This window comes from Cavia porcellus, unplaced genomic scaffold, assembly GCF_034190915.1.
Source record: "Cavia porcellus strain 051 isolate PalLab524CR breed Dunkin Hartley unplaced genomic scaffold, mCavPor4.1 scaffold_22, whole genome shotgun sequence".
Lineage (NCBI taxonomy): Eukaryota > Metazoa > Chordata > Mammalia > Rodentia > Caviidae > Cavia > Cavia porcellus.
The window spans coordinates 42,866,122-42,927,069 of NW_026947505.1; the positions used below are offsets into that span (position 1 = coordinate 42,866,122).

At 38.3% G+C, this 60,948-nt stretch overlaps 1 protein-coding gene across 1 annotated transcript; it reads left to right on the top strand.

The window, feature by feature from the left end:
* Positions 1–26,396: 26,396 nt before the first annotated feature.
* Positions 26,397–39,855, top strand: LOC100379542 (glutathione S-transferase a). The gene is given in 7 exon segments (NM_001172839.1): positions 26,397–26,420; positions 28,151–28,258; positions 30,594–30,645; positions 34,531–34,663; positions 36,771–36,912; positions 38,741–38,872; positions 39,660–39,855. Coding segments are annotated over 6 exon segments (669 nt in total). The 5' UTR covers positions 26,397–26,420; positions 28,151–28,171; the 3' UTR covers positions 39,783–39,855.
* The last annotated feature ends 21,093 nt before the right edge of the window (positions 39,856–60,948 follow it).

Sequence of the window (60,948 nt, forward strand, 5' to 3'; positions counted from 1 at the left end):
TAAAATACCTGGCACCCAAAATTAGAGAAAGGAAAGTTTATTTATCTTACAGCTTTGGAGGTTTCAGTCCATATTGAGCTGGCTCCAAGGCAGGGTGGCATGGATGAAGGGAAACCATTAATGGCAGCCACAAACAGAAATAGCAAAGAAGGCAAAAGAAAAAAACACATCTTCTTCCCTCCCTTAAATTGTATGCCGGCTCCACCCCTGGGTGGGTACAGCACTTACACCACCAATTCCAGCACTAGACAACAAACCAATCACAAATGCTAGATTCAGCTGCCTCCAAGAGTGCGTGAGAATTGGGGAGACCACCTAGACACAAAGCATAACAGTCCAACAGAGTCAACTTTCAATTTATGTCATGGTTAGGGTTAGGGTTAGGGTTAGGGTTAGGGTTAGGGTTAGGGTTAGGGTTAGGTGTGTCTCTCCCTCTTGCTGGTTTTCTGCCTTGCTGTATGCAGCTACCATGAACTGTGGCCCTGCCATGCCACCCTGCTTTGGAGCCAAATGAGTATGGGCTGAAACCTCTAAAACCTGTAAGAAATAGACCTTTCCTTTCTCAACTTTGGGCATCAAGTATTTTATCTCACTGATGAGTAAAAAATAAGAGACAATCTGTAAGTCTGATGAGGATTTGTGGTTGGTGGTGAGCTGTATGGGATAGAAAGCTAGGGAATCTGTGGAGACATGAAAGACAAGGTCTGACTGTGGGAGCCAGAGTTGAGAAAAGGCAGTCAGAAAGACAGTGTACAAAGACAAGGACATTTGGAATAAAGAATATGCCACAGTGATCAGGAATGAGGCTCACGGTGGGCAGGGGACTAGGTAGACCCTGAGACCCTGTTGGACTCTGAGTCTTACTCCAACAAGTAAATATCCTTGGAGCAGCATGCTTTTATTATTTCCTTGCACAAAAAGATTATTTCCATGCCGGAAATCCAAGGTCTAGATGGTCCCTTTGGAGGCATGGGGGAAGGGGTTGAAAACATGGAGGCGGCCTAGAGGTCAGAACCGCACCACGGGTCCAAATAAGAGATTCACTTTGGGAGATGTGGGGCTGTCTCTACGAGGGCAGCAGAGTAGTTAAGCACAGCAGGGAGAAGTTGGCCAAAAGACTGATTTCATCTTAGTAGGGAATTTCACCCAGGAGAATTTCAGCCCTGTTTACCTTTTTACCAACAAGACAATCTTTTCTGTGGGCCTTTAACACCTGCAGAACTTAAAAAGTTAGATTGTAAATACAGGCATGACCAGGCTGGAATCCCAGCATCCCCCTGAGCCTCTCACCCCACTCTACATTGCTGTTGCTTCCCTGATGACTGTGAAGCTCCAGGCCTTTATCAGGGCCCTGACTCAGGAGGAAGGGTGAGGATCAGGTGCTGCTACTCCTGTGCTACAGCCCCAGGTACCCCCTTCAATCTCATACCTGTGCTGCTCTCCTTCTCCACATGTTCCATGTGTTCCAGGGCTCAGCTCCTGCTGCACCATGTCTCCATCCTCCCACAACCTGAGAGAAGCAGCCCTGAATCCTTGGGATGCACGGCTGCCCTCTGGTCTCCGTGTGCCATCTCCTATGGGCAGCAGCTCCAGCCCCACAGCAGCACCCTTCACAGGTGTGCAGACCACTTTAGTGCCTCGGTTTCCCCTTGTCTCTGTTCTCTGCATTTTATAGTTGCCTCCCTGAGATCTGAGATAAACCTGGGCTAACTCAATTCATTTCCTTGGCAAGATGGGCTCTGACTCCTTCCTTAGACTGGTATAATCTTCATGGAAGTTCCCTAGCAGTGAATAATACTGATGTCTGCAACTTTATAATGCATGAAAAGTTGTATGTTTGACTAATGGAGAGAGAGGTAGAGACATAGATATGATAGAAGCAATATATCTGGATGATAAATATGAATTCATTCAATAACTATTTCAGCTCTTTGGATATATGAAATTTATGTAGTAAACACAAAGTGTGTGATCATTTTTTAGCAATAATACATAATTTCAAAAAATAAACAGTAAGAAATCACTAGTTGATAATTACATATTTTCTTCTTAAACATAGTTGTTCAAGTTCCAAAAGTAAAACATACAAAGTGAATATTCAAATAGCAAGACTGCAAACAACTCTGTTCAACCATCCAACAAAAACTTAGTAATATGATTATCAATCACACACACTTAAACATATATGCAGTTATATATTTTAGAGCACTTTCTTTTCCCCTCTATTTTACAATAGCAATTACACATTTTGGGTTTTATAACTCCTACAGTTCTTAATACTTTTTACACAACAGACACAATGTGATATTTATAAATATGATTCTTATTTATTTCACTAATGAGGATAGCCTCAAGTTGTCTCCATTTGCCTATGAAGGCCTCAAAATCAACCATTTTATAGCTGCATAATATTCCATTGAATAAACATACAACTTTTTCATCCTTTCAATGATTGATGGGCATGTTGGTTGTTTCCAAGATTTAGCTATTACAAATTGTGCTGCTATGAACATGGGTGCACATACATCACTGTGATATGACCTTTTCAGTTTTTCTGGGAAAATACCCAGGAGGGGAATAGCTGGGTTGAATAGAACTTCCAGTCCTAGTCTTCTCAGAATTCTCCATACTGATTTCCATTGTGGTTGCACCAGTCTACACTTCCATCAACAATGGCAAAGCGTTCCTGATTCCCTGTGGTGTAACCAACATTTGCTATCAGTTGATTTCTTGATGGCAGCTATTCTTTCTAGAGGGAGATGAAATCTCAATGCTGTTTTTATTTGCAATTCTTGAATGACTAGTGATGGCAAACATTTCTTCATGTTTCTATTTGCCTTTTGTGTATCTTCATCTGAGACCTGTGTGTTCATCTCAGATGCCCATTTTTGGAGAGGAACTTTGAATTTCGGGGGGCATGATGTTTTTCAATTCTTTATATGTTCTGGATATAAGTCCTTTGTCTGAGGGAGTGCTGGCTAAAATTCTTTCCCACTCTTTGAGGTTTCTTTTCACCCTGTTGGTGATTTCTTTCGAGGTGCAGAAACTTTTCAATAGTGTGAGATCCCAGTTTTTGATTCTTTGAAGTGTTTCCCATGCAGTTTATGTTTCATTCATGAATTCTCTGCCTACCTCTGTTTCCATGACTTCTACCTACCTTGTCTTCCAGTAGATTTAGTGTTTCTGTTTTAATATTTAAGTCCTTGACACATTTAGACTTATTTTTGTGCTTGGTGATAGGCATGGATTTAGTTTCAGTCTTCAGCATGTGGAGAGCCAATTTTTTCAACACCATTTATTAAAGAGACTATCCTTCTGAGCTGGGCGTGGTGGCTCATGCCTGTGATCCCAGCACTCTGGAGGCTGAGGTGGGAGGATTGTCAGGAGTTCGAGACCAGCCTGGGCTACAAAGTGAACTCAAGGCCAGCCAGAACTGCATAGAGAGATCCCATCTCAAAAAAGACAAAAAAAAAAAAAAAAAAAAAAAAAAAAAAAAGAGAGAGAGAGAGAGAGACTATCCTTCTTCGAGTGAATATGTTTTGCTTCTTTGTCAAATATCAGGTGGCTGAGTGCAACTTTATTTGTTTGCATGTTCTAATCTGTTCCATTGATCCTCAGGTCTATTTCTTTACCAGTACCTTGCTGATGTTTTCAATGTGGCTTTGTAGGAAATAATTGAGAGGAATTGAGATGCCTCTTGCTTTGTCTTTGTTGCCCAGAATTGCCATTACTATTCTAGGTTTCTTTGGTTTCTAAATGAATTTTAGGAATGTTTTCTCCAGATCTGTGAGTTATGTTAATGGTATTTTGATTAGGGTTGCATGAAATCTGTATAACAATTTTGGGAGTATGGCCATTTTCACCATGTTGGTTCTTCCTAGCCAAGAGCAAGGAATATCCTTCCATTTTCTAATATCTTCTTCAAGCTCCTTTTTTAGCATAGCATACCTTTTAGCATGTGGATCTTTTACATTCTTGGTTGATTCCTAAGTATTTCATTTTTTAAATGCTATTGGGAAGGGCAATATTTCCATAATTTCCCTCTCAGTGAGTTTTTGTTTGTGTACAGGAATGCTATTGATTTTTGAGCATTGACTTTGTATCCAGCTACACTTGTGAATTTGTTTATTACTTCTAGTAGTCTTTTAATGGAATGTTTTGGGTCTCCATATAGAGTATCATGTCATCTGCAAATAGTGATAATTTAACTTCTTATTTTCCTATCTTTACCCCTATTATTTCTCTCTCTTGTCTGATTGCTCTGGCTAGTACTTTCAGAACTATATTGAATAGGAATGGTAATAATGGACATCCTTGTCTTGTTCCTGATTTTAAAGTGAAAGCTTTCAGTTTTTGTCCATTTAGTATAATGTTGGCTGTTGTTTTGTCATAGATAGCCTTTGTAAGATTGAGGTAGATACCATGTATTCTGAGTTTGTGAAGGGTTTTTTTATCTTGAACATGTGTTGGACTTTATCAAAAGCTTTTCTGCATCTATTGAGACAACCATGTGGTTTTTGTTTTTGGCTCTGTTGATGTGGTGTATTACATTTACTGATTTGCATGTTAAACCATCCCTGCACTCCTGAGATGAATCTCACTTGGTCATGATGTATAATAATCCTCATGATTTGCTGTATTCTATTTGCCAGGATTTTATTGAGAATCATCAGTGTTCATTAGGGAGGTTGGCCTATAGTTCTCCTTTTCGGTTGAGTCTTTCTTTCGTTTTGGTATGAGAGTAATACTTGCCTCCAAGAACCATTTAGGGAGGATTGCTTCCTTTTCAATTTCATCAAGGAGAATAAGGAATATTGGCATCAAATGTTCTCTAAATTTCTTGTAGAATTCAGCCATGAATGCATCAGGACCTGGACTTTTTTTTGTTGGTAGGTTTTTAATTACATTTTGAATTTCAATAGCTGATATTAGGTTATATCTTCTTGATTGAGCCTTGGTAATGCATATGTTCTAGAAATCTGTCCATTTCCTCTGTGTTTTCCATTCTATGTGGGTAGAGATTTTCAAAGTAGGTATTCATGACCTTCTGAATTTCCATAGTATCTGTAGTTATTTCCCCTTTTCAGGCCTTATGTGTGAATTTGGGCTTTTTCTTTCTTTTTCTTTACAAGGTTAGCTAGAGAAACGTTTGTCAATTTTGTTTTTTCTTTCAAAAACCAGCTTTTTAATTCATTAATTCTTTGTATTGTTTTTTTAGTTTCAATTGCATTGATTTCTGCACTGATTTTTACAATTTCCTCTCTTCTATGAGCTCTGGGTTTAACTTGCTCTTCTTTTTCTAGAAGCTTGAGATAAAACATTAGGTTATTTGTGCTCATACTGTTTTCTTGATATGACAATTTATTGCAATACATTTCCCTCTGAAGACCTGCTTTCCTTGCATCCCACAGATTACAGTATGTTGTTTCCACACTTTCATTGAATTGTAAGTACCTCTTTATTTCTTCTTTAATTTGATCTGTAACCTACTGGTTGTTCAGAAGGTTGTTATTTAATTTTCATGTATTTATGCAGGTTTTGAAATTTCTTTTTCCATTAATTACCAATTTCAGTGTGGTATGGTCAGATATTATGCATGAGATAATTTCAATACCTTCACAGTTACTTAAGAATGCTTTATGGGGTAATATATGATCTGTTGTCCCATGTGCAGCTGAGAAGAATGTGTATTCTGATGTGGTTGGGTAGAACACTCTGTATACATCTATTAAGTCCAATTGCTCACAGGTATGATCCAGTTCTATTGTTTCTTTGTGAATTTTTTGCCTAGTTGATCTATCTCTTTGTGACAATGGGGTGTTAGGATCCCCTGTTAAAATTGTGTTCTTGTGTATTTGGTTTTTCATGTCCATTAGTATCTGTCTTATATAGTTGAGTGCTCCTGTATTTGGTACATATATATTTGTAATTGTTAGTTCTACCTCTTGAATTTTTCCAATAATGAGTGTGTAGTGACATTGTTATCTCTTTTAATCATTTTAGGTTTGGAGTTCATATTGTCTGCAAATAGAAAAGAGAAGAAAGGAAGGTGGACTAAGGGATATAACTGCAAGTATGTTTCAGTGTGTAGGATGGAAAACCATATTACTGAGCTTTTGTTGGATCATTGAATGGAACTGTCTCCAATATCACTGTATGAATGTCCACTTTATATGCTTTAATTTTATAATTTGGACAACTGTTTTTAGGAAGACAATATGTAACCTATTAACTAGTGATTTCTTACTGTGTATTTTTTTTCTTCAAATTCTGTGTTACTTGTACATTTTTACTGCTTTGTTCTTTTTATGTCCTTTCTTTTTTCTCTTTAAATAAAAAAATTTAAAAAAGAATAGTTATTCCTGATTTTTTCTGGGTTCCTGTTGCATGGAATATGGTTTTCTGTCCTTTGACTTTTAATCTATGAGTTTCCTTTCGGATCAAATGTGTTTCTTGTTTATAGTATATTGTGGGATCCTGTTTCTTGGTACATTCTGTCAACCTGTTTGTTTTGATAGGTGAATTGAGCCCATTTACATTTAAGGATATCACTGATGTGTACTGGCCTGACTTTGCCATGTTGTGTTCTATTGCTGGTTTCTGGCTTTTCTCTCTTGTTTATTTTCTTGCCCATCCTTGTGGTTTCTTTCTGTTGCTCTACAGATCGTTGTCATTTTCACCTCTCTCTAGCATGTCTTTTAGTACTCTGTTCTAGGGTTGATTTGGGGGACATGAACTCCTTTACTTGTTCTTTGTCATGAAAATATCTTGTTTCTCCATTATATTTGAAAGATAGTTTTTCTGGGTACATAAGTCTGGGTTGAAAGTTGTTTTCTTTCAGGGCTTGAAATACCTCGCTCCAAGCTTGTCTTAACTTGAAGGTCTGTGCTGAAAAGTCTGCCATGATTCTAATAGGCTTTGCTTGATAGGTGAGCTGTGTTTTCTCTCTAACAGCTTTTAGTATTCTGTTTCTATGCTGTATGTCTGAAATCTTAATTATTATATGTCTGGGTATAGATTTATATTGGTTGTGACTGTTCAGCATTCTGTAAGCCTCACTTATTTGTATATCAGGTTTTCTCCCTATGTGTGGGAAATTTTCTGCTCTTCTGTGAATAGATTAGTTATGTCATTTGCATTGACTCTTGCATCTTCACTGATGCCTATTAATCTTATATTGTTTCTCTTGGCATCATCTTGAAGCTGTTGGATTGTCATTTCATGCTTCTATGTTGTTTTTATAAATTCTATCCTTTAATGATCACTATCTGTGATCCTGTCTTCATGGTCTGAAATTCTATCCTCAGCTTCATTTAAAGGATTTTGCCAGCTTTCAGTGGAATTTTTGTTTCTTGGACATCTCTTTGAATTTGTTTTATGGATTCTGCTTGTTTTCTGCATTGTTCATTCAGAGTTTCAGTCAATTTCCTATGATCCTGTATTTTTTTTACTTCTTCTCTAGCTATGTTGAGCAACTTATTTACTAAGGTTTTTTCTCTCTTTACATAAGATGTTATTTCCAATTTGATTTCTTCTGTAGCCTCATGGATTTGTTTCTTTACTCCATTTGCTAACTTCTCAAAAATTTCTGATGTATGACTTTTATAGTCCTCTATTTCAATGTCTTCTATACTTGCTCCTGATGGCCTAGATGTTTAAGATTGCATTTGGCCTTTTTGTTTTGTCATTTTCACCTTTTGGGTAAAATATTTGGTCTTTCAATCCCATAAGACTCACCTGTTCACAGTGTGAGTTTTAGGATCCTACTGTGTGATTGATGATTGTCCAGTTGCTGGGTACCACAATGTAGAGGAGAGCCAGTTACCTGAATTCCTCCTACAGGGCCTGTTCGGTGAATCCTATATTCTTTCTGGGTTAACTAGTCTAGAAATATTGATATAGGTCAACTCTTAGTTCCCTGATGTTGCTATGTCTTCTGGATGTTGTGGGTCACCTGCTCTCCCTGTCTATAGTGTTTGTGTCAGCTGAGGCCCTACTGTGTCACTGGGGATCTCATAAGCTCCTTTAATGTTCTCCAAGTTGCCGGAGGCCTTATTGGCACACTCCTCAATCTGTCTAATGTTCTCTGTATGGAGGAGAGTATTACCCACTCTCTTGCCAGGTTCATCAAGGTCTTATAGGTGGAGGGGGTTTCACTTCTGCTCCTGTTTACCCACTGCAGACTTCTACTCTAGGGGCATATTCACCATACTGACTGGAGGCTTGCTGAGGTCTTCTGTTTGGGTGAGGGGTTCCTGAGTCTCTCTTTCAGCCAGCACTGAAACTTACTGTTGTCCAAGGCTCTGGGAGAAGGGGTTGGTTCTAAAATTCTGCAATACTAGGTCTAGGAGGTGGGTGGTTTTCCCAAGGGACAGGCTTGCCCTGGCAGTCTGAGGAAACCCAATCCTGCTGGGGCAGTCCACGTGTTTCCGTGGAGGGGCAGGCCCAGCAGCCAGAGTCCCAGGTGTCTAGGTCAGGCCAGGGCATCCCAGGTGTTCACAGCCAGCCAAGAGGTGGGCTGTATCCAGTGAATGAGAATTGATTTCAGCCAGAATCCTGGGACAAAGAACACAGTGATTGTGTGTTCAAAGAGGAATGAATATAAAGGAAAAGGCCACAAGCAACTAATTGTCAAGTTCCAGCAATTTCAAGAGTAAATAATGTTCAGGATTGTAATGCAAAATATATCTAGTGCATTGGCTTCTGTAAATGAACTTCACTGAGTTCAGTCTTGGATGCAGTGGGCATGGCAATAGGGGCCTTGTGGAAATGCACTTTCCAGTCCTACACAACCCTACAGAATCAGAATGATCCCAAGGTCAGTCATTTGTCCACCGAAGTTTGCCACACAGCTGGTATTATTACCCATCATCTCTCAAAACACCACGTGGTCTGGGTATTCCTAACAAAATGTCCTCCTCACTAGGTGGGTGGATATTCTGCTACCTATCACCCCCAGCTACCATCATCACCACAGGAGCCCCTTCCCATCTTTACCCAATTTGGTGTGAGACCCTCACTTGCTTCTACTTGCTGGTGGTTTATTGATTGAGGAAAATCTAGTAGACATAAGATTTTAAATACAAGATTCTCGTGACTGCTTGGAAACCTTCTTTCTTACCTTGCATTCTCACCCCTATACAGCTTGTACAATAGTAGTGTAGTGCTGAGACTCACTGTTAATTCAATTTAATATCAAATGGACACTAAAGAAAAATACACTTCACAACTGGTACTGCTTTAACTTTATGACTGTTTAGTTATAATCTAATACAGCATATTGTTTGTATAATTTGCTTAGTAAAAAAAGTTTAACTATATTAATTAATTACAGCTTTCTTCCCTTCATTCTGGAGAAAAAGAATGCTGCATAAAAATTTACTGTCCTCTTGTACTTAATGATTTACAAGTAAACAACTTTTGAATAGAACATATCATCTTCATTCTGTAAATGTTTAATGGAACCACAAGTATTAAAAATTAGCAAAGAAAGTGATGGAAATGTAGAAAAATGGGGAAAATATATGCACTTGTGAAATTCTTAAAATTGATGACACCAAAATATGTATTCATTAAAATGTATTTTAAACTAATACAACTATAAAGTATTGATAGGTGATCATAATGGCTTGTGGCCTATAAACAAAAGGTATGATAGTTGTAAAACTGGCCACAAAGTCATGACATTAAACAACCCGAGTAAAGTATTTATTCACATCATGCTGACTTGTCATTGAGAAAGTGGTAAACTCAGAGCTGGATTCATGACAGAACAGCAGCAATGGCACTTGAAAAGGACTCCATTACAGCATATAGGTCATTCACATCTCATTCTCTGGAGAACCCAGGTATCATGATGTAACCAGGAATATCTAGGAAAGTTGAGCAAGCTGATGAAGTATATGATAGACTTTACCTGTACAATATAAAGATAGCTAGTAAGTGCCTTTTTATAAGTAAAAACCTTGACCATCAGAAGACTTAATATTTGCTTAGTCACACAGCTGGAGACAGAGCCAAATCCCAGGTCTTTATCATGCCAAAGCCCACAGTTATCATACCAGAGTGGAAGGAAAGATCCAACTAAAATTTAAGTATTGAAAACATGAACAAAATCACTAACCCTGGCAGCAAATGAGAGTTTGACACCAAAGCAGGAAGAGATGGTGGGGGGGGGGGGTTTCAGTGTGAAAAAGTGAGAGAGTGGAAGGTAACAGGACATTTGGCCACCTGAGGGGAGGCATTCTACTATGAACATAATGGGTATATTTGGAAAGATGATTAATAATACCAGTGGGGTAGTAACCTTTAATGAGAACAGGAGTCACCTCAGGATTTTGGTAAAATCCAGACTCCAAACAGTAGCACTGTAGTGGGCCTTGAAACTGCCCACAAATTTCTATGTATCCCCTTGCTGTTGTCCAAGGACACACAGACATACAGAGGAGAGATGAGCAGAGATTTTAGGGAGGAGAGTAAGGAGGATGGCCAGTGTCCGGCCTGGACAACTGGTACCTCAACTATGGGAATCACCTAGATTTGAGATTAGATAATTGAGTTCAGTTTGGTATTTGCTCAAACAGATGTATACGGGTTCAGATACCCATGGAGAGACCTGGCAGAGACCTCTTCCTGGACTCCTGATTCATTTTGTAATAGTCCACTCCCCTTTTAGGGCCTCTGAGGAAACTGCCCAGTGAGAGCCAACCAGCCTTTTCTGTTCCTCCTGGCCTGATATGCGTGGGGATGAAAAAGGATGGTTTGTATCCCTGGGATTGGCTCATAGAAATGGAAGGACACACACATAAGGGATAGGAATCTGTGTTGTGGAGAATAGCCTAGGAGCCAGCATTCATTTTGGCTTTGTCTTCTTGCAATTCACTGAAGTGGACACAATCCAAGTCAGCTGTGCATCCCAACGACCTCACAGCTCTCTGTCCTCACAACAGGGTATGTCATTGCTTGAGGATATCCCTTTGTCCTCCCAGAAGTTCTCTCCAGCTGCAACTACCCTTAGCTCTTTGTCACTTAATAATCATATTATTTTCCTGAGTCACCTATGTGAATGTCACTACCTTTCCTGAAATCCTTTAGTGGTATGTGTGTTCTGTGGAAGGCTTTCTGCCTGCCTTCTCTCTCTCTAATGTCTAAATCATTCCAGACCTGCCTGTTTGGGGCCTCTTGCCTGTGAGCATAGGTATATTGCTGGCCTGTCCCTGTCAGTTTCACATGGCCACACTGTGACTCTCCCATTCCTGGTGCTTACCATTGAAACATGTGTCCCTCTTTTGACTCCCTAGTGGAACCTCAGAAAGGCTATGCTGTGTGCTGTGATCTGCCATGTTTCAGGATATATAACAAAAAAATATTAAATTGGTGGACCAGAGGTGAAGGGTATGAACTCTGAGCACTCCTCTCAGGTTTGGACACTTGGCTTGCCTCTATTCTTTTCAATTATTTCTATAAGATGCCTTTATTCAGATCACAAAATGTATTTTGTGGATCTGCTTGAATGCTGATGCAAAGAAGTCAGCTATAAGCATTTTGCTATGAAGCAATTGAAGAAATTTGTATTGTAACTAGTTGATGAAATTTGGAAATTATGTTTTTAGTGTTGGAGTGGCATTGTGTGGTTATATCTACAAAACCATGCATACATTTTAAAAGAATATAGTAAAGTATACCTCCAGAGATACACAAGGCACATGTACAGTGATGTTCATCACAGTACTGTTTATAATTCCAAAATATTGGGAAAAATCTCAATGCTGATATGTAGATGAGGGAAGGTGTGAACTATGATCCAAACAATGAAGAACTTTGCAGCTATTAAAGGAAATAAGAACTTCTTAATGAACATTGAGATGTTTATTTTCATTGAAAAGGCAGTGAAAATAGCCATCACACAAAAGACAAACAGTATATCAAATATGCTAAAGTTCATATGAGAAGATATTATAAGAAAATTCACCTGAGCAAAATAAAAAAAAGGCAAGTTAGAAGTTAATGTCATAGGCTCTCTGCAAAGGTAAGAGAGGAGCACGTGGAAAGAGGAAGGGAAAAAACGGGACAATAAGGGTGTCACCTCAGTTAGTTAAGGGTAACAGTCTATAACGGAATCTTAGATCGTGGTAACATTTGGGTACCACATGGAATACAATTAATTAAAAGGAACTAGATTTTGAGACCAAACTACCGGATACTGCAAACACCAAAAACCCAATGGTATTTCAAATGAATGACCAACAAATGGAAAGGTGGGGAGAAACTCAATGAGATAAATGTCTCAATGAGATAAACAGCATTTTGACTTAGTGTAAGGCTCAAGTTGTAAATGGTTAGGAAATGAACAAAAGTGCTATAAACTTTTTAATAAAATTGTTTCTCATGATGATACATATCAGCAGTCCTAATCTTCTTTCCTGTGTGCTAGGACTGAAGGAATATGTAAACACTGGACCTTTTAGATACCACAGTGATGTTCCACACTTATGAGAGAAAAGTTTATGTGGGGTCTAAACAAATGAATTTAATTGAAATAACTAGTAACAGTATGAACTCATGATTTGTAATTAGAAATGTGCAGCTGGACAGAGAAGTATGTAGATAAGAAGCCTATAAGTATGTTAAAACCATTTCCCACTATGGGGACCATGAATAGCAGAATGCTGGTCCTGGATGTATACAATATAGTGGCAGAAGGGCCCTAGGATTGGAGTGTAGATTCAGGAAGATGGGATTATAGCAGAGATGATGATGTCAGACACAGCACAGAGGCAGAGCTTGCAAACACTGATACACCATGACGTCAGGAAGATAGGGGAGCAGTGATCTCAGGTGTCCAGTGAGTGACAATTGATTTCAGCCAGCATCTTGGGACAAAGGACACAGTGATTGTGTGTTCAAAGAGGGACGAATAGAAATGAAAAGACCACAAGGAACTAATTGTCAAGTTCCAGTAATTTCAAGGGTAATTAATGCTCAGGAATGTAATGCAAAGTACGTGGACTAGTCTCAAATAGTGAACTGGCTTCTATAGATTAACTTCACCACCAGTCCCACACAACCCTACAGAATCAGAATGATCCCCAGTTCACTCATTTGTCCACTGAAGTTTGCCACACAGCTGCTATTATTACCCACCAACTCTCAAAACATACACATGGTCTGGGTATTCTTAACAAAATGTCCTCTTCACTATGTGGGTGGATATTCTGTTACACCCCCACCTGCCATCATCACCACAGGAGCCCCTTCCCATCTTTACCTGATTTGGTGTGAGACTCTCAGTTGCTACTACTTGCTGATGGTTTATTGATTGAGGAAAATCTAGCAGACATAAGATTTTAAATACAAGATTCTCGTGACTGTTTGGAAACCTTGCATTCTCACCCCTATACAGCTTGTACAGTAGTAGTGTAGTGCTGAGACTCACTGCTAATTCAATTTAATATCAAATTGACATTAAATAAAAATATACTTCACAACTGGTACTGCTTTAACTTTTTGGCTGTTTAGCTATTATCAAATATAGCATACTGTTTGTATAATATGCTTAGTAAAAATAAAGGTTAAATATATCAATCAATTACAGCTTCCTTCCCTTCATTCTGGAGAAATATAATGCTGCATAAAAATTTACTATCCTCTTGTACTTAGTTATCTACAAGTAAACAACATTTGAATAGAATATATAACTTTCATTCTGTAACTTTTTAGTGGAACCACCAGTATTAAAAATTAACAAAGAAAGCGATGGAAATGTAGAAAAACAGGGAAAATATATGCTCTTGTGAAATTGTTAGAATTGATAGCACCAAAATATCTATTCATTAAAATGCATTTTAAACTAACACAACTATAAAGTATTGATAAGTGATCATAATGGCTCGTGGCCTATAAACAAAAGGTAGTTGCAAAACCAGCCACAAAGTCACCACAGTAAACAACCTGAGTAAAGTATTTGTCCACAAAATGCTGACTTGTCATTGAGGAACTGGCAAATTCAGAGCTGGATTCATGGCAGCTCAGCAGCAATGGCACTTGAAAAAAAACTCAGTTACACCATAAAGGTCATCCACATCTGATTCCCTTGAGGACCCAGATATAAAGATATAACCAGGTATAGCTAGGAAAGTTGACCAAGCTGATGAAGTACATGGAAGGCTCTATCTGTACCATATAAAGATAGCTAGTATGTGCCTCCTATGAGTAAGAACCTTGGCATCAGAAGACTTAATATTTGCTTAGTCACACAGCTGGAGACAGAGTCAAATCCCAGGTCTTTATCTCAAGCCCACAGTAATCCTACCAGAGTGGAAGGAGAAATCCAACTACGATTTAAGTATTGAGAACATGAACAAAATCACTAACCCTGGCAACAAATGAGGGTTTGACACCAAAGCAGGAAGAGATGGGTGGGTGGGGGGAGATTCAGTGTGAAAAGTGAGACAGAGAGTAGAAGGTAACAGGACATTTGGCCGCCTGAAAGGAGGCATTCTACTGGGAATATAATGGGTATATTTGGAAAGATGATTAATAATACCTGTGGGGTAGTAACCTTTAATGGGAACAGGAGTAACCTCAGGATTTTGTTAAAATCCAGACTCCAATCAGTAGCGCTGTAGTGGGCCTTGAAACTGCCCACAAAGTTCTAACTATCCCCTTGCTGTTGTCCAAGGACACACAGACATACAGAGGAGAGTTGAGCAGAGATTTTAGGGAGGAGAGTAAGGAGGATGGCCAGTGTCCAGCCTGGACAACTGATACCTCAACTATGGAAATCACCTAGATTTGAAATTAGATAATTGAGATCAGTTTGGTATATGCTCAAGTAGATGTATATGGGTTCAGATACCCATGGAGAGGCCCAGCAGAGACCTCTTCCTGGACTCCTGATGGATTTTGTAACAGTCCACTCCCTTTTTAGGGCCCTTGAGAAAACTGTCCAGCTAGAGTCAACCAGCCTTTTCTGCTCCTCCTGGACTGATAGGCATGGGGATGAAAAAGGATGGTTTGTATCCCAAGAACTGTCTCCTAGAAATGGAAGGACACACACATAAGGGAGAGGAATCTGTGTCTTGGAGGATAGACTAAGAACCAGCATTCATTTTGGCTTTGTCTTCTTGCAATTCACTGAAGTGGACACAGTCCAAGTCAGCTGTGCATCCCAACAGCCTCACAGCTCTCTGTCCTCACAACATGCTATGTCACTGCTAGAGGGTGTCCCTTTGTCTTCCCAAAAGTTCTCTCCAGCTGCAACTATGCTCAGCTCTTCTTCACTTAATAGCCATATGGTTTCCCTGTGTCATATATGTGAATGTCACTATCTTTCCTGATATCCTTAAGTGGTCTGTGTGTTCTGTGGAAGGCTTTCTATTCACCTTCTCTCTCTCTCTGATGTCTAAATCAACCCAGACCCTGTCCGTTTGGGGCCTCTGGCCTATGAACATAGGTATATTGCTGGCCTGACCCTGTCAGTTTCACCTGGCCACACTGACCCTCCCAGTCCTGATGCTGACCATGAAATATGTGTCCCTCTTTTAACTCCCTAGTGGAACCTCAGAAAGGTTATGCTGTGTGCTATGATCTGCCATGTCTCAACACATTACAAAAGGGTACCACACTGGAGTACCAGAGGTGGAGGCTATGGACTCTAAACACTCCTCTCAAGTTTGGACACTTGGCATGACTCTATTCTTTTCAATTATTTCTATAAGATGCTTTTATTCAGATCACAAAATGTATTTTGTAGATCTGCTTGAATGCTGATGCAAAGAAGGCAGCTATAAGTATTTTGCTATGGAGCAAGTGAGGAAATTTGTATTATAACTACTTGATGAAATTTGAAAATGATATGTTTTTAGTGTTAGAGTGGCATTGTATGGCTATATCTGCAAAACCATGCTTACATTTTAAAGGAATATAGTGAATAGTATACCTCCAGAGATACACAAGGCACATGTACAGTGATGTTCATCACAGTACTGTTTGTAATTCCAAAATATTGGGAAAAATCTCAATGCTGATATGTAGATGAGGGAAGATATGTACTATCATCTAAACAATGAACAACTTTGGTGCTGTTAAAGGAAATAGGAACTTCTTTGTGAACGTTGAGATGTTTATTTTGATTGAAATAGCACTGAAAATAACCACCATATAAAAGACAAAAAGTTCATGAAATATACTCATCTTCATATGAGAAGATATTTTAAGAAAATTCACCTGAGCAAGATTTTTTTAAAAAGGGCAAGTTAGAAGTTAATACCATAGGCTCCCTCAAAGGGTAAGAAAGGAGCACGTGGAAAGAGGAAGGGATAAAAATGGGACAATAGGGATGGCACCTCAATTAGTTAAGGATAATGCTTTACTATAACTGAATCTTAGATCCTGGTAACATTTGGGTTCCACATGGATTACAATTAATTAAAAGGAGCTAGGTTTTGAGGTAAAACCAAACTACTGGATACTACAAACACCAAAAACCCAATGATATTTCAAATGAATGACCAACAAATGGAAAGGTGGGGAGAAACTCAATGAGATAAATGTCTCAATGAGATAAACAGCATTTTGACTTAGTGTAAGGCTCAAGATGTAAATGTTTAGGAATTGAACAAAAGTGCTAAAAGCCTTTTAATAAAATTGTTTCTCATGGTGGTACATATCAGCAGTCTTAATATTCTTTCCTATGTACTAGGATTGAAGGAATATGTAAATACTGGCCTTTTTAGATATCACAGTCATGTTTCGCACTTATGAGAGAAACAAGTTTATAGGTGATAGAATTGTGGAGGGCCAGCAGTGGCTGAAAAGATAAGAAGTATGAAACATAAATGACCTTTATTTTGAGAATGCAGGGAGAGACACCCCCCAACCCCCTAAGGGCGTGGCATCTCCACCCTGGGGCCAGCGATCTCTCCGTGGAACACGTGGAGTGGGGGCCTATATGTAGCTTAGGTTAGGGGTGGTGCCTGAGGAGGCATTAGGGATGCACAGGTAGCCCATTGGCACTAGTTGGCACCGGATGTAGATTCCTAGGCATGGGAGAGATAGAGCTCTTTGGTTCTGGTTGAGGCTTTTCCAGCTACAGTATCTGGCCTGGGCCAAAACTCTTTCATATCCCATCTTATGAAAAGGGGCAAAGATTTCTCTCTTCAACTGCTTCCTGCTGGCAGAGGGGGCTGTACTAGGGTCTAGGGGAGTTGACAGGATAATGGCTGATGCCCATATAGAAGCTTGTGCCAGGTGTTTTAGCCAGCACAACTTCAATGGTGAATGCACGTATGTTAGACTGGAAAAACAAGGAGACAAGATGTTATGAAGAGGCATGGCACTGTCATATTTAAGGACACAGGTGAGGTAGAAGGAAATGTGCTTTTGATTTAGATGTGTCATTATATCAGGACCACATTGAGGTAGGATCATTGTCACAGTGAGGTAGAATTCTGAAAAATAAGTGTGGACTTAGGAGGAGTGAAGTTATGAGAGGTGATTACTCCCCCATCTGAAAGTGTAAAAGTTAAGATGGTAGGTAGGTAAGGCTTGTCTCTGGTATGAATGATGTTGGAGTCTGTAGGAAATACTATTAAGAGTCCTGCTGTAAAACAAATAAGAAATTAGAAACCAAATTGGACAACCAAACATGACAGCCTGAGAGTCATGGCTATGAGGCCTTGGTAAGGCTGAGATGAGTAGAAACAGGGTGGTTAGATCTAGGACCAGAAGGGCACCACTTAGCCTGAGTGATGTGAAACCAGGATGGCAGTCTAGCAACTTTGATCACTGTTGAGGTTGCCAAGAATATCAGGTATGGGTCGCTGTAACCTGGTTGTAGTCCTTGGAATGATTTGCTGTAACAGAACTTTAGCAAGTGTATGAGCAGTTTCCCTGGTTGTGGGAAAGGCTTCCTTGTATCCTGAAAAAGTATAAACAAAATGAGAAGACAAAATGTATCTGTCAGTCTTGACCAGGGTTGCCTGAGAAATTGGTGAATAAGAAATGAAGGCGGTGGTCTTATATCACTGAGGAGAGGTTTATTAGCAATAACAGGTGGAAGATGTTGAGGTCTCAGTGTGTCTAAGTTAGCGTATATAAACACAAAGGAATAAAAGGCATTTTAAGATTTAGGGCTAGGACCTGCACGAAATAGGCCCTGTTTGTAAATGGCATAGGTTGACCCTAAATGTCTCCTAGAGATTGAGGACTTATTATAGCATCCTGAAAACTGAGGGAGAGTTTTGGCCTCTATGTCCACAAATATAGAAAATGTCTTACCTGAGACTTTTAGTGGGACGTGGACTCTGAGACAGACACCTTAAAGGGGGCTGTTGTTGGCCCTGAGCCCTGTCAGTCTTGGGCAGCAAGTTTTTCTGTCGGCAATGAATCTAGCAGTGTTGACATTTCCTTTGAGGGCTAGAAGTTAGGATGGCTTACCCATTCTCTGGTGGCTAGGACAGTCCAGTAGCCCTGGAGTAAGGCCTCAAAGAACACCATGATAGGGCATTCTCTTGTCCAATGTCTTCTGTTGCATTTGAGCATGGTCCATGGGGGGGGGGGCAGGCAGCTCCACCTTGTGTAGGTTTACCTGTCTCAGAACTCCAAGTGTCACAGTGTTATTTCTGTTGTTGAAAATATGAAAAGCCATATTAAGAAGGTCTCTGTGGAGTTTGAAGATCAGGTTTTGCCTTTTTGTTTGGGATCTGGACTACAGTAGATGATATCTGTAGAATTAAGTAAGTATGCAGGAGTCAAATATACTTAACAGGGTATTTGTAACTTTAGTAATGACTTCCCATATGGAGAACAGGTCCAGAGAACTTTAGGAATTGACATGTTATTTATGTCATGTATATAAGTATCTGTTTATGGTATTAAAATGTCTAATGCCATCTGATTTTTAGAGGATGGCCTGTTTATTAATTTTTTTTACCTTTTTATTTAGGAGAGAGATCAGCTATGGTATTTAAACATGTTTTTGGCATTCCAGATCAGAGAGCAGGCTTGATCTGGATGGCACACCACTTTTTTCTAGGGTGCCACGTGGCAGGCCATCGTTTTACTGAAATTACATACTTAACAAAAAAGTCTTTAGTCTGCCCTCCCCCTTTTGGGTATAATTTCATTTAATGGAAACATTTTGCAATAAAGGTTTATCAATCTTATGAATAAATCTATCAAAACTGATCTAATACTGTCAAATTTTGAACACATTTACTTCTTTTCCAACCTGTTATTTGCAGTACTATAAACCAAGACACATAAAATTCAAATCCTCTCAAGCTTTCTGCAACTTACTATATACCCTCAAGTTGAGCTTTTAAACTTTCAACAAAATCCTTGTCTTGGAACAGAGCTAGTTGTTCCCAGCAAAAAGAATGTATAATTATCCTTAACCTTAGTTGTTAAACAGGAGATCAATGACAACACAGTACAGTATAGGCAGCAAGCCCAACATAGAACATTACTGGTGGTCCACAGCAAAAGGAATTCACAAATGACAATACAGTATAATATAGGCAATAAGCTTAACATAGAACATTATTGGTGGTTTATAGCAAAAAGGAATTGAAAAATACCACGAAACACCTCTTAATTTTAGTTGTTAAACAGGAGATTATCGAAGGCTTTGAATGATAAACAAGGTTGGTAAAATTACCAGGTGGCCTGTTTATCAGCCAAAGTCTTATATATTGCCAGCTTATTTAACCTTGATTAAATGGTTTGAGAATTGTAAAAAAAAAATAGCATCTCTGATGGAGCCACCAAAATGATGTCTATCTGTGCCTGTATTTAAAGCAGCACTTGTGAGGCAGAATGGAACTCTGAGGCTGGATGGGACGTGCCCAGGGTGGGGGCATTTGTCATGGCTGGAACCCAAAAAAGGCAGCAGAAACAATCTGAACTTTATATCTAAAAATGCAAATACAGGATCAGATAAGTAAGATGAACTGTCTGTTGTGACTTGCTGTGTTTATCTGTGTGCTGGCCACCAGAGCCACACCTGCAGACACAGCTGTACCCATGCTTGGGGGTGGGGGCTGGGATCTCTCTGGCATGCAGCTCATAGGTGGAACACTCAAAGTGGGCGGGGTGAGTGTCAGGACGCAGCACACAGGGATGTGACTGCCACCAGAAATGCGCACGGGGGATGGAGGGCCTAGGATGGTGCATGTGGAAGGGGCAGCAGTAGGAGGGGCTGGGATGGCATATGGAGGGCGGCAGTGGTGTGTCGGTGGGGCAGCAGCAGCGGCAGCACTGGAGGCAGAGTTGGGACACAGCGTGAAGCTGGGACTTTACATACTGGGACCCTGCTGCCGGGCACTGTGCAAAGCTGGAACTGCTTGCAGGGCACATGGATTAGGGCGCAGCATTAAAGCTGAACCCATGGATGGACCTGGAGCATGGCATGAGAGCCAAGATACTGCGCGCAGAGTTGGGGGCAGCATGAAAGCCCAAAGCAGCTTAAAGCAGTCCCACGCATATCTCTCAACTCTGTTTGGGCTCATTTACCATCTTGGCAGGGAATGGGTCAATTCGCATGATGGGCACGGTGGAGGGAGGGGAAGCATCGAGGAGACAAATGGATGCTGAGAAAGCTCTGAAAGGCTGCAAGGAAAGACACTGTTATCTCTTTAAGTGTGGTGAGGGGGAAGGATCCTGGAAGAGCAGGAAAGGACGCACATTCCCAAAACAAAGACTTAAAGATAGAGAGTTTTGCAAACTTGTCCTCAGTGTGATAAGCCATAGATAGGTATGGGTTTTTTGGGTGGGGGTACAGGAAGTGGTCCCCATGATAAAATCTGATGTGGGGTCTAAGCCCACAGAGTTTCAACCAGGTGAGGCAATGGACTGTGGTCTGTCAAGTTTAAAGTCGTCACCTTCCACTCCAGACCGATCAGTTATTATATGGTTCCAAAACTCCTAATAATTGGCCGTCACCAATATGAGTGGAATCCACATCAGTTCAGTAACAATTCTGCCTGTGAGAACTTAAAAAGCTCTGAAGGTTGTGAGAGTCTCTCAGTGTTGGCTGGTCCAGAAAAATCTGCTTTGGGCTATTGGAAACCAAAGGATGTGAGAGTCTCCGAGTGTGGACACAGGTTGCCAAGAAAGACCCTGCCTTGGGCTATCTAAGGATTTGAGAGAGTCATGGGAACCCACAGAAAGGGGGAGATAACCCACGTGGGGCCTGGCCCAATGGCAATCTCTGGGGGGTTGCTCACCTGTGGTAAATTGGGTCGATGTTGTTTGCCAACCAGCAGGGACAAGTTTACAGCTCCCGAGTGTAGAAGTGAGGAATTAATGCAGGATGCAGTCTGGTCCTTGTCCTGAATGGCAGGGCACTCAAACCAGAAAGCCCCAGGAGTCTCTCATCTGCCAATCGTGGTAAGGGAAACATATGATAGAACTGTGGGGGACCAGTGGTGGTTGAAAAGATAAGAAGTATGAAATATAAATGACCATTCTTTTGAGAATGCAGAGAGAGACACACCCGATCCCCGGGGGCATGGCATCTCCCCTCAGGGTTGGCAATCTCTCTGTGGAACACATGGAGAGGGAGCCTATATGTAGTTTAGGTTAGGGGTGGTGTCTGAGAAGGCATTGGGATACACAGGTAGCCCATTGGCACTAGTTTAGCGCCAGCGGCAGATTCCTAGGCATGGGGGAGATAGAGCTCCTTGGTTCCGGCTGAGGCTTTTCCAGCTACAGTGTCTGGCCTGGGCCAAAACTTTTTCAGTAAGGACTAAAGAAATTAACTTAATTGAAATAACTAGTAGCAGTATGAACTCATGATTTGTAATTAGAAATGTGCAGCTGGACAGAGAAGTATGTAGGTAAGGAGCCTATGAATACGTTAAAACCATTTCCCACTATGGGGACCATGAATAGCAGAATGCTGGACCTGGGTGTATACAATATAGTGAAAGAAGAGTACTAGGATTGGAGTGTAGATTCAGAAAGATGGGATTACAGCAGAGATGATAACATCAGACACAGCACAGAGGCAGAGCTTGCAAACACTGATACACCATGAAGTCAGGAAGATAGGGGAGCAGTGATCTCATGTGTCCCGTGAGTGACAATTGATTTCAGCCAGCATCTTGGGAAAAAGGACACAGTGATTGTGTGTTCAAAGAGGGATGAATAGAAATGAAAAGACCTCAAGCAACTAATTGTCAAGTTCCAGCAATTTCAAGGGTATGTTCAGGAATCTAACACAAACTATAGGGACTAGTCTCAAATAGTGCACTCGCTTCTGTAAATCAAATTCACTACACTGAGTTCAGTCTTGGATACAGTATGCATGCCAACAGTGGCCTTGTGAAAATGCAGTTTCCAGTCCCACACAACACTAGAGAATCAGAATGATCCCCAGGACATTCATTTGTCCACTGAAGCTTGACACACAAGCTGGTATTAATACCCATCAACTCTCAGAACACACACATGGTCTGGGTATTCCCAACATGTCCTCCTCACTAGGTGGTGGATATTCTGTTACCTAACATTCCCACCTACCATCATCACCAAAGGAGCCTCTTCCCATCTTTACCCGATTTGGTGTGAGACCCTCACTTGCTACCACTTGTTGATGGTTTATTGATTGAGGAAAATCTAGCAGATATAAGATTTGAAATACAAGATTCTCAATACTCTTTGGAAACATTCCTTATTACCTTGCATTCTCACCCCTATACAGCTTTTACAGTAATAGTGTAGTGCAGAGACTCACTGCTAATTCAATATAATATCAAATGGACATTAAAGAAAAATACACTTCACAACTGGTAATTCTTTAGATTTATGGCTGTTTAGCTATTACCAAATATAGCATATTGTTTGTATAATATGCTTAGTAAAAATGAAGGTTAAATATATCAATCAATTATAGCATTCTTGCCTTCATTCTGGTGCGAAAAATGCTACAGAAATATTCACTGTCCTCTTCTACTTAATTATCTACAGGTAAACATATGAATAGAGTATATCATCTTCATTCTGTAAATGTTTAGTGGAACCACAAGTTTTAAAAGTTAGCACAGAAAGTGATGGAAAAGTAGAAAAACAGGGAAAATATATGCTCTTGTGAAATTCTTAGAATTAATGGCACCAAAGTATGTATTCATTAAAATGAATTTTAAACTAATACAACTATAAAGTATTGAGAGGTGATCATAATGGCTTCTGGCCTGTAAAAAAAAGGTATGATAGTTCACAACCAACCAGAAATTACCACAGGAAACAATCTGAGAAAAGTATTTGTCTACATCATGCTGACTTGTCATTGAGGAACTGGCAAACAAAGAGCTTGAGTCGTGTCAGATCAGCAGAAATGGCACCTGAGACTCAGTTACAGCATAAAGGCCATCCACATCTGATTCTCTGGAGGACCCAGTTATCAAGATATAACCAAGTGCAGCTAGCAGAGTTGACCAAAATGATGAATTACGTGATAGGCTCTATCTGTACAATATGAAGATAGCTACTGTGTGCCTTTTATCAGTAAGAACCTTGACCATCAGAAGTATAAATATTTGCTTAGTCACCTACCTAGAGACACAGCCAAATCCTAGGTCTTTCTCATGACAGATAGGCTAGATAAGTAGCCTAAGATTATGTTAAAACCATTTCCCACTAAGGGGCTTATATGAACCACAGAAGCAGCAAAAGGCACAGAGCCCACTTCCTAGACTTGAATAGTTCACCCTGCAAGACAAAAACAAACAAACAAACCAGGAACAAGGATCATTTGAAAAGTGGAAGAAAGTGGAGCTGGAGCAGAAACATAAAGATGCTCATGCAACATCTTCACTAAAGAAAATATCTGGAAATGCTCATGTGGAGAGGGCTTGCCAAAAAAGAACACAGAAGCCACCAGGAAGGAGCTCTCAAAGGAAAAATTTGCCCATCAAAATGTATCTTGCAACACTTAAAATACTAAAGTAAGTCTATCCTAGTATAATTAAACAGTTGAGAAAAATAAACAGCATAGTGATATTTGACCTGGGCAAGATCTATTATAGATGGCAAAATCAGTAAGTAGAAGCTTATTCAAAAGGAGTATTGCAAACTCAAATATCGAGTTCAGTCATCCAAGTATTGTAACCCTCTTTCTAGCTTTCCTCACAATCCAAAAGGTTATATTTGTAATCTCATTGAGATGTTATTGGAATCCTAGCAGGTTAATTCCAATTTACCACCATGAATCCAACCCACGGGCCAGAGTAAAGACACCAAGACATGTTCCAAGTTAAGGGCAGCCAAGGGATCCTAAGTCCAATCTTGGTGAGGATGTGCAGACAAAGTCCTGGATCCCAGGTCTCTCTCAACATTTACTATCTTGTGAAGAAAGAGGGGACGAGGTGCGGTGATTAGTGAGTAACTAACATGAGCTGGCTGGCTGGCCAGGTGCAAGAATGGCATCTCTGTAATTTGCAGAGACAAAGATATGAAGAAGATCAATTTACATAACCCAATTAAGGTAGCAGTGAAATTGTTTTGGGGCCTATACCTTTGGTTTCTGATATGCAAACTCTTGTGCTCTGGGAAGTCACAGCCTCTTACTTGAGGCTCCTACCCTGTTGACATTCCTGGAGCTATTTGCTCTAACATCTCTCATGCTCAATCTTGTATTGTGGAGAACACTATGTGAGAAACAGGACTGTCTGATGGCTGTAGATGTTGCATATGAGCACATTAGCACCTCAGCTAGCCTGTTTGCAATGCTCAGAGCCAACTGAAGAGAGAAGGAAAAAACCTAGCCAGCCTTTTACATATCAGTATAAGGAAATGAGTCTCCGAGTAATCAAAGTCATAGTAATTGTTTTGGATTCAAAGGGAATCATTGGAGTTGTCTCCCACAGGAGAATGTTTTCATAGTTATGAAAGATGTCTCACAAGACATTTATTAATTCCAGAGGGATAACTAGTAAACAGTTGAGAAGCCTGACATAACTTTAATGAAAGGTTAACATGACCAGTAATGAAATGTATTATGTCTAGAGTGCAATATTATGTTTGGATATCACAAACTGAGAAAGGGGCCACCTAACTTCTGGGATATTTTCTGGGATGTATAGCTGCAATCCAATCATGCAAGAATTTCAGGCAGACTTCCACTGAGGAATGATCCATAAAGTAACTGAGCAGTATTCTTCCAAAGTGCCAAGGTTGTAGAATTCTGTCATGAGCACCTGTCACATAGTGAAGAGACCAGGCAGACATGGCAGGAAAACACAGTGTTGAGAGGGAGGGTATTGTGTACTCTAAAGTGGCTCTGTGTAGACAAACTTGAAATCCAAACAGGACGAGATATTTAACTAATGATATCATATCAGTTTGAAACTCATTGATTTGACCACAATTCTTAGGTTACATAAAATATTTTCAGTAAAGGACGCTGGGAAAATGATAGTTTGAACTCTACTGGGTTCTACTGGTTCTGTAATTTTTCTGTAGCCCCAATAAATTCAAAAACTTTAAAAGACATTATGCCACTTAATTACAAAACAAAATGAATTTTGGGATTTGCTTCAGATATTGTTTACAGTTGTTGGCAAACATGCCCTGTACTGGCTCACAGTTCAAAAGAGTAGTGAGACATAAACCCAGCAGTGAAGAGCAATACAAAAGGGGGGCAGAGGATGGCTGGCACAGGAAAGCAGGGGTCTTAGCAGGAGAAGCCGTTCCCATGAGTCTCGAGCTAGAGAAAAAGGCTAAAGAGAGAAAGGCAGCCAAGAAGAGCAGTGTTGCAAATCTGCCAGCTAATGCTGTCGAGTCCGGTTCAGGTCTGGACACCTTCAGCAGATTCCTATTCCCTGTAGAATTATACAGTTGTGTTGATAATTTAGCCCATTCCACAAATGTAGATTGCTATCTCACGATTTTCTCTATCAAGACCTGTTTCCCAACACCATTCTACAACACAGTCTTCATTCGCCACAAGACTTGTCATAAATTTTGCATAGTTTGCCTGGCTTAGTGGTGCTACCCTGTAATCCCAGCACTCAGGCGGCTGAGGCAGGAGTATCCTTGCAAAATTCAAGACCAACTTGTCCTACAAAGTGAGCTCAAGGCCAGCCTGAACTTCATAGTGTGACGCTGTCTGAAAAAGACAAAAAAAAAAAAATCTTGCATAGTTCAAAGATATATGAAGCCTCACGGCTTTTGTGGACCACTAAATGAACTTAAAATATATTTTAGTGCATTCATAGATCATCTTGAGGTGCAACATTAATGATTTAGTTAATGATTAACCTGGCTTGCACTCTGGAACCTGAAAGCAGTGGGAGTGGCTGGGCCTGCTGGATCCAGGCCTCTTCTAAAGGCAAGAGATGCTGACATATTAAAGCAGCCACCACACTCATCCTAGTTCTTTGACGTACCCAGGAGAAAGCAGTCAGGACTTTGCTCAGGTTGGTGTTGTTCAAATGTTCGTAAATGTTCTTACATCTGTTTCACTAGGAAAATGTTGTTAGCTGTGATACTTAGAGTACTTCATGGTCTTCTGCTTCTTTGGATGTTCAGGGGACAATTAAGGCCTGGAGCATTAGTTATTTATGAAAATCCACAGCAGAGAATTTACAAAATGAAGAGAAAGTAGCTGATGCCATGAGAAAACTAATACGACAACTACAGCAGCACCTGGGGGTGAACAGGAGCTGATGATAAAGTTGTGTTCTCTGCTAAACAGGTGGTGTTAGAGGGATTCCCACAAGTCTGCACACTATAGTACTGGATTTGTGTTTGGCAGGGTGACGTGTGGAGAACTGTTTTATCAATAAAAAGAGAAAGGATATGGGTGGGTGTTTGCCTCTTGAAGCTAAACGTTTGGCATGGAAATCCATCATGTGTTCCTGCCAATCTGGATCTAAACTTACACTTGTATAGTTGATTTCACCCTCAGTTGCTAATGTTCCTGAGTTCCTTTTTCATCAGCCATCAAGTAATAAGTTATTTCTCTTCCTGCTTTTCTTTGATTCTTTTCTTCATGTATTTTTCTTTCTCCTTCCCTCTGTTGCCTACTGCTCCTTTCCCTTTGATTCCTCCCTCTCTTTGTTTTTCTTCTTGTTTCTTCTCCTCCGTTTTTCAATAGTAGTGAAATCAATCAAAGAGTGGTTGGATTGAGTCTCAAATTTGCAAGCAAGTTTACATGTAAGAGACTTTTGGTTTAATAAGACACGTGGAGTTACACATATTTCTTCAACAAAATTAAGAATGTAAGATGTTGATTTTGCCCCCCTCCTCTAAGACTTGACCTAGAGGTTGTAAAAACACTGTCGCAGAGAAGCTGTAAGACCTTTTTGTCAAATAAGAGTGTACTTGAATGTCAGATTTCCACATAATGTAATCTGCATAGGTATTAATATCTTTACCTGAAAACTTAGTACCATAAAGATTCTCTATTTTTTTCTCTTTTGAGACAGAATCTCACTAAGTAGTTCTGGCTGGTCTTGAACTCACTATATAGCCCATTCTGGCCTCAAACTCACAGTGATCCTCCTGCGTCAGTCTCCCAAGTACTGGGATTACAGTCATGTACCACTATATCCAGCTATTTCTCTATCAAGCAATTTTTATGATTTAGTTAAAAAATGAGAAACTGCCTATTATGTGACAAGCATTAAATTTGTTATTTTCCTTATGTTATGTACCAACTACATCTTTTATAAATTATAAAATAAATATAAGACAGCAGAGAAACATAGAATTATAGGAAGAAAAATAAGTACCTTCACCCATAACAATAATTTAGATTTTGATAGCAGTCAGGAAAGACTAAGAACAAATACAGTCCAGGACCCCAAGAGTTGAGGAGGGTATTGCTCCCGCCACTGTCTCTCTGTTACAGATGTTCTGTAATTTTTAAGGATCTTTTCAGACTTACAAAGCTTTTGAAAGCATATGACCCAGGCTGTTCTGTTTCCATGTTCAAAATGTGGTTAATTACCACCTGTCTAGGTTTGGTGCACTTTCAAGATGGTGGCCGCTGATGGGCAAGAATTTTGGAGAAAGAAGTTTCTGACACTTGTGCAATGCTTCCTTAGAAACAGAAATCCTCCGTCTGTGTTGTTGGATCACTAACCATAACCCTAAAGCACACTTTGCTTCTGTGTACTCATTCCTTCATGCATTCTCCATTTAGTGAAACCAAGAGACTATCAGTATGTCGGGGAAGCCAGTGCTTCACTACTTCAATGTGCAGGGTAGGATGGAGTCCATCCGATGGCTCTTGGCTGCAGCGGGAGTAGAGGTGAGTTGTCAGTTCTTTGTATGTTGGGCCTGAAACGGACCACCAAAAAAGTTTTCTAAGTCAAAAGTTTTTCCTCTGAGACAAATTGTGACAACTTTTGCCATAAATAAATATATCCCAACTTATTAATAAAGAAATAAATGGTTTCACCAAATAAAATTATAATTATCTTTCCAACAAAAAGCACATAAGCAATTAAATATATTTGTGAAGGAATCAAAAGAGATGTCAAATAATTACAATGTGTAGAATTTATTTTGATTTAAATGAACTTCAAAATATCATTTAGGATATTTATACAGCAATTAAAGAAATGTGAATTCAGTACAAGGTAGGATTAAAGAATTACTGTTAGCTTATCATATGATATTTGTTCTGATATTTAAAAAAGATCCATATGTTTTAGAGATACACAGACATGTCTAAAAGTTTGCAGACCATTTTCTTTATTAGTGTGTTTGTAGTGCATAATTTTTCATTCTTTATGGGAAGTTGGTACATGGATATAACACATTTTAATTCTTTTTTACCCCCATTTCCTTTTCTCCCTTCTCTCATCCATATATCACTTGATCCCTTTCATTTATCTAAATTTTATTTTAAAGAGAATAAAGTAGAATAAAACCAAACAAAGTAGAATAAAGCCAATCAAACCAAATAGTGAAAGTAATACAGAACTTCAAAACAGAAAAATAAAAAATCAACCATGTGGTACCATAATGCCTCCTGTTATTTACAAACTTGCTGACCATAGCATCATACATAACAAAATCAAACAAAACAGAACAGAATAAAAGCAATCAAACAGAGCATGAAATAAAACAAAGCAATAAAATGGAAGAAAACAAAAGAGTGAGAGGCCAGGTATATCTCTGAGGGAAGAGACAAAGAAAGGATTTCAATGGGTTAATGGAAGAAGTATTGTGCTTTTAAGGACATTTTGTAGTTTGTGAACAGGAAATGCTACTCTGTGAGTGCTCCCCTCTAGAGGCACCACTGGTAACACTTTTAGGCACAGATTTAAGAGAACCAGACCTAAGTGAGGGGTTTCTAGCTGTTAGAGAGGAGGTCATAGACACTGGGTACGTGTTGTCCCTCAGGTGCCAAAAGAAATGGAAGGTTAAATGGTGACGTGACATCTATGAAGGGGACTTCTAATGTGACCACTTTAATACCAATAACAATGTGCTGATTTAAGCCTGGGGAGCACTCAATCTTCATAAATGTATGAAGCCTCATTCTTTCTCAATTAGTCAATATGTTTATTGACTAACTGACTAAGTGTGCAAACAAATCCAAATGGTGTGCTAGCACTACTCCAGGTTTGTTCCTTCTATAAAGGAGTGACCAAGTTTCACCATCATCCAGACAGAAGGTTGATGTTCTGACGTACACTTCAAATTGCTGGGAAGCATGAGTTCAGCAAAGGAGGGGAAAGTAGGGGCAATGTCCTCAGCATGGAAGGCTTCCTCTTTTTCTCCCCACCATGCCTGAAGAGAGTGGTGGACATGGGCTGCCTGGAGACTACTGCTCACGTCTTCTGGGTTCTCATTGCCCAAACCTTTCAGCCTCTCCATCCTTAACTATCTCATCTTGGTCATCCTCCTGTGGTGACCAAACATGATCCCTAATGCTGTGTAAGCTGGTGGCACATACTTTTAATTGCCTGCATTAACTGTTTTAGAGCAGGGAAATCAATAAAGTCTATACTATTAAACAATTTAGGAATCTATTTTCCAATTTCACAATGGTTTCATTATGAAAAACTCTTTTAATCTATGGGAAGGAAAGGAGTGATGTCATTTCCATAAAGGGTCCTCTGGGAACAGAATCTTAGTCACTGGTCATGATATACACCATGATGAGGGCACAAAAGTTCTATTCTGATGGCACTGGACATTACCGATTTCTATTGAGAGACTAAACACACCTGAATAGAAGAAATTTCCAGCCTTTATCTTCAAGGGACATCCCTCCCAAATTGTGACCTGACCATGGATGTTGTCAGGGCAGAGATGAACTCTAGAAATGAGCAGCTGTGTATGATGATCTATGTGATTTTCTTCTTTCTTTCTTTTGGTACTGGGAATTGAAGTCTTGATGTTGTGCTTGCCAGGTAGGAACCTATACCACTGAGTTAAATTTCTGGCCCAAAATTTTCTCATGAATCTAGCATAAATTTTCAGTTGGCCATAAAAAGACACATTTGCATTCCATGTCAATCTTAGAAATCTTTACTTCTTTATATCAATTATTTCAGGGATAACTGAAGTTTTAGAGACTATAACATTATGGTATGAACTAATAACATTTTATTTACTTTTTTTACTTTCAGTTTGAAGAGAAGTTGATAATGTGTCAAGAAGATTTGGACAAGTTAAAAAATGGTAAGAATGAGAATCTGAATGCTTCTGATGAGGATTTCAAGCTTTTAACATTTATGACTCAGGTTTCTAGTCACTGAGACATAATATCTACCACTCAAATTCAAAGGAGGAGAGGTTTAATTAGACTCACAGTTCTGGGGATTCAGGCCAAGGTTGACTTGCTTCAAGGCCAAAACATTGAGGCAGAGGAGTGTGGCAGAGAAAAGATGCTTAATTTGGGCCAGGAAGTAGAGTAGCAGGATGGTGCCAGAGATGTATTGCCGAGGTGCAGACATATTCTGCTAATTTTCTAAGGATTTCTTAATCCAGTGACATAGGCATATCAGAATTAATGCTTATAAATTCTCCTTGAGAACTTTACACCCAAATTTTAATTTCCAAATAAAGATAATAGCAAGTTCATAATTCCATTTTACAGAATAAAACTGTCACACCTACAACTTGAAAAGAAATATTCCCTTCTCAAATTTTCAGAGGTTCCAGTATTTTTCAAAAGTCCAAGTGAGTGTCTTTTGACACTCAGGGCAAACTCTGAACTGTGTCAGTAAAAAACAAGTTATGTAATTCAAAAGTAAATTGATACAGGGCAAATAATCCCACCCTAAAAAGGAGGAATAGGAAGAAAGAAAAATCAGATCAAAGACTGAACCCTAGCAAAACAAACATGAAGTCTATAATCCTATATCAGATATCTGGGGTACATAATAAAAAATGTGAGTTCCAAAGGTCTTGGACAGCTCCATCCCTTTGACCTCGCCAGTTGCAGCACAAATGGCTACTCATGGTCTGAAACTTTTCTCAGCTGATGTTTCATGTTTCTGGTACTTCTTACTTTCTGGTATCTCCACTACACATTTGGTTTCATTCTCATAGTGTACGACATTGCTTTCTCAGCAACTTTTGCCTGGCTTCTTAGGTCTTCTTTTTTAATCTGGGTGGAAGCCTCCCTGTATCTACAACTCTTGCATTCTGCATGCCGGTAAAAACAACACCATGAGGACAACGCCAAGATTGGCTGCCTCCTAGAAGAGTAACTTCTACATATCCTTGGGCCATGGTTGCTACCGCCCTTGAATTCCAGTAGGGCTGAGCACAATAAAATGATTCCCAGGGTACCAATATCTTTGTATACCTTTCTGAAGCAGGAATTCTAGTGTCTCATTACTGAAGTCAAATATTTACAGATTTGTATGCTTGAGCCTGTACTAGGTAGAGTCTTTCTGATTTCTGAGATTCTGTCAAGTCATTGTTATTCTTGTTCCTATTTAAATTACTTAGTTCCTTTTCATGGGGCCAATCTCTTCAACAGCCATTCCTCTTTGATTCTAAATTTATATATGGTTCCTATTGGGCCAAAATTTTGCATTTAAAAGAATTGTGCTGAACTACAAACATGTAGCAACTCCACAAAAGAAATGTAAACAAAACAAACAAAAACTTCCCAAAAATATCCTCTCAAACAAAATGAAAAACAGAAGCAACAGCAGCGACAAGAAAAAAAAAAAAAAAAAAAAAAAAGGAAGGAAATCCAGAGATAGGTCTATGGGGAGGGAAGGAAGGGAAAAGGGATGACAAACAGAATTAAGCCAAGTGTGGTGGTGCATATCTATAATCTCAGGTCTTCTGAGGATGAGCCAGGAGGATCACCAAGAGGTTGAGTCCAACGTTAGCTATGCAGTAAGTTAAAGTCCAGCCTGAACTACACGTCAAGACCCTGTCTTAACAAAAACAAAAACAAAAGCAAAGCAGTTGAGATATATTATGTACATGTACCAATTTCCCACAAAGAAGGAAAGCATTATGTACTATACACATTTTCATGACTTGTATCTAGATACCCCCTCAAAGCCGCACATGCTCATAGATTGGGCTTCTTGGAGGTGCCTGAATCTAGAGTATGTGAATATGGGTTAAGGGTATACAGTAAAAGTATTGGTCCACTGGTTGCATCATTCTGGTGGGGGGATAATGGGCATCCAATTTATAGGCTTGCAGCTTGTATGAAATAAAATGGAAAGCAGGAGGAAGATTCACTGCTTCCTGCCTGCCCTGCCTTGGACTGTTTCTCCTCTGCCTTAGCTCTATTCTGTGTCTAAGTAATGAGAAAAATAAGTAAGGCACACAGATATTAGTCAAATAACATTTTTTAAAATGCAAAAATATTTCTTCTTGACTTTTTGCCTCTAATTCCTATGACAAATCAGTCTAAGAGCAGTCAGATGTACTCATGGTACCAACTCAAAGTTGAACTATCTTGAAATTTCTGCCACTACATTAATTACTGACCTTAATCGCAGTGTCCTGAAAAGTCTCAGGACATGGGCAAATGTAAACAATATCTGTTTTTGTACCAGAGTGTGATACACATGGATTTTAATTCAAATACCAATGGAGCTTTAGTTCCCACATGAAAAATTCTGAGTCTGGCCTTTACTATCTGCATTCTGGTCTTCTGAGCTCTACGTAGAATTGATTAACAAGATCTGTTTATAGTATTTTAAGATTTATTTCCCAGAATTTTAAATATTTTAAAACTCACCTCACAAACCAAAGCTTTTAAAATATATGGTACAGTTTCAGTAGCTACCTCACTTTTCTGGTACCACTGTTCTGCATTAGCTTTCTCATCACTGAGACACATTACTTGACACCCACAATGTAAAGGAAGAAAGGTTTAATTTGGTCCATGTAATCAAGGAATCAGCTCAGGACTAGATTACTTCAAGGCAGAAATATCATGGCAGAAGTGTGTGCAAGAGCAAAGATACTTAGATTATGGGAAGAAGGAAGCAGAGAAGGGTAACAGTGTGAGAGATGAAAGAGCCATATAGAGTACTGAAGAACAGATAAACATGATTCACCTTGACACACCCAAGATCTTGCTCTACTAAAACTGTAGACATTCCTTAAACCAGTGAATCAACATATCATGCAATGCCAGCATATTGGAAGGCTTGTAGAAGAGATGGTACAGAGGTAAAAAGTAGTACAATGTAAGGAATGTAGATCCTGAAGGAGCTCTACAAATTTAAAATTCAAAACTGAGAGATCAGTTATGAAAAAGACTAGACCTCTCTGGGGATACACACCATTATCTCCAGGGCCCTCTAAATGCTCTTCTCTCTTTCTTTATAGTGATGGGATTACAGTCAATTCAGGGTCACACATTGTCCTGCCACTGAAGCACACATAGGGCCATTCATTAGATGACAGGAGGAGAAATATATGGGGCCATTATCTTTTTTCATTTATTGCATATGAGAAGTAAATATCTCAGCACCATCACAGGCTTGATAGAATACAGGATGAGATCTCTAAGTAGACACCTCCCACAGAACCTACTTTAAATGTCATGATCATTATAAGACTTACTTTGGAAATTTTCCACTTCGAATGGCATCCAAGTGTCAGTCTTGTTTCATCTCTCCACACATTCCTAAAATATTCATGAAAATAAATAATACACAAAAAATCACAAGAGATATTGCATGTACATGGATGGGAAGTAAAAGACAAATGAATAAGCGAAGATAGGCAGGGTGGTGCATGCCTATAATCCTAGTACTCAGGAGGCTGAGGCAGAAAGAGCACCACAAGTTTGAGGCAGGTCTGAACTACATTAGAGTTCAAGGCCAGCCTGAAGTACACAGTAAGACCCTGTCTCAAAACACCAAAACATGGGAATAAAATCAATGAGTTAAAATGCATATGTAAAAGAGACAGGAAGTTGATGGACTACCAGAAATTAAGAACAAAATTCTCTTTTACTTGAAGGTGACCAAGGAATAGTTATTTCCCCATTAATCACCTCCAAGATCATTTTTCCATCCTAAAATAGTAGTATCCATTGTACTTCACTGTTTTTTTCTTTCTTATTTCCAATAGATGGGCTTCTGATGTTCCAGCAAGTACCCATGGTGGAGATGGATGGGATGAAGATGGTGCAGTCAAGAGCCATTCTCAACTACATCGCCACCAAATACAACCTCTATGGGAAAGACACGAAGGAGAGACTCCTGTATGGTATATTTTCTGTTCTTACATGGAAAAATGGCACAGTGCGTATTTAGGTTACATCTTCAGTGATCAGGACCGTGGCAGGAGGATCATGACTAGCAACAAAGTGGTCCTGGATAGATATAGTGAGATGATTGAGGAAGAATACAAGATGAGATCACTATGTTCTATAAGATGACAGAAGAGTAAAGTTGTAGATTAGGATGACTGGTTCTATTAGAACATGCTATCTCCAGACACAGAAGAGTTTTCAAACACTGGTGAAGCATGAAATCAAGAGGATGGTAGACTCATACTATCAGGTCCTCAGAGCATTATAAATGGGGTTTTGGCTAACAGTTTGGGACAAGTAACATGTGTTTGAGGGTGAGTAATAGAAGTCTTGGTGTCTGGAGAGCCAAAGGAGGCAATTTCCAAGTTCCAAAAATTATAATAATGAAGAATTGACACCTAATTTACCAGCTAATCCTGACACCAACTTGATAAGAGTTAGTGGCAGCTCGCACCCATGTTATAAGGGCCACCTGAAACTTTTCATAGAATACAACAGCCTGGGTGAATCTCAAGAAACCAAGTCCAGGGGGTTTGGAAGTACTCTTCCTGTTTTGATGGAGCTACTCAATTGAAATAATATACTGTATAGAATTGATGGCAGTTCATCAAAACATTAAGTGCAGAGTCATTCGGAAATTTCTCTACAATGGTATATACCCTTACAAAATGCATAAACATTTGTACATCTTTTGATCTTTTTTGAGACAGGGTCTTCCTCTGCAGTTCTGGAAGGCCTTGAGCTCACTTTGTAATCCAGGGTTGTCTCAAACCACAGTGATCCTTCTTCTGCCTCAGCTTTCCAAGTGCTGTATACTTGTTTAGATATATTGTTAGCAGCATTATTCATAATTTTCCAAAGTAAAAGCATACCAAATATCTATAATACAGGAACAATAAGTGAAGGCAGAATAAAAGAACAAAATATGCTAGAGGCAGACAATGGTAATGCAAAGAGAGGAAGTGGTGATGCATGATAAACAAGGATACACATTGCATTGTTTTATATAGAGTAAGGAAATGAGACTGAAAAAAGTAACTTGTTCTGTGACTTTGCATGAAATGTTCACACTATTAAAGTCTATAGAGATGCAAAGTTCTGCACTTTCAGAGAGATGAGCAGTGACTGCCCATAGCACAGAACACTTTTGCGGGTGAGTTAACAAAATATTTTGAATAGTGAATGCTAATATTTTCAGAGTTCAATGAATATGTAAGAATACCAAATATTAATATTTTAAGCATGGACAATTTAGGTATGCAAATATGTGACAATAACAAGTAAATTTTTAAAAATGGTTGTAGGTACAGCTTGAAAAATCAGAAATAATTGGCTTCCATAGCATGCATTAGTTCAACTAAATTTAAAAAACACACTGAGGAAGGGTCTAGATTAGTGATGGTGAAACTTTTCAACCTCTCAGTGATAACAAACAGCCTGCTGCAGCATATATGCCTTAAGTTCGGTACCTCTGGGCTGGACAAAGCAGAGTCATGTGCCATGGAAACAAGGCCAGAGTTGGAAGAACACATGGGAGAATATTGTGGAAACCTGTTTCATGGGAAATAATTGGGAAACTTGTAACACTGGACATGGCGATGAGCCTGTGCTGTGCAAAAAAGATATGAGACAGAAGACATGTGCCTGAAAGTTTGTGCCAGGTGTTCTATCATGAGTCTACATTTGAGACACATAGGACACACAAGAGGTTTTGCACACAAACCACACAGCCGCAAATCCTGTTTATTCTCTCAGTGATGATATGCAGTGATGGCATCAAGATCTTCCCTCATTGTGACTCTGGTCCCTCCATCAGTGCTCTTTGTACTGGTACTTGGTCATGGATATGGCAAAAATTTTATGTCTTTTCTGTCTACCTCATAGACTATTCTAAGAAATGATAACAGAAAAGTGAAACTCATACTGCAATAAACAATAATATAAAAACTACCCACTGCAGAAGAACTACTTTGTAAGCACCAGATGTTCTTATTTATTTAGGTTTTAAACACTAAAGCCTAAGGAAAATTTGACTGTTGGATGTGCTGTCTTTCAGGATCGATATGTATACAGAAGGAATGACAGATTTATATGAACTGTTCTTTAAAGTGATATTAGCTCCCCCAGAGGAGAAAGATGCTGCAAAATCTTTGATTAAAGACAGAGCAAAGAATCGTTTCTTGCCTGCCTTTGAAAAAGTAAGTGAATCTACTTATAGTTTTAGAAAGCCAAATTCGGAGGTCAGGAGGAACAGGGCTGGATGCTCCCAGAGCCTTCACCTTTACATTCAGTGAACCTTTGGAAAACCAGAGCAGAGCCTGAAGGTGAAGGAATTACGTAAGGGTGGACTGGAAAGCCACATTGTAGGGTAATAACCAAGGTATAATTTTTGAGTAAATGTTCACTCTGTTACACACGGTTTAGAATTCAGCACTCAACAGGATTTCATGGTCATAAGAGAACTTGGAGAGCAATTGTCTGTGAGTCACCCTCCAGGTTGTGTGGCCCTGAAGAATGGCCTGAACTTCCATTCCAGAGCAACCTGATATCAACAGTGGATCTCAAAGTGTTCTGGCCAAGTACAGGGAGACACTTGTCTTTACAAAGTATATTGGTAGAGGGAAGGAAAGGAGGGGACAGTAAGGGATTATAAAAGATCATCTACAGGACTGAGGTACATGGCTCCAAGACCTGAGATGAAAGACATGCAAACTAAGGAAATAAAGGTCCATCGTTGCAGATATAGTCCCTACCTTAGTTAAGGCTTTGTGAAGGTAACAAAAGAACTTTTCAAAAGGACAATCATGTGAATTTAAGCTGAACAGAAACAAAGAACCAGATATGATTATAAGAGACACAAAAGTCCTGCAAATGTATTAGAGAACTAACCCATCAGTACTCATTTCATAAAACATTGCATTATTTTTTTCTTTATTCAATGAGCCAATTTATTACTGATTTTATCTAATGAAAGAAATGATAATCTTAAAAGTGATCCAATCCTCAAATATACCTCTGTAGAGTATGTGGTGCTGACAGCTTAGGATACATCACAGGGTGACAGATTCTCAGCTGCAAATTAAATCAGGTACTATGCAATCAAAGCACTCCGTGCAGAAAATGGACAGCGTATATTATACTAAGACATTTGATATTGTATTCTATTTTTATATGAAGTAACTATTCAAAAACATGTTAAATGTTTCAGAGAAATTACTACTTAAAAGGTGCTATCATCTGCTTTCCTTTTTATCCCCTATGACAGCACTTAGTGCTAAAATACTTAAAGAATAAGAATACTTTCATAAGCCTTAGTACATAAATTTAAACATCAGTGAAAGTTGAAATAAATGCAATACTGAGTGAATGCATAGTCACTGCCCAGATAACAAAACTAATACTCTACATGTCTCCCTGCAGCAGTGAAATGCTAACTTCTCATGCATTACAATTTAAGTTGCAGACATCGGCTCAGTTTATTCCTTGAGAACTCCTCATGGAGATTATACTCTACTGTAAAGAAGGAGACAGAGCAAAGGGGATAGTGAGCTGAAGTTCCCTCGGGTTAGCTCATATCCCAGAGAGAGCCAGGAGACGAGGAAAGCAGAGAAGGCAGAAAGGACGGTACTCAGGTGACCGCAGTGGTGAAGGGAGCCAGCATGACATTAGAGCCAGGGCTCCTGGGAGATGCGGACAGAGGAGGGGAGAAGCAACTGTGGAGATTTCAGGTTGTCAGCAAATGGAAACTCGGTACAACAGAAGCTGAAGCCTTCATATATGTGGAAGGTGTGGGCACAGGCTTGGGCACAACTGGGGCGTGGATATGAGAATGAGAGTGGCACCTGCGTTTTATGTAGGAGTGAGCAGAGGCCACTTCTTAGCCTCCCTCACGGGTCAGGTGAAAGATCTGGAGCACCAAGCAAACTAAGGGAGTCAGAAGAGGCAAAAAGTCAGGCTGAGAGGCTCAGGGAGAAATTAGGACCCAGTCGGCACATATTTATGATTTTGACTCCTCAAATTCTCCAGGTATTGAAGAGCCATGGACAAGGCTATCTTGTTGGCAACAAGCTGAGCAAGGCTGATATTCTGCTGACTGAACTTTTGTACATGGTTGAAGAGTTTGACGCCAGTCTTTTGGCCAACTTCACCCTGCTGCAGGTGAGTATTCCACTGCCCTCACAGAGGCAGCCCGCATCTCCCCCCATGAATCTCATTTAGTTCCATAAGGTAGTTTGCACCTCCAGCCTTCCCCAGGCCTTCAACTTCCTTCCCCGTGCCTCCAATGTGAGTGACTAGGCCTTGGATATGAGATAGGAAATTAATCTTTTTGTGTCAGGAAATGTGAGGTATATGCTACTTCAAAATTATTTTCTGTCTAACAGGGCAAGTGCTTAAAGCCCTGTGTCTTCCGGCTCCACCATTGCCCTGTTTACCTGATGTCCTTTCCTCTGCTCTGGCTTTCACTACCAGGGGTTGTGTATTTCTCTCCATAGGTCTATCGCTTCCCAGCCCACACAGCACCCTACTAACAAGCAAGCCCTACCAGTACCATTAGTGCGAATGTTGGTTATGACTAGCCCCTGATTAATATTTCCTATCTTTTTTTCAACTTGAGTTTTTCTAACTCTACATTTCCTTGCTTAGATACATTTATTTGTTTATATCTAGCAGAAATATTGTTCTCTGTGAGTTGCAAGGATAAAAATCAAGTGTTTATGTCTGAGAGGACAGGGATAACTACCACTAAATGAAAAATTAAAAGATGTGTTTCAGGAAGTTGTATTAAGCTATGCTTTCTGCTTCTTGAATTCTGTTCACTGTGTGTTTCCAGCTCTATACTGCAGCTGATGGGCCTTTGTAGGGGTGGGATGGGGGTTCCCAGGTTTTGTTAATAGTTGTTTTGGAAATTAAGATCCGCCATGAGATTGTGATTTGTATGTTGCAGGCTCTAAAAACTAGAGTCAGTAACCTGCCTAATGTGAAGAAGTTTCTGCAGCCTGGCAGCCAAAGGAAGCCATTTCCTACTCAAGAAATGTTTGAAGAAATGAGAAAGAGGTTCAAGTTTTAATATGGGTGGTACTGACCAAGCCATGCATAACAAATTTCTAAATTTTACGGCAATAAAATTTTTGTGTAAATATTGATCTCTGGCATTTCTAGATTGTATATCACAATGCAATAACAGAATTTCTTTAAGAAGACTTAACATTTATTTTCTCAATTAGGTTTGGATGTGTAACTGAATTTCTAATTTCCTGTTTTTTTTTTTTTTCTTTCTTGGTGTTTTTTGAGACAGGGTTTCACTCTGCAGTTCAGGCCAGGCTTGCTTTCACTTTGTAGCCCAGGGTGGCCTCAAACTCACAGTGATCCTTCTGCCTCAGCCTCCTGAGTGCTGGGATCATAGGCGTGTGCCACTACAGCTGACTCTAATGTGCTTTTATAGGGAATAGATATTTAATTAAAAATTCTTGTTTTCTTAGTTTAAAAATTTGCATTTTAAAATGTCACATGTACACAGTAAATACCTGTTACTCGATGTAGCATAGCAAAGCTTTCCTGCAGAAATAATTTACTATAGACCTCTATTCAGTCCATCAAAGCCTCACAGTTTCTTAGATACAGGGGTTGAAAAAAATGCATCAGGATATGATATGTAAGTTACATGTTTGTTTGTTATGCTATCTTTGGGTACCTCATTCCAGGGATATAAAAATGGAGGCATTAGAAAGCTAGTGTGTGAGATTAAGTGACATGAGAATACCTAATAATAAGGGGATAAAAAGACATTTAGTGTGTTAGATATTCTGAACCTGTGCCCAGTATAAAAGGAGAGAATGTAGGAGTTCATGCTAAAATTGCTGTTTACAGAAGTGGTGAAAAAATTGCTGTAGATAGAAATTTGTCAGAATCACAAGCTTGGAATTCCCAACTATGTATTGGCATGATTAATGCCTTCAGTTTTTTCTTTAAACCTCTAGCCTCTGCAAGAAAGGTGTCCCCCATGGCCAGTAACCAAAATCTATCTTGCAACTGGATAATATTTGTGATATGTAGTTAGTAACAGATGGTTTGTGTTTTGTTACTAAGTGGTGATACCATTGGCTTTTCTATGTTTCTTTAATGCTAGTGTGCTGTAATGTTAGGCAGAACTTTTCATAAGCAACTGTCAGAATCTTGCGGGTAAGGGCAATCCTGTAGAACTAGTGGATTTATATAGGAAAATGACCTAGATGTATGATTTCAATGAAATTAAAAATCATTCTCTTATTGTACATGATCATGTTCTCAGTTCAACAAGAATTTATTTATTTATTTTAAAGTGGGTAAAACAAAATAGATCAGAAGAAAACAATGTAAGTGACGTAGGATTTCCATGCAAGATAACGGAAGATCAACAGTGGCTCTATCATAATGTCTCATTTTCTTTTAAGTAATTGTTTATATCTTCACACATAATGAATTCATACAAAACAAAACAACATAAAACTGATCAAAACAGGATAATGAAGGCACTACAGGCCTTCAAAACCAGACCATAGGAAAATCAACAATGGCTACTGTAATGTCTCTTGTTCTCTTCAAAATCGCTGTCTATACCTTCGTGTATGTTAAAATTAAATAATACAAAACAGACTAAAGCCACTGTAAACAAAGAATAAAAGCACTACTGGATTTCATAGCATAATGATAAGAAATCAACAATGGATACCATAATGTCTCTTTTTCTTCAAAGTAATTGTTGTTATCATCACACAAAATAAAATCAATTCTCATAAAATCTTCAGGAAAAGTTCTAGGCATATAAACCTCTACACGTATATCTATCCTTTCAGCATTAGAGGGAAAAAAACAAAACAAATTACTAGAAAAACAAGAAAAAAATAAAAATAAATAATAATAGCATAGAGCCCAAAACTATGACAATATAGGCCTTCAAAATAAGGTGGTAGCCTTGTATTCTTTGATACTGTGATTTGAGGAACTATTTTCAAGATGATAATATGTAATATACTAACAGGTGATTTCTTACTGTTATGTTTTTTTTTTGTTTGTTTGTTTTGTTTTGTTTTTTTGTAGTTCTGTATTACGTGTACCCTTACACCGCTTTGGTTTGTTTTTTGTTTTTCTCTTTTTCCTCTTAAATAAAAAAAAAAAAAATAAGGTGGTAGGAACATAACTAAGGTTGTCATTTTACATAGTGATCTTCAAGAGTTACTCAGATTACCAGACATAAACATGCAAAATTGATTCAATGCTATGAGTGCTAACTGTTTTGTTCCAAGAAATAATAGAATTAGTAGAACAATCATCTTAGCTATTTTGTGTGTTTATACAAATTAGATATTTTTCTTTTCCCTTTCTTTTTTTCTCCTTTTCCCTGAGTTATTTTTTTTCTTTGAGCAGATTCTTATCTTTTCGCTATATTTATTTAGGATTTTGTTACTTATGTGCTTTTACCATTTCCTACACTAGGGAGACAATACAGTATTTACTCATGTGAAATTGATATATTTCACTTATGAGTATGGTCTCTATTGTTGTATCCCTTTACCTATAAAATTGTCGATGTGATCATTCTTTTTTTATTTGAAGAGAAAGTAACAAAAAAAATGAAGAAAAAAAGGATAGAAATAATACAGAATTAGAGAAAAATAAACAGTAAGAAATCACCAGTTGATAAGTTACATATTGTCATCTTAGAAATAGTTGTTCAGGTTACAAAATTAAAGTATGTAAAGTGATATTCCAATAGTGACATTCAAATAGTGACACTGCCAACAGTTCTGCTCAATGATTCAACAAAAACTTAGTAATATGGTTATCAGTCCTACACACTTATTTTTTAATCTTAAAGAGGGTAAGATTAAACATATCAAAACAGAATAAAACAGTTAAAAAAAACAATTTAAAGAAATACAGATTTCAAAGCAATTCCACTGGAGATCTACACTGTCTATCTTATTGTCTCTAATTTTCTTCCAAATAGTTGTCCCCATCTTCACACACATTGAATACATACTGCATATTACAGAACTAATCAAATCATTACAGGATGATGAATGCTTTTTAGGTCTTCAAGATCTGATATTGGGGAAGCCAATAATGACTACTATAGTGTCTCTCATTCTCTTTGTAGTAGCTGTCCTTATCTTTACATATGCTGAAATTGAACTTAAGTGACTAGATTAATATCATTGAACAACAAATAATAGTATTGCTAGATTTTATATCATAATGCTACAGAATTAGCACTGGGCTTCTTAGTGTCTATTCTTCTTCAGAGTATCTTTTCATTACATTGTGCATTATATAATCTGTACCCATAAATAGTTTTAAAAATTCTTCCCATGTGTGAATTTCTACATGTATATTTATTCTCTCTGTATTGTAGGGAAAAACAAATCATAACAAGACAGCAAAACAAATTCCTAGAAAAACATGCAATGAAAAAGACACATAAGATCACAATATTAGGTGATCTACCATAGTTACTATGCTTTCTCTTGTTATTTTCAATAGACTTGTCCACACCATCAGGCTTAATATAGTTAAGTATAGTATTACATAGCCATTTTTATAAAAATACAACTTTGAAAACATTAAAGGGTTGAGAGTGGTTAATAATCAAACCGGTATGGTTATCTTTTACATCTTGTCATCTTCAGAGTAGTTGCCACTACTTTTATTCTTGATACTATGATACATACCAAATTCGAATAAAATAAGCCAAGTCTAACAAATCAGATTCAAATAAGATCAGTCATAGTAAGACAATGTAAGTAAGACATATAATAATCAATGTTCCAAAAATCCACCACAAGAAAAGAATATTAAAATCAGCAGAGAAAAGAATCACTTTACCTACAATGGGAAAATTATCAAAATAACAACAGACTTATCAACAAAAACTCTCAAATCAAGATGAGCCTGGAGGGCAATAGTCCAAGCCCTGATAGCAAATAACCTCCAACCAAGACTGATGTACCCAAAAAAACTCTCTCTCAAAATTAATGGAGAAACAAGATAGTTCCAAGACAAAGAGGAACTGTGGGAGCTCATGTCCACCAACCAAACCCTACAAAAAATCCTGAAGGACACTCCAGAGAGAGACAGAGGGAGAGAGAGAGAGAAAGAGAGAGAGAGAGAGAGAGAGAGAGAGAGAGAGAGAGAGAGAGGAAGGGATACCAGGATTCCAACAACAGTGGCAGAGAGGCCTCAATGAATGGGGCAGACAGTGGAATGAAGGAGTAAAGTGGACAAATAATGGCAGAAGAACAGAATAGCAGACATGAGGCAGAGACTGTAAGCTATAATCTTTAATATAAGAAGCCCTGAGATACTAACAAAAAAGAAACACAGGCAGAGTAGATTAGGAGGTAGGATCCATCGAGATGCTCTGAATAGGAGATATACTCAACCTGAAAGACGATTAATAAACTGAGAGTCAAAGATGAGAAAACAATGCTATATGTGACAGGAAAACAGAGAGAAATAGGGACAAGTCATCCAGCAGCCACAGATGGATTGGAAAGCTATGACACTTTTGGGCAATGTAGAACTACACAGCTAGAAGGAAGGACAACTTGTGACTTTAGTAAGTAGAGGAGTACAGCTCAAGATCAAGCTCAGGGGTAAAAAGGTTTAGCAACACTCATATAGATAATAGGTTGGCCACCTAATCTAAAAACTAAAAGAGCTAGTGGGACCCAAAAATTACAAAGCACCCTGAGAAAGGGAAAAGGGAGGAATTGTCTAAAAAAAGAAGGCAGAGGACATTTTTAATAGTGTGTCAGGATTTAAAAGTCACAGTAGTCTTATCGCTCTGTTTACTTTGATTTTATTTTGTTCCGGTCTGTCTACTTATATCAGATTTGAGGGCACAGACAGGTAACCCCAAAATAACAGGTTGTACCATGGTAACTATCCTTAATTTCCTATTAACTTACACTGAAATCCTGTATTACTTACATTGTCTTACTATGACTGAACTTATTTGAAGCTGGTTTGTTAGACTGCTGTTTAGCCTTGACTGATTTCATTCGAATTTGGTATGCTTGATAGTATCAAGTTTGGGAATGGAGACAACTACTCTGAAGGTTACAAGATGTAAAAGATATTCATTCCTGTTTTTATTATTAACTGCTTTCAAGTCATACAATATCTTCAAAGTTGTATTTTTATTAAAATAGCTATGCAATGCTATGTTCAATTATATTATTCCTGATGATGTGGACAATTCTAGTGAACTAACAAGAGAAAGCACAGTAACTACTGTAGATCACTTAATATTGTGGTCCTATATGTCTGTTTCATTTCATGTTTTTCTAGGAATTTATTTTATTGTCTTGTTTTGATCTGTTTTACCCTATATTACAAAAAGGATAGATATGCATGCAGAAATTCACACATGGGAAATATTTCTAAACTATTTATGGGAACAGATTATATAATACATGATGCAATGAACAGATGCTCTGAAGAAGAGACACTAAGAAACCCAGTGCTAATTGTGTAGCATTATGATATGAAATCTAGCAATACTATCATTCACTGTTCAGAGTGATATTAGTCTAGTCTCTTACATTTAGTTTCAGCATACATAAAAATACATAAAAATACAGACAGATACTATGAAGAGAGTGAGAAACATTATGGTAGACATTACTGACTTCCCCAAAATCAGGTCTTGAAGACCTAAAAAGCATTCATCATCCTGTAATGATCTGACTAGTTCTATAATGTTCAGTATATATTCAATGTGTGTGAAGATGGAGACAACTATTTGGAAGAAAACTAGAGAAAATAAGATAGACAGTGAAGAACTCCAGTGGACTTGCTTTGAAATCCATGTTTCTTTATATTGTTTCCCTATAAACTGTTCTGTTCTGTTTAATCTTACCCTCTTTAAGATAAAAAACAAGTGTGTAGGACTGATAACCATATTACTAAGTTCTTGTTGGATCATTAAGCAGAACTGTGTGCAGTATCATTGTTTGAATATCACTTTGTATGCTTTAATTTTGTAACTTGAGAAACTATTTCTAAGATGACGGTATATAACTTATCAACTGATGATTTCTTACTGTTTATTTTTCTGAAAATCTGTATTCATTCTACACTTTTTATCTTTTTTTTCTTTAAATAAAAAAGAAACAAATAGAATACATGAAGCAGATTCAAAGAGATAACCAGGAAATCAAAAATTCTGTTGAAAGTTGTCAAAACCACCTCAATGAAAGTGAAGATAGAATTTCAGAGCTTGAAGACAAGATTTCAGCTACTGAACAGGAAAGGAAAGATCTTTTAAAAAATAACAAGGAATCAGGAAATAACATTTCAACAGCTGCAAGATGATGCAAAGAAAAAACATAAGATTGATAGGGATAAATGAAAAAGAAGGGGACAACACAAATGATATCAAGAGGCTAATTACAGAAGTAATAGCTGAAAATTTCCCAAACATAAGAATGGAAACTGACATTGGGATTAGCAAAGCATATAGAACTCCAAGTAGCCATAACCAAAATAAAATTATACCCAGATATATAGTAATCACCATCCCCCAATCCAACATAAGAACATAATACTAAAGCATACATAAGAATAGAATACTATTCTTATAAGAATAGAATAATAAAAGGATAGAATATAAGAATAGAATACTAAAAGCTGTCAGAGAGAAAATAGAGATTACCTATAAAGGTAAAAACCTATCAGAATCACAGCACACTTCTCAACACAAACAATGAAGTCAAGAAGAGCATGGAGTGAAGTATTTCATATCCTAAAAGAAAATGATTTCCAACATAGACTGATGTACCCTGAAAAACTGTCCTTCAAAATGGATGGATGTAGAAATGAGATACTTCCATGACAAAGAACAGGTGAAGAGCTTCATGATCACCAAACCAACACTGTAAAGAATATTGAAAAAACAGTTTAGATACATATAGGAAAAACCACTACACAAGGCAGACAATTAAACATAATGGAAAAGTAAAGAATCAACAGCAGAAAGATAACATGTTAACAATAAAGCAAATGTATATAATAGTAATAACCATTAATATAAATGGACTCAACCAACCAATTGAAAGAAACAGACTAGCAGAATGGATCAAGAAACAACATCCAACCACATGCTGTCTATAAGAAACCCATTTAACCCAAAAGAAAACTCACAGACTGAAAGTCAAAGGATGGAAAACAATACTACATGCAACAGGAACCCCCCAAAAAGCGGGGATAGCTATTCTGTTTGCAGACAATGTGAATTTCAAACCAAGAATGATCCTAAGAGATAAAAAAGGTTACTACATACTAGTTAGGGTAAAACTTCAAGAGGAAGAGATAACGATCTTTAATATATATGCACCAAATTCCAGAGCACCCAGTTATACAACACAAGTATTAATAGAAATGAAAAATCAAATTAGCAGTAACATAATTATCATGCTTTATGTCTGTGTCCCCCAGGCCTCATGAGTTTGCACTGTGTATTTGTGATTGGTTCATTGTCTAGTGCTTGGATTGATGGTGTGGAGCCAGGATGTGATGTAATGGCAGGAAGAAGGTGTGTCTTGCTCTTTGCTGGTCCGGCTTGCTGTTTGCAGCCACCGTGAACTGCGGCCCAGCCATGCCCACCTGCCTTGGAGCCAACTGAGTGTGGACTGAAACCTCCAAAAACTGTAAGAAATAAACCTTTCCTTTCCCAACTTGGGCTTCAGGTATTTTGTCTCAGCAATGAGGAAAAAGTAACTAAGACAGAAATTTGGTACCGAGGAGTAGGGTCGTTTGCTGTGACTATATCTGACCATGTTTTTCGAGAGGCTTTGGAAAAGGCTTGTGGGCAGAATTTGGAAATGTTCAGACATGTTGTCTGGATGCATAGAGCTGGAGAAACTTAGGCTGTTCTGTAGAGGAATTCTGGTCAGAGCTCAGGAGACCAGAAGGCTGATGATAGGAAGCCTCATGGTAAAGACCAGTCTTGGGAGGTTTCTGCTGAGATGAAGGACTGCACTGGTCATTGGACTCCACATGATGTGTGTTATGGCTTGGCAGAAAGTTTGTCTGCATTTTGCTCCTGCCCAGAGACTGTCTGAGACTGAGACAAATGGCAATGGACTGATTAATCTTGAAAAATAAATTAAAAAGCAATTGAATGTTGAGGCTGTGGCATGGCTATTGTTGGTGGTCTTTAGCAAGCTTTATGTTTCAAATCAAGAGCAAAGAGCCCAGCAGGATAATTTACAATGCTGTGAGTTTGGCCAGAAGGAAAATTCCAGGAAGGCTGTGGATTGTAAAGACAGAGTTGAGATTTTGATTCCTGAGGAGAAACAGAGAGATAAGAAAGATGGCCCTGGGGCATCCCAGGAAGCAGGTCCTCACCCTGTGCAGCCTCACTGCAAAGGTAAAAGAATTTGCTCAGAGAAAAAAGCTACAGAGTGCCATGCTCCAGAATGACGACAGAGGCCAAGTGAGGTTCCAGAATGGTGGCAACACAGAGAAGCTTTTCATCACAATCAGGAAAACAGAGCCCTGCAATCCAGGCAACTGACCCCTACAGCCAAGAAGGAGACTAGCCTGGCTACTGCTTCAGCTAGCAGCAAACCTTGGCGGCATTCACAAGGTGCTGATTTTAGGTGCAAGGAAAATGCACAAATTCTGAGGGTAAGATGGCTCCCACCTCAATTGCAAAGGGCCTGGCTGGCCGAGCAGTGTGCCCCTGAGAGGGCAATTTGTGAAGATGTAAGTGTGAAGCCAAAGGTGCAGTGGAGACCCCAGAAGTTTGGAAAAGCCAGGAATGTGGATGATCCAAGGAAAGCTGCAAAAAGTGATCAGAGAGGGGTTAAGAAAAAAGATGCAGGAATTGAAATTGCCAGAAGTGCCAGGGGGGTGAAATCACCCAAGACTTTTGGAGCTTGCCACCAGATTGTTCAGATGCTGAGCATGGAACTCTAGGACTTAATGTTTGTCCTGCTGGATGTTGGACTTGCTTTCTTTCCAATGCTTTATATTCCCCTGTTTGCAACTTTTGGAATGTTAATGTTTATCTTGTGCCTTTGCATTTCAGAAATGTTTAACCTTGTTTTGTTTGTACAGAGCTTACAGTTAAGAGTTTGCCATAGATCTTGGAGGAGACTTGGGACTTGGACTTTTCAGCAATGCTGAAGCTGTTAGGACTTTGGCAACTCTTGGAGGTGGACTAAATGTCTTCTGTATAAAGGATGTACATGAGTCCTGGGGGCCAGGGTGGAATATCATGGTTTATGTCTGTGTCCCTCAGGCCTCATGAGTTTGCATTGTCTATTTGTGATTGGTTCATTGTCTAGTGCTTGGATTGATGGTGTCAGTGCTCCACCCACATAGGGGTGGAGCCAGGATATGATGTAACAGCAGGAAGAAGGTGTGTCTTGCTCTTTGCTGATCCAGCTTGCTGTTTGCAGCCACCATGAACTGCGGCCCAGCCATGCCCGTCTGCCTTGGAGCCAACTGAGTGTGGACTGAAACCTCCAAAAACTGTAAGAAATAAACCTTTCCTTTCCCAACTTGGGCTTCAGGTATTCTGTCTCAGCAATGAGGAAAAAGTAACTAAGACAACAATTATAACAGGAAACCTTAACACACCACTTGCACCAAGAGACAGATCAATCAGACAAAAAAGTCAGCAAATAAATAACAGAAATGAACCACATCTGTGAAAAAAAATGGACTTGTTAGACATATACAGTGTTCCATCCAACAACATCAGCATACACATTCTTCTCAGCAGTTCAAAGGACATTCTCTAAAATAGACCATATATTAGCTCATAGAAAATATTTAAATGAGTGAAAAAGAATTTAAATTATCCCATGAATGTTATCAGATCATAGCACCATGACACTAGAAATTAATGATAAAAGAAGTTTCAAAAAACTCCACTAACACAGAGAAATTGAATAATACACTCTTGAGCAATCAGTGGATCACTTGGGAAATTAAAGAAGAAATTAACAATACCTATATGCAAATACAAAAACAAATACAACTTATTGGAATCTGTGGGATGCAATGAAAGCTGTCCTCAGAGGAAAATTTATTGCCTTGAGTTCCCACATCAGGAAAACAGAACGAATACAAATAAATAACCTGACATTACACCTGAAACATCTAGAAAAAGAAGACCGAGTCAAGCCCAAAGCCAAACAAAAGGAGGAAAGTATAAAAATCAGAGCAGAAATCAACACAATAGAAACTAAGAAAACAGTACAAAGAATCAATCAATCAAAGAGTAGGTTCCTTGAAAGACTAAATAAAATTGATAAGCACCTAGCCAACCTTATTAAATAAAGGAAAGAAAAAGCTCAAATTCATGGAATAAGGAATGAAAAAGGTGAAATCACTACAGACTCTGTAGAAATACAGAAGATCATCAATGCCTGTTTCAAAAACCTCTACTCTCATAGGTTCAATAACACAGAAGAAATGGCCAGATTCCTAGGACCACATGAAGTATCAAAGCTGGGTCAGAAGATGTAAAACTGCTGAATAACCAAATTTCTATTAATGAAATTGAAAATGTAATTAAGTCCTTACCTATAAAGAACCCAGACCCAGATGGATTCACTGTGGAATTCTACAAGAAATACAAAGAAGACTAAATGCCAACACTCCTCAGACTCTTCAGTGAAATCAAAAGGGAAGCAATTCCTCCTAAGTCCTGGAAGTTCCTGGAAGCAAATATTACTCTCATACCAAAACCAGAGGAAGACCCAACTAAAAAAGAGAACTACAGGCCAAACTCCCTAATGAACACAAATGCAAAAATCCTCAATAAAATATTGGCAAACAGGACACAGCAAATCATCAAGACGATCATACACCACGACTAAGTGAGACACATCCCAGGCATGAAGAAATGGTCCAACACATATAAATCAATCAATGTAATCCACCATATCAATAAAGCCAAAAGTAAGAATCACATGATCATTTCTATAGATGCAGAAAAAGCTTTTGATAAGGTCCAACACTCATTCATGATAAGAATCCTGTGGAAAATTGGAATAGATGGGGCTGGGGATTTAGCTCAGTGGCATAATCACCTGACTTGCAAGTGTGCACTCATGATTTTGATCCCTGGTACTGATAAACGAAAAAGATACACACACACACAAAAAAGAAAATTGTAATAGATGGTCTTTACCTCAATATGATAAAGGTCACATATATGACAAACCAACAGCCAGCATCATATTAAATGGCCAAAAGCTATATACCTCTACCTTAAAATCAGGCACAAGACAAGAATGTCCCTTATCACCACTCCTATTCATCATAGTACTGGAAATACTAGCCAGAGCAATTAGCCAAGAGAGAGAAATAAAAGGGGTTAAGATAGGAAAAGAGGAAGTTAAATTATCAGTATTTGCAGATGACATCCTCTACATAGAAGATCCCCAAAACCCCATTGAAAGTCTCCTAGATATAATAAATTCAGCAATGTAACTGGATAGAAAATCAATATTCAAAAATCAATAGCATTCCTATACACTAACAACAAAATTACTGAGAGAAAAATGAGAAGCCACACCCTTCACACTAGCATCCAAAAAAATGGAGTATTTAGGAATTAATCTCATGAAAGAAGAAAAAGATCTATACAGGGAAAATTATAGTACCCTGAAGAACAAATTGAAGAGGATTTCAGGAAAGGGAAAGACAGCCCTTGTTCATGGATAAGAAGAATAAACATTGTGAAAACAGCATTATCCCAAAACTGGTATACAGATTCAACTCAATCCCAATGAAAATACCATCAGCATACCATATAGACCTAGAGAAATCACACCTAAAATTCATTTGGAACCAAAAGAGGCCTACAATAACAAAGACAATTCTAAGCAGCAAAGGCAAGGCAGGAAGCATCACAATCCCTGACTTGAAGTTACAATACAAAGCAACTGTAATAAAATCAACATGGTACTGGAATAAAACAGATCTAAAAATCAGTGGAATAGATTAGAAAATACAACCACAACTAGAAACATACTCAACCACCTTATCTTTGATAAAGGAGCCAAACATGCTCACTGGAAGAATGGCAGTCTCTTTAATAAAGGGTGCTGGATACACTGGCTCTCCATATGCCAAAAAAGTAAAACTAGACTCATATTTATCACCATGTACTAAACTAAAATCTAAATGGATTAAATATCTGCATATTAAAACAGAAACACTAAATATGTTGGAAGACAAATTGGGTAAAAATCTTGAAGACATAGGATTAGGTAGAAGTTTCATGAACAAGAATCAAACGGCACTGGAAATACTTCCCTGAATAAATAACTGGGATCATGTCTTATTAAAAAGTTCCTGCATGTCAAAAGAAATCTCCAGCAGAGTGAAAAGAAAACTCACAAACTGGAAAAAAATCTTAGTGAACTGGCCCTCAGACAAAGGACTTCTGTCTAAAACATATAAAGAATTAAAAAATCAGACCACCAAAATTCAAATATCCAATCCAAAAATGGGCATCTGAGATAAATATACAGTTCTCAGATTAAGAAATACAAATGGCAAATAAATACATGAAAAAATGTTCAGCACCATTGGTCATTAGAGAAATGCTGATTAAGACAACACCAAGATTCCATCTCACTCCAGAAAGAATGGCCAGGATATCAAGAAAACTACCAACAACAAATGCTGGAGAGGCTGTGGGGGAAAAAGAACTCTCTTACACTGTTGGTGGGAGTGTAGACTGATACAACCTTTGTGGAGGTCAGTCTGGAGATTTATCAAAAAGCTGGGATTGGAAGTCCCATTTGTTCCAGCTATTCCACTAAAGGCATATTCCCAGAAGAACTGAAAACATCATATCACTGTGATATATGTGCATCCCTGTTTATAGCAGCACAATTTGTAATAGCCAGACCTTGGAAACAACCTAAGTGTCCATCAACTGAGGAATGCAAAAAAATGATATTTTTATACATTAGAGTACTTCTCAGCTATAAAGAATGATCACATTGAGATATTTATAAATAAATGGATGCAACTTGAGAACATACTCATACGTGAAATAAATCAAACTCACATATATAAATATCATATAGTCTCCCTAGTGTAAGAACTGATAAGAGTACATAAATTTTATGGTAATTATGATTCCTTATTACATTCCTTTGAAGTCTTATAATGTTTCCATTCATTAGCTGGAATGGTTTTATCCTGGGATGTTTGATTTTATTATCTGTGATGGTGTGAACAGCTATTTTGAAGAAAACAGAACATTTTAATAGCCAGCGCTGATTTATTATCTTCTTGTTTTGAAGTCCTACCATACTTTTGTTCTTCTGTTTCTATTGGTTCTATCATGTTGTACCATATTGAATTTTATTATGTGTGGTAGTATAAACAGATTTTTTATGGACAATGAGAAATTATAGTAACCATTGTTCATTTTTCTGTTATTTGATTCTGAATGCCCTGTAATAGTTTCATTCTCTTTAATGGCTTTATACTATTTTGTTTGATGCTATTGTGTATGAAGGTATGCTCAACTATTTCAAGGAAAGAGACATTATGGTAGCTACTGTTATATCAGGTTGTTTTGAGGTTAAATACTGTGTTGTTTAAATTGTTCTGATCTGCTTAGTTATGTCCTCTTTTTTCTTAATCTCTTTAAAATAAAAAAAATTTAAAAGATAAGGTGGCTGAGTATGTTTGTAGTTTGTCTCTTCTAATCTATTCCATTGATCTTGTGTTTTTATTCCACTATCATGCTGATTTTTATCACAGTAACTTTGTTGTATAACTTCAAGTCAGGGATTGTGATGTCTTCTGCCTTGCCTTTGTTGCCCAGAATTGCCTTTGCTATTCTAGATCTTTTCTAGTTCTAGATAAATTTTAGGAATGATTTCTCTAGGTCTGTGAGGTATGCTAGTGGTATTTTGATTGGAATTGCATTAAATCTGTATAATTTTGAGAGAATGGGCATTTTCACAGTTTGTTCTTCCTATCCATGAACAAGGAATTTCTTTCCATTTTATGAGATCTTTTTCAATTTCTTTTTTCAGGGTATTATAATTTTCACTGAATAGATCATTTTCTTCCTTTGCTAGATTAATTCCTAAGTATTTCACTTTTTTGGATACTATTGTGAAGGGTGTGGTTTCTCTTATTTCTCTCTCAGTAAGTTTGTTGTTAGTGTATAGGAATGCTATGGATTTTTCAGTGTTGACTTTGTATCCAGCTACATTACTGAATTTGTTTATTGCACCCAGAAGTCTTTCAATAGAGTTTTGGAGGTCTTCTATGTAGAGTATCATGTCAAATAATGATAATTTAACTTCTTTTCCTGTCCTTAGTCCTTTATTGATCTCTCTTGTCTAATTGCTCTGGCTAGTATTTCCAGCATTATATTGAATAGGAGTGGTGATACTGGAGAGCCTTGTCTTGTTCCTGATTTTAGTGTGCAAGCTTGCAGCTTTTTGTGATGCTGGCTGTTGATTTTTTAATGGTGACTTATATCATATTAAGACACAGAGCATCTATTCCAATTTTCCATAGAATTCTTATCATGAATGAGCGTTGGACTTTATCAGAAGCTTTTTATTCATCTGTAGAAATGATCATGTCATTCTTGTTTTTGGCTCTGTTGATTTGGGGGATTACATTTATTGATTTGTTTATGTTGAACCATCCCTGAATTCCTGAGATAAATCCCACTTGGTCATGGTGTATAATCTTCTTGATGATTTGTTGCATTCTGTTTCCCAAAATTTTATTGAGAAATTATGCATCTGTGTTTATTAGGGAGATTGGCCTGTGATTCTCCTTTTTGCTTGGGTTTCTTTCTGGTTTGGTATTAGATTAACACTTGCTCCCAGGAATGATTTAGGGAGAATTGCTTCCCTTTCAATTTCATTGAAGAGTTTGAGTAGTGTTGACATTAAGTCTCTCTTGAATTTCTTGTAGAATTCAGCTGTAGAATCTATCAGGACGTGGGATTTTCTTTGTTGCTCAGGTTTTAATTACATTTTCAAACTGACATTGGGTTATTCAGCAGTTTTATATCTTCTTGATTCAGCTTTGGTAGTTCATATGTTTCTAGGAATCTGTCGATTTTTCTGTGTTCTCAAAACTAGAAGCGTAGAGGTTTTCAAGGTAGGTACTGATGATCTTCTGTATTTCCACAGGGTCTGTAGTGATTTTGCCCTTTTATTCTTTCTTGAATGAATTTGAGTTTTTTCTTTCTTTTTTAAAAATAAGGTGGGCTTGGTGCTTATCAATTTTATTTATTCTTCAAAAACCAACTCTTTCATTAATTGATTCTTTGTATTGTTTTCTAGTCTCTATCATGTTGATTTCTGCTCTGACCTTTACAATTTCCTCCTTTTGTTTGGCTTTGGGCTTGACTTGCTCTTCTTTTTCTATATGTTTGATGTGTAGCATCAGGTTGTTTATTTGTGTTCGTTCTGTTTTCTGATGTGGGATAAATTCACTGCAATAAATTTCCCTCTGAAAACTGCTTTCATTGTGTCCCTATCGACTCCTGTTGATAGAGACCACATGAGCAGAACCATGGGCTCACATCCAGGCCCACAACAGGCACATAACTGAAATAAAAAACATATCAAACATTATAAAAAGTTTTATACAACAATTATTTGGATATTTTAGTGACTTTTCCTGTTAAAAACTGATTATAGCTGGGCATGGTGGTCCTTGTCCTTGATCCAAGCTCTCAGGAGGCTGAGGCAGGAGGACTTCCTTGAGTTCAAGGCCATCCTGGGCTACATAGTGAGACCCTGTCTCAACCTTGCCCCCCAAAACAACAGATTACAGCTCACAATTCCCTGAAAGACTTCCATGCATATTTTGAAGTATATTAATATTGAAAATAAAGTTAGCTTTTGTTTTGAATAGAAATTAATTTGAATGACAAGCCCAGCACTTACTTAGGTCAAACTACTTTAGAGACTGCAGTTTCCTCAACTTTAAAGTAATAATAATGATGAAATTTGCCTTTAACTACTGTTGAAAGATAAACTGAAGATGTATTTGGGAAAATGTGCAGTTGGTGACTGGAAGTGAACAAAGGTCAGGTCCCTTTAACTGTTGCTCAAAATCCAATATTAAACTGAATGGAAGATTCTTTGCACAGAGGAATCTAGAAGAAAACAGGCTTAAGGACTACAACAGAGTCCAAATCACCAGCCAGGAGTCAGTTTAGAATGCAGTTTAAATACAGTTTGCAATCAGTAAGTCAAGGCAGATGGTAGGTTACTACATGATTAGTTTATGAATTGCATTAAGTCACATATTGTCAGGCAAGTTAGTTCTAAACAGATTTACTTACAGGGAATTGTCTACCATAATGTGGGAACATCCTGGGGACCAGTGGAGGGGGACCTAGTTAAGAGTGTCCTTGACTGGGCCACTATGTCCCACACAAAGTCTTTGAGGTAAACTGGAAAAAATACATATTCTTTGAACTAAGGAAATCATGGGCTAGACATTCAAAGTGACCCAGTGCATTATCAGAAGAAGAGCATCTAGACTTGGACAGTAAGGCTGACTGAATTTAGCAGGATGCTTATGTGACTAGCAACAGGAGCATAGACAGAGACCACTGATTTTTAACTTGCTATCTGATATCTATAAGTTTGCTATTCTATAACTGTGCCTTTGTATGTTAAATATTGTTGGGTTTCTCTCATGTGAGAAATCCATAACTTAAAGTCAAATAAATTTTAAATTTTATTTTAGAGAAGATAAAACAGAATAACAGAATGATAATAAAACAATATTTTTATAGTTGTTCTCTTACACTACATTCTGTAATGAGCACCCAATATTCTTTTCACTTGATCATAAAATAAAATACAAACAGTAGGGGTAGAATACCTAATTCTAAATAAATCAAGGAATTAGCATGCTCTATCTGGATAAAGATTTTGGACTAAAGAGCTACAGATGAGCCAATCGGAGGGTCAATTTCTGCTTTGGCTCACATGCGTCCTTGAGTCATGGAGTGGAACGTGCCAGGGCTCCATCCTGGTCCTTGCTGCCAGCCACAAAGGGGCCCCAGAGTCATCATTTCTGTGGGGTTTAGGTCTAGCCTCCTTTCAGCCTGTGACTTGTGCGTGGATTTTTATGCCTATCCCTGAACAGAGTGGTGAACGTTGTATTTAACCGCTCTAGTGCTCAGCTTCATTCACTGGGAACTGGAAAGAGTAACAACTAGTTCACTGGGAGTGTCACAAGGGTGAAATACACAGTGCATCAGGGGGACTAGGATTGGAGAATTGTCACTAGATTTGCCACTAACACCCACATGGATAGGTGTTTATGTCATTAAATGTAACGAAAATAAAAATCACACTATCACCTATTTGCATGTCAGGAACTGTCACTTGTCACTCCCCTCACAAACACCTTTTAAACTTTTTTTATTTCCTATTAACTTGATTTGAAGTCCTGTATTACTCCCTCTATCTTGTTTTGACTGATTAGATTCTGTTCCATTCTGTTTGATAGTATCAAGTTTGAGGGTACAGGCAACTTTGAAGGCAATAAGATTCACTATGATGCCTATTCTGATTTGACTATTATCTTCTTTTGAAGTCCTGTAATGTCTCCAATGTTTAGGTTTTATTGGTGTTGTTCTGTACTGTTTTGTTCAACTTTATAATATCTAATAATATAGGCAATTCTTTTTAAGCAAGCAAGAGGCATTATGGTAACCATTGTTGATAACCTAGTACTCTGTTTTTACGTCATATGCTATGTCTATCCTTGGTTTTGACTGAGAGCTTTGTTTTGTCATATTTGGTTTTATTCTCTCCAAAAAAAAGTAGCAAGAACTATGGGAGTAATAAAACCCAAAATGTGTAATAAAACTCAAAATGTGTAAATTTGCTATAAAAAAGAGAAGAAAAAAAGTGCTCTAAAGGATACAACTGCAAGTGTGTTTAGGTGTGTTAAGATAAATGACCATATTAATGTTTTTGGTTGGATCATTGAACACAACTGTTTGCAGTCTCACTGTTTGAATGTCCACTTTGTATGCTTTGATCCTGTGACTTGAGCAACTATCTCTAAGATAATAATGTGTAATCTATTAACTGGTGATTTCTTACTGTTTTTTTTTTTTTTGTAGTTCTGTATTACTTGTACCCTTACACTGTTTTGTTTTTTCTCTTTGTCCTTTTAAATAAAATTTTTTAAAAAATTAGTGTATGTTTGGGATGTGTATTAGAAACGTCCTTCTTAGGTAATTGTTACATATACATATCACACCTTGATTCTTTTTAGTTCCTCTTCCCCTCCTCGCCTTTCTTCGAGATCATAATGAAAAGTGAAATAAATTAGACACAGAAAGTTAAATATTGCTGGGTTTTTTGTCATGTGAGAAACTCATAACTTAAGGTCAAATAATTTTTAAAGAGGATAAAACAGAATCAAAGCAAACCAGAGTAAGAGATACAGGATTTCAGAACATAAAATCAGCTATAGTTACCATAATGTCTTTTGATGTCTTCAAAATAGCTACAGATAACTTGGACACAGTAAAAATCAAGCAGAACAGAATAGAAACAATAAAAACAAAACAATGAATGCAATAAAGGACCTCAAAACAAGCCAATAAGAAATCCAAAATTGCTACCATAATATATCTTGCTATCTTTGAAATAGCTGCTCCTGCCATCAGATTTAATCAAACAAAACAAAATAGAATAAAACCCAACCCAACAAAACAATGGAAACCATATAGGACTTCCCAAACAAGATCTGCAACCCTCAGGAAGGAGATCCTCTGGATGCCACATTGCGTGCTGCTCTCCTCTGAATCTATGATCAGACCACTGGCCCTAGACCTACAATATTAGGGTAAGACCAAAGCACCACAGGCATCCAAGTGCATTTCACCTTGATAGAAATTATCACAGCCTATGATTCTCCAGGTAAGCCAGTCTCTTCCAGGGGGTAGGGTGACTAGTATTGCTTATTTTCTATCCCACTTACAAGAAGGTGCTCTGGTCTGGCTGCTCCCAGTCTGGCAGTGGCGCAAACATGGTGCTGGTTTCCAGACTGCGCTTGCTTGCTGGTATGGACTTGTTCTTTCTCTAAAGTCAAGTAATTTAAAGTGAAATGAAAGATAGATTCTAGAAAACTGGAGCTAGACTATGTGGATATGGGTAGGAAACTGGCTACATTTCCGTTAGTGAAAGAGGGCACTTCTTTGGGTCATTTCCTGATGCCGGCTGCTGATGAATATAAGTGTGGGTGAAAATGACCTTCTTGGGTCCCCCAAGCCAAGCACAAGGGAGCAAGGCCACCTGCACACTTCAGGCCCTGTGCCATGTGCACCATGCAGCACAATTTCACCTCTGTGGTCCCATTCATTCCTGTGTAGGGAAACTGAGGCACACACTCAGGCACGAACCCAAGCTTTGTTACTTCCATACCTAGAGAGAGTGGGGTTCATCTGGAGGGTCACAGACAAAGCTGGAGTGGAGGCAAATTCTAAGTTGGGGCATCTTACGTCAAATTTAAAAAGCTTTATCACAAGAGCCAGGAGATTTTTCTTATCAGATCATCTGTCAATGGTTTTACCTTTAAAAATATCAGTTATTAAGAAAGTAATGAAAAAATCTGGCAGTGATAGTCATATCAAGAACAGACAGAAAATTAAAAGAAATTTAAGAAGAAAATGACAGTTTTATTTGGATTTTGATTTAAGTAGACTTAAAAAGTAATTAATACCAATTACTCAACAGAAATTAAATCATTCATTTATATTTGATATTACTGTATTACAAATTTTTAAGTTTGACAGTGGATCAGTTTTTTTTTAATGAATTTCTTATGTTTTCAATATAATTAAAATGCTGAGTGGTGATATCTGGGATTTGCTTCTAATTACCACAGGAAGAGCGTGGGTAGTTATATAAGTGAAACTACACTAACTTAAACTGAAAATTATTGAAGGTATGTGATAGATAAGAATTATTTTACTTTTGCTTTCTTGTTTAATTTTTTTGCATGCAGGAAATTTAACTATCGCATAAGGATAAGAAAAATAAATGTAACGAGTTCAAATGCGAACCAAGAGTGAGAGGCAAGAGGCACTAGACTGGATTGTATCAAACTATTTATTACAGATGTAAGGCATTGGTTCAGCATGTATTTTATAGCATACCCACAAGATTCTGTGCTAGAGTCCTCTGTTAAAATATAAAATGAGACATTAAAACTTAAGGGAATCTGGTGATCTTTCAACAGTTCATAGATCAGGCAGCTCGTGATTACAAGCAGTTCAGTGCTGGCCTGGGAGCAGCCAGAGAAAATTCTTACAAAACATCCCTTGGCCAAAGACAAAACAGATTAAAGAGGAACGTCCATAGCTAGAAGTAACTTTCCTGGGTTTATGTGGTTAAGCTTGAACTTTGTAATACTGCCTATTTTGTTTTTTGATTTCCTTACTTGTTGGTTATCTCACACACACACACACACACACACACACACACACACACACACACACGGATAAGCAAGGATTAGAAAACAGACATATTCATACTCCCAAGACACTTACATGCTAGTGTCGATTCTGATAGATAAATAGGTGATAACAATGCAAACATCTATATCAGTCCTGCGTTCATCACATTAGAAACCTACTTTCAGGCTGGGAATTTAGCTTAGTGGTACAGCTGCCTACCTGCCGAGCATGAGGTTGTGAGTTTGATCCCTGGTACAAAAACAAACAATCAAACAAATGAAAAGTCCTCTCACCCCGGGAACAGAAAGAGCCACTTTTGGGGGACATTACTGAGTGTGCTGCCCTCTAAAGGCGCCACTGAGAAAAACATTCCTCCTTCCAGGTGGATGCAGCCTCTAAGTGAGCAGTTCCCTGGGGAAGGCTGTTGGGACCCTCTCAGGAATTCTTACCCCATAAGTACCATCAGAAAAGAAATGTTCCAGAGCAGGGTTGTGTCTTTTTTAAAAATTAATTAAATGTATTGGTGGGTCTTAAGTGCACATAACGATCACATTCATCACAGGGAATTTGTACCCGCACATGGCACAGCTTGATTCTTTTTCCCCCATTTCCTTATCTAACTTCAACCCCTCTCCCTTCATTTACAAAAAGTTTGTTTCCATTTTTCCTTCTTTTCTAATCTTTCCGTTATTTGCCTTTCCTTCATTTCCCCTTCCTCTGTCCCTAATTTCTCTTCCCA